At 40.9% G+C, this 72,089-nt stretch overlaps 2 protein-coding genes across 3 annotated transcripts; both read left to right on the top strand.

Annotated features, from left to right (window-relative positions):
- Nucleotides 1–20,497: 20,497 nt before the first annotated feature.
- LOC110929054 (probable serine/threonine-protein kinase At1g54610) lies at nucleotides 20,498–30,997 on the top strand. 2 transcript variants are annotated; one of them, XM_022172153.2, is made up of 8 exons: nucleotides 20,498–21,631; nucleotides 22,558–22,842; nucleotides 24,591–24,908; nucleotides 26,226–26,453; nucleotides 26,545–26,645; nucleotides 27,421–27,535; nucleotides 28,924–29,319; nucleotides 30,462–30,997. In XM_022172153.2, the coding sequence occupies exons 1-8, from the start codon at nucleotides 21,146–21,148 to the stop codon at nucleotides 30,654–30,656; spliced, it is 2,124 nt and encodes a 707-aa protein (XP_022027845.1). In that variant the 5' UTR covers nucleotides 20,498–21,145; the 3' UTR covers nucleotides 30,657–30,997. The 2 variants fall into 2 exon arrangements, with proteins under 2 accessions (XP_022027845.1, XP_022027844.1); XM_022172152.2 differs by having other exon boundaries at nucleotides 20,502–21,631; nucleotides 28,921–29,319.
- A 1,676-nt stretch (nucleotides 30,998–32,673) lies between these two features.
- On the top strand, nucleotides 32,674–33,758 carry LOC110929053 (glucuronoxylan 4-O-methyltransferase 1). Its single transcript, XM_022172151.2, has one exon. The coding sequence runs from the start codon at nucleotides 32,726–32,728 to the stop codon at nucleotides 33,611–33,613; it is 888 nt and encodes a 295-aa protein (XP_022027843.1). The 5' UTR covers nucleotides 32,674–32,725; the 3' UTR covers nucleotides 33,614–33,758.
- Nucleotides 33,759–72,089: the final 38,331 nt, after the last annotated feature.

Genomic DNA, 72,089 nt, shown 5'->3' with positions numbered 1-72,089 from the left:
GGTATTTGAGCTCCGACTGGTAAATCAACCTGCAAAACAGAACACCGTTACTCGTTAAGAGGGGAATGTGGGGGTTTCCCTCTTAACCAGGCTCCGGCGTGAGAATAAGCGTCTGCTTTGAGAGTAATTAAATGTAAAGAGTGAGAGCCAAGGGAATAGAATGTTTAACCTGAGGAATGAAGGTCTCTATTTATAGCCGGAGAGGTGTAAGAGGTTGTGGGCTGATGGGCCTTGGGCCAGAAACGGACAACAACGAATATGCTCTTTGCCTCGCTGGCCTCGACTGCTTAGTGGCTTCTAGATGCTCGTCGGTGCTGGCGCACTTTGATTGGAGCCACGTGTCATTGTTGTCGGCCTTGTTGTCCTTCTGTCATCAGCAGACAAGTGGAGATCGTGGGACAGTTGTCCCCGTCTCTTGATTGGTGCCATGTAGGCGTCCTTGTGTACTTATCGTCAGGGGATCGTGGCGCACGATTGAACAGAGCCTGCTGGACGCTCATTGGCTCTTTTTACTGCCACTTGTACCCTGTGTACCTCTGTAGGTAACAGCGTGTCTTCCTATGGAGAGGATTTTGTTTGATGGCAACTAACCCGCGCGGGGCTAGTGTGCTCACTTATACCATTGTTTTTATGCTAAGTGTTGATATCTGAGTTTATTATGTGCCCTTCCTCGCGCGGGGTAAGTCATAATGTGATGTGAGCTGCGCGAGGTTGTTATTGTCAAGTTGTTATGCTAAGGAGTATGGTCTCACGTGCAACCTGTTATGAGGTTTGCGCGACTTTTTGGGACCATACCCCTTCAAGTCCCCCCAGTCCAGTGCTGCACCATGCGCAACGCAAGTGGTTGGAGCTCTGGACTTAATAAAAATAAGAGGAGGGGAAGTTGTCCTTTTGGTCCTGACTTGTAAGGCGCATGTAGAAAACTGCCGTTCTTCATGCGCAGGCCCAAGGCAGGTGTTGGGTGATTTGTTATTGTACCCTTTAGGCGCGCGAGATTATAATAGTTTATCTATATCTGGCGCGGCTCATGTAACTTCTGCATGAAGTTACTTGTGCGTTTTATGGCGGGAAACTTCGAAATTTGAACTTCTGACAGGTTGGTGAGATAAGTCGCTGAGGGCGACGTTTGAGTTGACCCCTGGCACGGGTGTCATCATGCCGCCTGCGGCGGTTGCACTTCATGTCAGGAGAGTGAGGCTCACGCGCGCGTGGTAACCGTCACCCCTGGTTTTCCGCTTGACGTGGCAAACTCCCGTTGGTTAGCCTAGCGGCGAACGTGGCACGGTTACCCATCGCATTAAATGCGATGGGTATATATATCCGAAGAGAAGGTGAGAGATTCTCACTTCTCTTCGTTTCTTCTCCACTTTTCTTTCAAAACTCTTTGAATCTTCAAAGTGTTCTTCGTCCTCTTCAAGATTTCTTCAAATCTTCAAACTTTCTTCAAACCTTTTTTCCAGATCTTCTTAAAAACATGAGTGAAGAACACCAAGGGGCTCCTGTTAACGAGGAGGGGCCGGTTCCTGTCCTTAGATGGGACTTAGGTCTATTCGAACAGATTGTTCGTAGCTTTAGATTCCCACCGGAGTGGGATGCCCGGTATCCGGCTCAGGCCAGACCGCGGCTGATGCACCACCCGGTTATATCACCCTTTATGAAGACTTTTTTCTTCAAGGGAACTTCCGACTGCCGGCGACCAATTTTCTGGGCAGTATTCTCTCTTACTATAACTACCATATATCCCAGATGAGCCCACCCGGGATGGTGAGGGTGCGGCACTTCGAATTCCTGTGTCGGTCTCATGGCATTGAGCCATCGGTAGATAAGTTTCGTGCTTTCTACCAATTGCAGAGAACGATGGGGTTCTTCTCGTTTGCGAGCCGAGGTGCGGCGAAGAAGATTCTGCTGAATCCTCCTAAGAGTTTCCACGATTGGAAACCCAAGTTCTTCTTCATCAGGGAAGAAGTTTTGCCAATCGCTATGCCTTTTAGGGAATGGACTGAGGCCATACCCAAGGAAGATCTCCCGATCCCGAAGACTGCTCGGTGGTACCAGTAGCTAACCCCAACCCCTAACCGGGTGTTTGGGGAAAGTGTTTTGGTTGCTGCTAAGATGAGTGACCAGTGGTCACCTAGCAGCAAGGAGGTTCCGGTCTTGAAGATCGGTGATCAAGGTTAGAGTTTTCTTTGTTCCTTTTCTAAGTGTATTCGCTTTACCTTGTTACTTACTTATTTTTGTGTGTAGAAGCGCAACTCTATCAAGCTGCCTTCTCCACGTTTGGGGGCTCCATGGGCGTTCGCCCAGTGCGCGATGATGAAGAAAGCTGGTATGACCAGATTAAAGGAAACTTCATGTTTCCAGCTGCTGATGCCTTCGTCTCGCCGCCAACTGCTACTGAAGGTGCGCAATACCCAAAACCTCGTCCATTGCGCTCTGTGACTCTCGCTGGGAAAGAAACTTTCTATCTTTCCAGCGAGGAGTCTGTAGGTTCTTCCAACGGCGAGCTAAGCTCTTGGTCTGAAATCTTTGCAGGTGTGTTGCGCGACCTGGGGATTGACCCCGAGGAGAAGAAGAAAAAGCCGGTGAAGAAGAAAAAGAAGGTGGAGCCTGAGGTGACCAGCAAGGGCACCGGCCCTAGTCGCGCAACATCTGCTGCTGTCAAAGGTACTCTTCGCCTTCGTCAACGTGATTTAGGCGACTATGTGATAATCAGTGACTCATATGAAGGTTTATCACATGCAGCTAAGGGAAAAGCTGGTGCTGGTGGGTCAAAGAGTTCTGGGAGCGCGGGTTCTCGTAACCCAGATGCTGGCGCGACCCCCAGTTTTCCCGAAGATGTAGAAGAGGAAGATGTTGGTGCCCAACTTATTGGGCGGAAGAGGGGTCGGAGCGAGGCTACGACTGTTGTGGCTTCCGCGCCTACATCTGTGGTGATACCTGCGATAGGGAAGACAAGCAGGCTGCGCTCGTTGTACCAATTTTCTCCTGGTATGTTCTTCTTTTCCTTCTTTTTTCTAAAAAATCTCTTTGCTTACATATACTTGCCTTATTTTGCAGAGATCAAGAAGAAGACCCCTGAGAAGGGTGTCACGTTTAGTGAGGCTGGGGTAAAAAGGCCCAAGATTACCGTCAAGTCCACTGACACTGCTGCTCAGGATGCCGCGAAGGCTGCTGAGGCGCAGCGAAAGGTGGAGGAGGATCGGAAGAGAGAGGAGGAGAAGAAGAGAGTTGCGGAGGAGAAAAGAAAGAAAGAAGAAGAGAGGAAGAAGGTAGAAGAGGAGAGAAAAAAAAAAGAGGAGGAGGAGGAGGAGAGGCAGCGGAGGGCGGAGCAGGAGAGGTTGGCTGAAGTGGCGAGGAAACAGGCTTTGGAGAAAGAGCTATCAGCGAAAAAGGCTATGGATCAGCCTCTTAAACCTCCAGGTCCTGAAGTCACCAAACCAATCAACACCGGTCCCGTTACTACTTCCAAGGGTTCCAGCCGCTTCTCCTCAAGCGGCGCGAGCTCTGGTGGAGCTGGGGGTTATAACCCTAATGTGATAGGTGCGAAGGACACCGTCGGGGATATTTACTACAAAACGTACACCGAAGAAGAGCGTGGGGACGCTCCTCATCAAGCCCCCTGGAGTTTAAAACAGAAAGATACTTTCATCGAATTCAGCCCTGCGCGTGAGTGGTTCCTGAACTCCTTTACACCTGCTGAAGTCCATCGGCAAAGGGCGAAACCTCACGAAATGTTGTATCGTACTTATATTCTTGGTGAGGCTAACGCTCGTGCTGCCAACCATCAAATAGTTCGCGAATGGCGAACGATGGTTCGGGAGCGCGCCGACTGGGAGGCTTATCGCGAGCGTATGCTGAAACGTATTGCTGAATTCGAAAAATCGAAAGCCGCGTTTGGTGAGGAGAGAGCCAAGTTTGAGGCTGACAAGAAGGCTGAAGAGTGGGGTCGCGAGGGGCTGCAGAAAAAACTCCACAATGTTGAGGAGCAACTGGCCAAGGAGAAGGCCGATTTTAAGCGCATATGCGCCCAAGACAACGATCGTGCTTTTGCGTTACGACAGAAGATCGTTGATCTTGAGGCCAAAGTTGCGGACTTGACCTCAAAGGTGGAGGAAGCGCAGGGTGAAAGAGCTGCCAAGCAGCAGATGGAGGTTAGTTCTACTGCCTTTCGCTCTTCCCTTTTTTGTTTATGAGATTTCTTTAAGTCAATTCTCAAGGCGTTTGTCAATTTTTAGGTTGAGCTGACTGAAGCCAGGGTGCAATTGTCCAACAAGGACAAGGATCTCCATGCCAAGGACGTTGAGATAGCGGAACTCAAACGTCGCTTGAATGAGCAAATCGACAGATGCGAGTCTTTGGAGATTGACCTTGAGGCTGAGAAGGTCAAGGCCGCTGATGCGGAGGAGGCGCGTGCTGTGAGCACTGCCGCGCTGAATGTGGCCCAAACCAACTATTCTGAGGCTCAAGGTATCGTCGATACGCTTGTCTCAGAAGCGGAGTGGATGCGCACTCGTGGAGTAGTGTTGGTAAGTGTCTTATGCTTTTTTCTTAATTTGTTTTAAGAGTTTTCTTTAATGCTTATCTTTTGTTGAAGGTTGCCAACTCCATCCTAAATGCGAACGAGCTAGATCGCGCCGTAGCGGCTCTGACAGACGCGGCGCGTGCGGTGGGTCATCGGGGAGGCTACCTGGAGTGTGCTGATCATGTTGAGCAAATGCTTGGGCAAGAATTTGACACAAGTCATTGCTCAGTGACAGAACATGCCGATGCTGCGCTGGCAAGTGCTGAAAATTCCTATGACAACCTCTCCTTGCCTATCATGGAGTTAGTTGTCGAATCGTTAAAGAAAGACGACTGGTGCCAGCGTCTTAAGGCAATCCTCGATCCACCAGTTACCGTCGAGGTGTCTGACGAAGAGCCCGCCGGTGACGACGGTGATGATGGCAATGACGATGATGGTGAAGACGACGGAGATGATGGTGATGATCGTCGCGAAGAATAGGATAGTTTGTTGAGTAGGTAGTTGATAGGCATTGGTGCCTTTGTAATTTCTTTGATACTCTATGTATGATGCTGCGCAGTTGCGCAAGTTGTTAATGAAACCTTTTGTTTTTTCTGTTGCAATTACTGCATTGTTATAAAAACTTTTATGTTAAATTAGCTCGAATAAATGGAAGCGTTTTCTAAGTATAAGGTGGCCACCCGGTCTCGCGCTCTGTTTGCGGAGGACCTTGGAGGTGGTTTGAACCACCTTGAAATGCTGGAGTGTTTTCGCGCTAATCAAAAGTTTAACATGCATTTGTAACGAAAAAATGTAATAGAAAAACATGTCGTATGTTTTCATTCAAGTCAGAAGTTGGCTCTTAGGCCTTCATACATATTTGCCAATGGCTCGTAGCCGGCGTAGCGAATTGAAAGATGGCGCAAGGCCGAAAAGACTACATATAGCATTTACGCAATTGTTGCGCATTCCAAGTTCTTGGTAAGATGTGGCCATCTAAGGTGCGCAATTTGTAGGCCCCTTTGCCCAGGACCTCATGAATCAGATATGGGCCTTCCCATTTAGGTGCCAATTTCCCTGGACGTTCCGCATTTGATGCTTCATTATCGCGAAAGACGTATTCCCCTGGGTTGAAGGTACAAATGCGAACCCTTGTGTTGTAGTACCTTTCCAGCTGGGTTTTGTATTTGGCCTCTCTGATTCTTGCGATTTCGCGTCTTTCTTCTAACAAGTCTAAGTCTAGACGCCTTTCCGCTTCATTGTCAACCGTGTTGACCGTTGTCATGCGTGGCGAGGGCAGGCCAATCTCCGCCGGGATTACCGCCTCTGAGCCATAGACCAGGCTGAAAGGGGTCTCGCCGGTACTCGTCTTTGGCATGGTCCGATGAGCCCATAAAATGCTTGGGAGCTCATCAACCCATCCGCGCCGCCTTGTTCCTAATCTGGCCTTTATCCCTTCGACGATGCATTTGTTCACACTTTCCACTTGTCCGTTGCCTTGTGGGTGCGCAACGGAGGTGAAAGTGTGTTCAATGTTCATCTCCTTCATCCAGTTCTTAAGATCGTCCGAAGCAAAGTTGGTGCCATTGTCTGTCACGATCTTGAGCGGGAGGCCAAACCTGCATATGATGTGCTCCCATATGAATTTGCGCACAATCATAGCTGTGGTGGATGCAAGGGCTTTGGCTTCTACCCACTTTGTGAAGTAGTCGACAGCTACTATAATGAACTTTACGGCGCCGGGAGCATCCGGGAAGGGTCCCACCATGTCAATTCCCCATTGTTGAAAGGGCCATGCGGTGGATACGGGGATAAGATCATTTTTAGGGCGCAGCGTTTTTGGAGCGTGCCTCTGGCAAGAGTCACACTTGCGGATCTCCTTCATTGCGTCAACATGCATACCCGGCCAGTAGTAACCGGCGCTCATGATCTTCGCGACTACCATCCGTGGCCCGGAGTGGATGCCGCAAATCCCCTCATGGATTTCCCTTATCAGATAATTCGCATCCTGGGGGTCCACACAGCGCAGTAGTGGTCCCAGGAAGGATTTTCGGTACAAGATACCGCTGTTCATTTCGTACTGTAGGGCCTTGTTTTGGATCTTTCTTGCTTCCGCTTTGTTTTCGGGAAGCACCCCTTCTTGCAAGTATTGGATGATGGGGGTCATCCACGATGTTTGCCATGTTTCGATCACATTCACCTGTCGCAGCAATACTGACGGGTTCTTGAGTACCTCTATCCTTACATCCTTGGCTAGATGTTGAAAGGAAGTCGAGGCGAGTTTGCTCAGGGCATCTGCGGGCTTGTTTTCTGAGCGATTGATATGTATGACTTTGTGGGTTTTGAATTGTTGGAGCAATTCTTTCGCTTGTTCCAGATATAAAGCCATGACTTCTCCCTTCGCGTCGTATATGCCATTTACTTGACTGGCTATCAGGAGTGAATCAACACGTGCGCGCAAGTTTTTTGCTCCCATCTTGATGGCGAGGCGTAAGCCTGCTGTCACACCCCAACCAATGGCGGAAACATCGGGATGAGACGAAGTGTGAAGATTGCTCGAGACATCATAACACTATTTGTGACAATAATTTAATAATCCAAGTTTCATTTCATAACTTCAACTAGTCAACATTACAAGAAATTCCAAATACAACAAGTTTAACCAATACAACATGATAACATAACAAAATTTGATACAACATATTCAACCCTAACGTCTATATGTGTATCTAGGCATCAACGCTACTTCTTTTATAGCATCATCATCAACCTGTAACATGTTTAAAATACAATTCAATGCAAAAGCAAAGGCGAGTATACAAGTTTGGTACGTACATAGCATAAGATAAAAAGTGTGAACAATTCCTCATGGCAAGCATATGATTCAAGATAAACATTAAATATGGCATGTGTCTAACATATCAAACCAAGAAAACGCAATATGCTCAAGACATAACCTCAAGTTTACGGGCGGGTCGTTAATCCTATAGCGCTACATATGTCAAGGTTTGGCTCGTACGAAGTTAATGATAAGTTCAACACATAAGAATAACCCAAGTTTAAAGTATCAAGTCATCACGTATACAAGCATGTTATAGGAACGTTCATGTGTTTAACAAAGTGTTCATGTGTAAGTTAATAGGTAAACATGTTACACCCCAAAAGTGGTAAAAGTAAAAAGGGGGAAATACGAGTATACTCACAAAGTTTGCATATGTTTTCCGATTATCCAATTGTTGACGAGTAGAGATTTAGAGTCCGAATGTATAAGGGATAAAGTTCAAGTATGTTTAGAGTCGAGATTCGGTGTCTAAAACAACATAAAAATAAGATATGAGAATAACATGGAAAGTAATCATTTAGTACATATGATGCTTGTTCTTGACACTAGGAAACTCGAAGGAGTTTAGATGTTTTCATGGAACAAGGTTCCATTAGAATCGTGACAAGTTATCATAGTCTAGGATGATGTAATCTAGTACCCCGACATATGAACACTAGTTCATCATCAAAGATTCGATTATTCGAATAATATATTTAGGTTATATAATATATGTCCAATAGTTCAAGCATGAGGTAGAAGATTAAAATCTTCATTTTGGTACCTCTAAATGTCATAGAAGTCATGTAGGAGGTAGGAAGATCAAGTCTTCCATTTAGGCACCTCTATGTGTTCACCACTACACTTGATGTAAAAAAAACAACCAAGGAGGGTCATGAACATACAATAAAGAATAAGAAATATACATACTAACTAAGAGAAATCATCAAATCATGTGAGGATTGTATGTTTGGACAACCCAAGTTGTTCCATAATCACTCATGTATCAAAGACAAAGTTTGACATGACTTGTGGGTTAAAAACCCTAAACAAAACACCAAGTTTATGAGGTTTAATCCTCTGATTTTAAATGTCTCAACCTTGTTTTTAAGCTTAACCAACCATGGGATAAGTTGTAAGCATTAGGACATAGGTATGAGATGTGTTGGACACAAGTTGCATAGGTTTAAACAAGTTTTTGATGAACATAAAAACAAACAGAAAGTTTATGGACTATTTCGGGGCATTTCCAGGTCTGATTTCTCCAAGGAGAAGTCTAGGAATCGAACCCCATGATTATACAAGCAAGTAGGAAAAAGAATCGAGTGAATCGGATAAGAATTGAGTGAGTTATGCTCATTTTCGTGAAGGGGTGTCAATCTACTCGAACCCTTGCTTTCAGCTACGGTTTGGAGGATGTTTTGAGAGTTTTTAGTGTTGCAAAAGTGGTAGGGAGGCTGGTTATAAGTGGTATTTATAGGGGGAAGGATTAGGGTTTCAATGGGTTGGGCTTTGGAAGTGTTTAGAAGGGGTTACACCTTGAAACTAGCCCACAAAACCCAACTATATGGGGCTGAATTTGGCTGAATTTGGGCTGCCATATTTCTTTATTTTTTTATTTTTTTAAAACATTATAATGAGTAATTTTGTTAGTTAAGTCGTGTAATAATATGCAACAATGTTTCCCCTAACTTGTAACAAGGTGAAATATGAAATAAAACATGATTTAACTAGGTAAAAAGTGTAATGTACAAGTTTTATTTACGAAGCAAGTTCCGTATTTTACAACGATTACAATGAAAGAATGGTTATAAGAACACAAGATTTCCAAAGATAGAATTTCACGTAAGGTTTCTAAATGTAGGATGTTTGAAAACGCAGGGCGTTACACCTGCCAGAAAAGCCTCGTACTCAGCTTCATTGTTGGTGTTTTTGAAGTCGAGCTTAATGGCGTAAGTAAACTCGTGCTTTTCTGGGCTCACTAGACGTAAACCTGCTCCCGCGCCATCTTCATTTGATGCCCCGTCAGTGTAAAGCATCCAAGTCTCCTCTGTTGTATTTTCCTCGAGAGTCTCTATCATTTCACATTCCTTGATTTTATCAGCCGGCACTTCTGTGATGAAGTCGGCGAGGACCTGCCCCTTAATGGCTGGGCGCGGTCGATACAAGATGTTATGGCCGCCCAGTTCAATGGCCCATTTTGCTAACCTGCCTGACGTCTCAGGCTTCTGTAGTATGGTTCCGATGTGGAAGTTTGTCAATACGGTTATCACATGCCCGGTGAAGTATCGGCGCAGCCTTCGGGAGGCGTGTAATAGCGCAAGAACCAGCTTTTCCATTGTGGAATATCTTGTTTCTGGGTCTGTGAGTACCCTGCTGACGTAATAGATCGGGGTTTGCACACCGTTCCTGTCTACCAGCAATACTGACCCTACTGCCTTGTCCGAGGAGGACAAGTACAGCACAAGGGGCTCTTTTTCAAATGGTGCCGTTAGGGTAGGAAGTTCGATCAGACACGCTTTCATTTGTTGAAAAGCTGTTTCGGCTTCCGGGGTCCATTTGAACTCTTGCTTCTTTACACAATTGCGCAACGTGCTAATGAAGGGATACGACTTTGCGGCGTGATTGGAGAGAAAACGATTTAGCGCGGCCAGCCGGCCGGCTAGTCGTTGCATTTCCTTGATGTTTCTTGGTGAGGGCATTCGTTCTATAGCTTGTACCTTCTCTGGATTCACCTTGAAACCGCCGTTTGTGACAATGAAGCCCAGAAACTTCCCTTCTTCCATGCCAAAGGAACACTTGGCTGGATTTAGCTTCATATTTACGCCGCGCAATGAGTTGAACGTTTTTTCGATGTCTTTTAACATTTGGTCCTCCTCGGGGCTTTTCACCACTAGATCATCGATATAAACCTCAATGTGCTTTCCGATGTCACCTGCGAAGGTTTTGTCCATCAAGCGTTGATATGTCGCGCCTGCGTTCTTCAGACCAAAAGGCATCTTTGTGTAGCAGAAGATTCCAAGGTCTGTTCTGAATGCTGTCTTGTCTTCATCTTCTAGCTTCATCTGCACTTGATGGTATCCTTTATAGCAATCCAGAAAGCACTTCCATCGGTATGGCGCGAGAGAATCAATTTTTTTATCGATCTCAGGCAAGGAATAGCAATCCTTTGGGCACGCCTTGTTGAGATCAGTGTAGTCTACGCACATGCGCCATCCGCCATTTGATTTTTCGACCATCACAGGGTTCGCCACCCAACTCTGATATCTTACCTCTCGCAAGATCCCGGCTTTGAGCAGCTCACATACCTGCTCGTTCATTGCTTTTGTCTTGTCTGCCCCTAGGCTGCGCCTTCTTTGGACCTTTGGCTCGACAGATGGGTACGTGTTTAAGCAATGCTCGGTGATGTTGCGCGGGACACCGGTCATGTCTGCCGGCGTCCAGGCAAATATATCCATGTTTCGAAACAGCAGCTGCTTTAGACGTGTTCTGATATCTGACGAAATGGCGTGGCCAATTGTCACGGTCTGCTCAGGGTATTTTCGGTTTAAAACCCATTTCTCCGGCTCAGTCGTGGAGACCTTTGCCGCCTTTGTTGGGCGCAACTCTTCAGTTGACATTACTTCCTTCTTGGCGTATATGATTGCTACTCCTGTTTTGGTTGGGAAACCTATTGCAGAATGAGGCGTTGACGTCACCATGTTTAGCTCGCCTTGTGTTTCCCTCCCAAGAAGCACATCATGCCTTGATTTCACTGGCATGACCATAAAGTTCACATTTGTTGTTCTTGAGTGTTTCCCGTCAGAGAGCGTGACGGGGAAACTGATCTGTCCGAGAGGAAAAACCATCTCGTTGCAAAATCCAGACAAAGGATAATCGACAGGCTCGAGTCGCGCTTTGTCCTCTTCATCCAGCTGATTGAAACATTGCTCATAAATGATGTCGGCAGTACTTCCCGGGTCTATGAATATGTAGTCGGTTTCATAATGCCCGAGTATGCCGGTGATGACCACAGGACGTGTGGCGCGAGGTCCGCCGCGCACTATTGGAAATACAACTTGCTGCTCTTGCCACGAAGGTTCATAAGGGCGTTTGCCTTTCTCTTTCGCGCTGTACCTGGGTCCGTTGACCATATGAGTCTCTAGTCGTCGGACCTTTTTGTGGTTACCTTCATCATGGCGCTGGAGTTGACGGGTTTCCTTGCGTACATTCTTCACTAAATGGCTTAGTTTGCCGCTTTTTAGCGCTCTCTCGATTTCTTGGCGCAAGCTGTAACAGTCGTCGGTTAGGTGCCCTGAATCTTTGTGAAAATCGCAGTACAAGTTAGGGTCTTGCCCTTTCTTGTTTGTCATTGGCCTTGGCGCCTTGAAATCGACATTCTCCGTCATCAATACTTCCTTTGGAGTTTTTGTGAGCGGGGTCCAGTGTTTGTCACGGTTGTCGTCTCTGACTGCTTTCTTGTAACCGATTCGGTCAATCGTATCTCGCGCATCCTCTCTGTAACGTGGCCTGTCGTCACGGCCTCTGGGTCTCTCAGACTTCCAGTCATGACTCTTGTACTTGTTGCGCTTGTTGTTGTTGTCGCGCGTACTTCCTCTTGAAAATCGATCTTCTGGGTAGTAGCCCTTTCCACCAGCAAGGGACTCCTCAGTTTGCGTGACGATTTTTGCGGCTTCCATCAGTTTATCCCACTCCTTCGGCATTCCATCTTTGCCTGTGATGGTTCTAATGAGACTATCGCAGCGTATAGCCTTTTTAAAGTGACAGCGCATGAGTTGCTCACTGACGCCGCCTATTTCCAGGCACTCTTTGTTAAAACGCGTGATGAAGTCCTCCAGACCTTCACCATCTCTTCTCCAAATATCTTCTACTTCGGCTGTGTCACGTTGGTAGCGACGTTGTTGGCTAAAGTAGCTTAAGAACTGCGTCTTGAAATCTGTCCATGACTTAATCTTTCCGGGCGGAAGGCTGTCAAACCAGGCGCGAGCCGCTCCGGTAAGAGTTTGAATGAACAGGTGGCACCACATGGGCATGTTCCAACCTCCCATGCAGCCCACACTCGTGAACGTTCTGAGGTGGTCGTCTGGGTCAGTCAGCCCATTGAATTTCCCAACGGTTGGGGGTAGCTTCTCTCGTGAGAGTGGTGCGAGTGCGATTTTCGGGATAAACTTGGAGTGTTCCGCAGCTTCCGCTGGTCTGTATGCCAGGCGGAAATCTCGCTCAGCCTCTTCTGTATAGCCAATGTGTTGTCTTGGCTTATAGTACTCATGGTTTTTTGGTAAACGATTAAAGACTGATGACTCTTCATCACCTTCCCATGTAGGATCATATGGGTCGGTTTCTTCCCATTCATTGTTCATGTTGCGCGGCGTGAGCCGGCTGTGAACAGGGCCTCGTTGAAGGTTTGACGGATATTCATAGTAACTATCCGTTTCCCCTCTTGTATCACGCGTGTCTTGTACGCTTAAACGTCTTGTAGGGGGAGGCCTGTTGGTTCTGCCTTGTATATTGGCTGGTGGTGGCATTTGGCGCACCCCCTGACTCGGAGGGGTGACCAAGGACGGTTCTGCCGTCAAAACTGTCTGCTGCGCGATGAGCGATTGGTATGCTGCATTGATAGTGGCGATGTTCTTGGCATACCACGAGGCTGGGGTTTCGCCCTCTGGTAAGCCAAGTAATGCAGATACATTTTGAGGTGGCGCTGTGTTCGAAGGTCCCTCTCCGTTTCCTGGGGTGACCACTTGTGTGATGCGGGTGAAGCTCCCGCGCGGACCCCCAGTATTGTTGATTTCAACTTCGCCGATTTCTTCGATTTGTTGGGCTTGGAAGGTTTGGACTCCTTCACCCAACGCCGTGTTAGAGTTGGTTCCGAAACCGAACTCTGGGATGATTCCTTGACCGGTCATAGTCGAAGGAAAAGTTGTCAAAAGCTCAAATAAAAGAAGATGAGGGTGGTTATAGAAAACATCGGTGGGCGCCAATGAAGAAACAGTGATCTAATTAGAGTATTAATTAGAGGGGTTTATGTTCCTATCATAGTGGTTAATCTTCTTTGAGGTATTTGAGCTCCGACTGGTAAATCAACCTGCAAAACAGAACACCGTTACTCGTTAAGAGGGGAATGTGGGGGTTTCCCTCTTAACCAGGCTCCGGCGTGAGAATAAGCGTCTGCTTTGAGAGTAATTAAATGTAAAGAGTGAGAGCCAAGGGAATAGAATGTTTAACCTGAGGAATGAAGGTCTCTATTTATAGCCGGAGAGGTGTAAGAGGTTGTGGGCTGATGGGCCTTGGGCCAGAAACGGACAACAACGAATATGCTCTTTGCCTCGCTGGCCTCGACTGCTTAGTGGCTTCTAGATGCTCGTCGGTGCTGGCGCACTTTGATTGGAGCCACGTGTCATTGTTGTCGGCCTTGTTGTCCTTCTGTCATCAGCAGACAAGTGGAGATCGTGGGACAGTTGTCCCCGTCTCTTGATTGGTGCCATGTAGGCGTCCTTGTGTACTTATCGTCAGGGGATCGTGGCGCATGATTGAACAGAGCCTGCTGGACGCTCATTGGCTCTTTTTACTGCCACTTGTACCCTGTGTACCTCTGTAGGTAACAGCGTGTCTTCCTATGGAGAGGATTTTGTTTGATGGCAACTAACCTGCGCGGGGCTAGTGTGCTTACTTATACCATTGTTTTTATGCTAAGTGTTGATATCTGAGTTTATTATGTGCCCTTCCTCGCGCGGGGTAAGTCATAATGTGATGTGAGCTGCGCGAGGTTGTTATTGTCAAGTTGTTATGCTAAGGAGTATGGTCTCACGTGCAACCTGTTATGAGGTTTGCGCGACTTTTTGGGACCATACCCCTTCATGTATATTATAACTTAATTGGTTGTGTCTAGCTCTAAAAGTTAAAAAGATCAAGTTTTATATAGTTTAAATGTAAATGTTTAGTATATACTATATTAAGATTTTGTATGTTAGAGTATTAATGTCGTGTTCGGTTCATGTCTATGACAAGATTTTCGGATCCGGGTTAAATTTTTTGGTATGTTTTTAACAAGTTAACCCGCGAACACAACCTTTTTATCACCCTTTCAATGACCAATGATTTTTTTAGCAGAAGTTAGCAAAGGGGTTGTGACTGTCAAATTACCTTATATGTTCATATTGAAGTCTCATTATATGAAACAAGAGACTGTATAAATAAAATATCTAAGCATAGTCTGACAATTTTGTCACCTTACATGATAATTTACAAGAAATATAGTTAACAACAAATGTAAGTATTACTTTCACATATCAAGATGACACATGATGGTTTGATACTTTGGTATCTTAGTTTTTTATTTTGAAGTTTTTCACAAGGTTATAAACCTTGTGTAGTATTAACATAATTGTATGCATGTGCATACATGCATGTTGTGGAAATAACTTCTTTGATACGGTAGAATACTCGCCTTCATAACTCATCTTCCTCAAAGCTTTCATCACTTTATCCCTTCTGAACGTTGTTGGATGATGAGTTTGATCTTCAAATTTCTGACTGCAATAGAGATATCAGGACCAAGTGTGAAGTGCCATAGAAAGAATTGCTTTAGCCTTATCATCATCGTCTCCTATTTTCCTATCATCATCTGTCCACAAATTTTCAGGTTTAGGAATCCGAGTTACAGGATCAGCTTCTGTAGCATACATGATGATACGAGGTCCATCTCTAACACTCTTCTAAACCCCCGGTTCCTTTGCCTTACAATGTTGTTCGAACCGAAACTTCAATTCATAGTAATCATCCCCATATAGTAGTCTGGGAACCTTAGTGGCAGCGCCGATGATTTGATCTAATTCTTGATGAAGAACCAAGGTTTGAGTTTGAATGGCAGCCAGGGTAGCATTTGTAAGGTCCGCAATAGTCATCATTCCGTTTGTGTTCATCATTTTTTAAATTTACCAAATAATGTAATTTAGATATATTTAAAAAAAAGTGAACAGTCCTGAAAACAGTTCAATTCGAAACCCCAATTCGGAACAGTAGTCTTCTCGAAACAGTAGTCTAGTTCGAAAAACCTCAACAACGATTCGAAACAGTGTATCCGAAATCCCTTTTCGAAACAATGGCTATCCGAAACGTTCAATTCGGAACAGTGAACTATTCAAAATGATGTCACTTGAAAACCCCTTTTTGAAACAATGTATCCGAAAAGATGATGTTGTTTGAAACCAAAACTATCCGAAATCCCTTTTGAAACAGTGAATCCGAAATGATGAGCTCGAAACAGTGTATTCGAAACCTTCAAGACAAAACCTGTTAGTAACAGACTTCCGGATAATCAGGGATTTTGAAGATATCCTCAAATCTGATAAGTTTGGTAACCGAAATCCCAAAAAAATTGGTAACAAACTTTCCGAGATCTTCCAAGCAATCCTTTTCGAATTCTTCAAGGATTATCCGTAACACAAGCAGCTTCAAGGCAATCTTCAAATAAATTATCCGAATACTCTTGCAATTTATCTGAAATCCCTTGCAGTTTATCTGAAAAGCCCAAAATTCTTCCAAAAACAACAGCAAATTATCCAGAACAATAGCACATTATCCGAAATCAACTATTCTTCCAAGCAAACTCTGAACACAACAACTCGGCAACTTTCGAAATCAAAACAGAATCTGTGTGATATCAATATGAGCTTAGAACAGGTTCAACAGGCCCTGATACCAATTGTAAGTCCTAAAACCGGATCAAACAAAGATATCACAACTAGTTTGATTGGTGGCGGAATCACACAATCAAACTTGATTCAGTAATAAGCACAAGAAATTAGATGAAACAGAATGATTATAACCAAAGCTTAACTTGCATACAATTGAATTGTCAGATACAAGTTACAACAGAAACACTTAGAGTCAACAACCTAAACGAGAATAACTAAACATGTATTTATAAGGGAGTTTAAGCCCATAACTGTAACGCCTCGCGCTTTGCAACTTTCTTTATTTAGCAAGCTCATTGTATCTTCCACTTACGGAAACTTGTGATCCCTTGTATTCGTACTTCATTTCATACCTTGTAATACGAGACTTGAATCATAATGGAAAACCTTATCTTTTACATATTTGTGTCATACATTATTCATAAATACTTAATGATTGTCCATGGTACATACATACGTAATGCATCTTTACATACAAATTCACACGTACACGTACTTGCTATACATACAAAATGCATTTTTACATTCCTTTATTCGTAAACGGCACTTATACATTGCAATTATGCGTTTAAAATGCCTCAAATCAGCAAAATTAACAAAATTCAGCAACTTGGGCCTGGCAGGTTCGCATGGATGGACCAAGCCCATCCGCTATTATGGGTCGATCCGTCCCAAGCCCGATCCGCACAAGCCCATCCGTAAATAAAAATCCCGTTCGCCTTGAACCTTAATTTTCAGTTATAAATACAAGGCTTCTCCTTCACTTCCAATCTTCCACACTCACACTTCTCTCTCAATCTAACACGAATCAGTAGCATTGGAAGCTCATATCAGGCACTCTAGGTGAGTGTTAACTCTCTATTCTTCATCCATTTTCTACTATCTTTCTTTTTATTTTCTCAAGATTTAACAAGATTCTTCATCCTCTATCACTTGGTTTTTCAGATTCGCATAGGCAATCCGACATAAACTCTCAAACTATTGAGGACCAAGCTGGAATGAAGCTAAATCTATCAAAAACCCTTTTTACAAAACTTTCAGATTTAAACTTAACTGAAACCGAGTTCCACCGAGCTCACAAGTTGAGAAAATAACTGTGGGTTCGGGATAGGGCTGATTTCAGTCAAATAGAGGGTCAGTTCAAGCAAAACCAAACTGATTTACCTCAAGAACAACTCCATTCGCACGAACCGGTAATCAATCCGTACAAATGGACACCACCATTTCGTACGAACCTGGCCTTTCCCCGTCCATGCGAATGAACTGTGCATCAGTTCCGACGATTTTCAAATGTCAACTGACTTCCAGATTGCTATACTTAATATGGTTAATTTTGGGATGTAAATAGCAGTATTTGTATTCTGTATTCCTTCTGTAAACATGACCAACCGATCAGTTTGACTGATTTGTGCTTTGGTGTTATATAATGAGGTTAAACAACCTCCATGCATGACTTCTCTGAGACTTCTGTTATTACTAGACTACTAATATACATATACTATAATTAAACATACTGAACAGAATCACAAACGTAACTGGTAAATAGTTAAAAGTTCAAAAATGAGAATCTGACCGACAACAGTCCGCTCGCACGGATGGCTCATCCGCACGGATGTTCCATCCACACGAATGGTGCATCCGTTCTAAGCAGTCCGTTAACGAGTTGTTCGTAATTCTGTTTCTGTATTTTGATTTTGTGTTACTTATCGCTAATAGTCAGAATACACCCCTGTTACCTTACTTATTATTTTCTTAACGTACTAAGTACTTTAATTCTGTAACATAAATCCTCCAACTCCAACTTACACCTTCGTTTGCCTGTAGGGTAACCTCGGCACTCCTGTACTAGTTCCATCGTAACCTCGGCATTCTCGTGCTACATTCGTCAACTCCTACCAAATCTACGCTCACATGATTTTTTTGAAGAATTAAGCAAAACTGTGAGTATACTTGAACCCCCTTTTCCTTTTACCACACGTTGGGGTGTAACATGTTAATCTATTAAACTTACACTCATACTTTTGTAATAAATGCACAAACAATCCTTATACGTGCATGCATACGTTATACTTAATGCTTTAATCTGGGTTTGTACGTTTTGTGTTGAACTTTTCATTAACTTCGTACGAGCCTAACCTTAACATGTATAGCGCTATAGGAGTAACGCACCGCCTGTGAACGTTGGGTTATGTTAAGAGATTTTTGCGTTAAACTTTGGGTTGACTAGTTCGTGCACATGCCAGTTTATTGTTTATCTTGAATAGCTAGCTTGCCATGTGGATTCGTTTAAACCTATTTACTTATGCTATATATGAAAACCTGTATACTCGTCAATGCATTTTTTGTGTTGAAGTATACTTTTAACGTGTTGCAGGATAATGCTGATGATTTAAGGAGCATAGTGTTGAAGCTTTAGGTACACACCTAGAAATCGTAGATTTTAAATTGTTGTATCAATTTTGTATTACACTATGTTGTATCTGTTTTGTTGTATTGGAACTTGTTGTATTTGAATTTCCTGTATTGTAATCGACTCTTGAAATGAAATGAAATCAGTTTATGTTAATTCTATTATCACTTTAGCGTTATGATGTAATGAACAATCTCTCTTCGTCTCACTCCGATGTTTCCGTCATCGGTTGGGGTGTGACAATAACTCCCCCTAAACCTAAGGCCCATATCGCCCCCACCAAGCCCACATTACAAGCCTAAACAACCATTAAACATCTAGCCCAAATACTAACTAATTACTAAAGTATAAACCTTCAAGGGCCCAACAGTGACATTGTACACTGGTTGTCTGGATTATATTTGGAACTAGACATGTTTGTTTAACATTTAAATAACCTGTTTGTTTTGGTAAAAAAATCTGATTAAGGATAATGTAACCAAATCTGAAATGTGAGGTAGAGTGCTTTTATGATTAACAATGATAGATATGAATATAAGGTTGTAAATGCAATTGAACACATTGATTTATACGAGGAAAAACCCTTGATCACTAGTAGATCGCTGACATAAAAATCTCGGGTGGTGAAAACTATTAACCACCAACTATATTGAACAATGAAAACAAGTACAACTTCGGATGTTTATCAAGTGTGTTACAACTGATTGCTAAGAGTGTTTGTGAGCTTCTGGTTCGTAATGTGTGTATGCGAAAATGTGTATGTGTCCTATAACACTTGATCAACCCTTTTGAATAACAAGAACAACTAAGTCCGAAAATCTTGCATGGCCACGTTCACTCCCCATGATCATTGTGGAATTAGCACGTGTAGCGTCCATAACGAATTATCCCCGAGATTCCAGCTGAGACTCAGTCCACTTCGTTGATATCCTGCACATGAACATTAGAAAAACATCGAGGAAAATTGTTAGAAACTATAAATAATGATAAGGATCATTGATACTTTGAGTCATGGTTGCAAAAGTCGCTAGGCGCTCCCTAGGCGGATTCGGGAGTACTCGGGAAGTACTCGGCTTAGGCGTAGATTACTCGGGGAGTAATTGGCCTGAGAGACCAGTACTCGTGCCTCGGCAGCCTACCTTGTAGCGAGTACTCGGGGATTACTCGGAGCCTAGACGGGACTTTTACAACCATGCTTTGAGTCCCTGCTCTACCCGCCAAGGATAATCTATCCAGACAAAGCCTCAGAATATGGGATCCACAATAATAAAAACCTAGCCCCTAACATTGTTGAACGTATGTCGTGACACATTTTGAATAAATACATTTTAGTATTTCTCTTTTATTGTTGTATTATGATATAAGATCTGTCGCATTCCCGCTTTTCCGCTTTGGTGTGTGTGTGTGTGTGGGGGGGGGTGAGTTATGAGTTATGACAATACAAACAATTATGGAGATCCATATCATCAATGATCAAACTAATATAATTCATTTGTCATATAACTTAACTGCACAATCTCAAGTTCTTGTTCTTTGTGGTTTAATCAGTCACACCACACTGAAAACAATATTCTTGATAAGAAAACTAGTGGCCATTAAATAACCGTTACTTTCCAAAAACTTTTCCGTAAACCCTATTATACAACTATGATCTAACGTCACCAAAAATGAATAAATACGTCGTTTCAATATGTCTTTCGACAACCCTAATCCTGTTGCCTTTCATTTTAAATTGCACACGATATGGTCCATGTCTACCACGTGAACATCCTTACACCTAAACTCGTTTCGATTTGTCACCAACACAGCTTGTAGCTTTTCATGGTAGGCATCCTAAAGTGAACATGATGATTTCATAGGGTGAGGGGAGGTCTAGACTCTAGATCTTCATGATTGTTACTTCTTTCTTAGGACATGAATCCTCTAAAAGAGGAAACAAATAGTATCTCCTAAATGGGTAGATGCAAATTCACTATACCAACCAAAAGCACCAAACTTGGTGCACATATCTCACACAAAACACTTCCAAAAAGTAAACCAAAGTGTATTCTCTTTGGATTCTTGATGTCAAAACAGGACCCCCTAGGTAGGAAAGTGACCGAGTATATGCCATGTGTCACCCAAGATTCCAAATCATAAAGACTCACCCACAAACCACCCCATTTCCCACCAGTCAGTCTTTTCCACACCCAAAAACCTGCATCAATCGCATTCCACAACCCCTTTTTCACACAGATCCGAAAATCCCTCTATTCTCGCACACCTCACTCTCTCATCATTCCAAATAACCCCATTTCATTTGTCTGATCACAAACTATATAATAATAATAATCTCATAAAAATTGAGTCTTTTTGAGTCTTGACCCATTGACGTTGTGGGAATCTCCCATAATCCCTTCTCATTCGCTTCAATTTTGACAAAAGTTTCCAACTTTCGATCTGTGTATTCGTCTTTATTTCGTTTCCGATTTTCTTTCTATTGTATTTACGGATCTTGAATTGGTTTTGGTCCGTATTTTGGAATTTAGGGTTTTGATTGTTTTGTTTTAAAGATTGATAATGCAATTAGGAACTTTGGGTTTTGAGGTGGTTGTAATTGGTTATGGTTTTTGGGTATTATGAGTATTATGGATCTGATATATTTGATATGTATAGTGGAGGTGTGTCAATGATTTTGATGGTTTTTTGATTGGTTTTGAGGTGAATTAGTGTTAGTAATGGGGTGCATTTGCGCGAAAGGGATTTCGGCGAATGAGTATGTGGAGAAAGAGTCAAAGAGATCGTCGAAACGGTTTCTCGGTGGTTCTTCGAGACGGGACGAGGTTGCAACGGTCGATAATGGCGGTAACGATGCGACTGCTCGCCTTATTTCCGAAGGTAACAGTAACACAGAAACTGCATCGAGTTTAGGACAGACATTGTGGGATGAGGGTGAGAGGAATAAGAATAGGAATAGGAATAGTGTTGTGGTTTATGAGAAACCAGTGGTGCAACCACTCGTGCAAACGGGTCAAAAACCGGTGAAAGTTGAGACTAGTAGGAACGGTGGGGTGCCGGAGATATCTAGAGTGTTTAACGTTGCGAATGGGGTTGATGGCGCACAAGATGCTGCTGGTTGGCCAGCTTGGTTGACTGCGGTTGCGGGGGAAGCGATCAAAGGATGGTTGCCCCGAAGAGCTGACTCGTTCGAGAAGTTAGAAAAGGTATGCGAATCTTGTTTATGATATATATGTTTTTGTTGATTGTTGATGATTATAAATTGCATATAGTTTTAGAATCAAGCAGTTAGATTCTGCTGGAATGTGTGTTTTGATAGTGGTTATGATATTGAATTATCTGAGGTAATCTGCTGCATAGTTGTTAATAGCGAATAGCGAATAGCGGACGATAGCGACAAGCAACCTATAAGCTACGTAGCGATAGCGATGAAATAGCGGACACTATTTTATGTTTAGTGAAACACTAGAAGAAAATTGTAGAAATGTTTATATGTATGTTATATCCAATTACGGTGTTTCTATACGTATATTTAACAGAAAACCTAAAATCTAACTATTGTATACATATATTTTGTCACTATTTATATTAAAACCAAAAAAAAAAAACATAAAAACCTGAAATCCCGCTATTTACTTGCCATGGAGGCGCCAAAATCAGATAGCAATGCATGAGCGCTCGCTATGAGCGCTATTAATAACTATGAATTCTGCTGCGATATTACGTGATGAGAAAGATATTGTCGGATGTACTTTTCGTGTTTAAACTTCTAATAATTTGTTGGCAAATTTCTAATAGTTTCACGGAGTTAATAGATAAAATAAAATGATAAAAGATGACACTTTCGTGAAATCGGAGTAGTAGTCTATTGAATTATCCCGCCAACCCATTTAACGTGTTTTAAACTTGATTACAACCCACCATCCCGTTTGATTCGTTTAGATAAATTGGTTAAACGGTTTGTATTTAGGATACACTATTGTAAGTATGTTCGAGTTAGGATTGATATCTTTGGCACATTTAGATCTTGTACATGAATTTTTAGATATACACTCATGTATGTACTGCTACTATGATATGCATGACCTTTTAAATTTTTAATAATATACGTTACTTTTGGAATTCAATGCAGATTGGGCAGGGGACTTACAGCAGCGTGTACAGAGCTCGTGATCTTGAAACTGGAAATATTGTTGCGTTAAAGAAAGTACGTTTTGCTAAAATGGATCCAGAAAGTGTTCGTTTTATGGCAAGAGAAATCATTGTTCTTCGTCGGTTAGATCATCCAAACGTGATGAAGCTTGAAGGTTTACTAACGTCCCGTGTGTCGGGAAACTTGTATCTTGTATTTGAGTACATGGACCATGATCTTGCTGGGCTTGCCGCATCCCCTATGGTTAAGTTTACTGAACCGCAGGTAAATGTTTTTCTTTTGGCTAGTTATCTTGTTTTGTGAAGATGCGAATTAGTGTTGTGTGTGTATGTATCAATGTATGTATCCATGTATGTATCAATGTATGTACGTATATGTGTATATGTGTATGTGTGCATGTGTGTATGTCATCAGATATTCAGATGTATGCATGTGTCTCGTATGATTTGCGTCGAAAGTATACGTTAGAGCATCTCCGTAGTCACTAAATGTATCGTTGTACACTAATCATTGAAAAATGCCAATGTTAATCTAAATTTGGTGTAATAGTATTCATTGCATTAACTATGCAGTTAATATCGATGATATAGTGGTGATATATCAGTTACTGGCCTCCATGTAAAATATCGGTGTTAGATATCGGTCAGAGTATCGGTACCCATATTATCGGCGATATTGACCGATATCTGTCAGATATAACACCGATTTTCCCAATATTAGTACCTTTCTTCTTAGTTCTACCATTCGTCTTTCTTCTTATTGTTGCTATTAGTATTTTAAGTCTTAACTGTTAATTGTTAGTGTTTTAAGTCTTAATCTTGCTACAATTGTTAAGGGCTGTTTGGCAACTTCTGAAAAGGTAAGTGCTGAACCAGCAAAAAGGTCTGAACCATTAAGTACTGAACCAGTAAGAGGTCTGAACCATCAAGAGCCAATATAATGCTTAACCGTTCAGAGGCAAGTGTCTGACAAATCCAGATAATAGGTTTTAACCATTCAGACACAATATTATGCTTAACCATTCAGAGGCAAATGTTTGAATCATTTAGACATCTGCTCGTAAAACAAACAGTCTGAACCATTAAGTGCTGAACCAACCATTAAGAGCTAAACAAACAACCCTTTAGTGTTTTGCAAGTTGCAAAAGGTTACTTTGTCAATGGTAGGAGAATATACTGAATTGTTAGTGTTAAATTTCCATGTGTATAAATTATGCATGGTATTAAAATTACCGATATCCCACCGATATCTTACCGCGATAACCTATATCTCATTAACTGCATGGCACATTAATGCTAAATCAGTTTTACTTCTAACCCTTTGAACTAGTGGACTTTTACTTGTTATATGACTTAATTTCTATACCTTCTATATATAAAATAAATATTAATTCTTTAAAATAGATTATTATAATCTTTCATTAATACCTTTCTGTTGATGAACATAAGATTGACATATCTTGTTTTATATTCTCGTTATTTTCATTTATGATTGTTAATAAATAAGTTTCTATAACTATTTAGTAATTATACATAATTCTAGGGTAAAATGATTGAAATATATTCTTTTATTATGTTTTTTTTAATGAAGTCGAAATGTTTAGCGCACATATAATATTGAGTAAAATGCATGGATGGTCCATGTGGTTTACCAAAGTTTTGGATTTGATCCCTAGCTTTCCAAAGTACACGGATGGTCCCTGTGGTTTGCACTTTGTAACACATTTAGTCCTCAGCCAACAAATCTAAAGGTTTTAGCATGTCCAAGTTAGGGACTAATTGCGTTACAAAGTGCAAACCACCGGGACCATCCATGTACTTTTGAAAAAAGCTGGGGACTAAATACGTTACAAAGTGCAAACCACATAGACCATCTGTGTACTTTTGGAAGGCTAGGGACCAAATCCAAAATTTTGGTAAACCAGAGGTCCCATCTGTGTAATTTACTTGATGCAAGAATATTAAAAGATTATATTTATACACTAACAAAGAAATTACGTAATTTAAACGCAGATCAAATGTTACATGCATCAGTTACTTTGCGGTTTAGAACATTGTCACAATCGTGGGGTCTTGCATCGTGACATCAAGGGGTCAAATCTCTTGATCGACAGCAACGGGAATCTAAAAATCGGTGACTTTGGGCTGGCCACCATTTTTAACGGCAATCACCGACAACCTTTGACCAGTCGGGTCGTTACGTTGTGGTATCGGCCACCTGAGCTTTTATTAGGTTCGACCGATTACGGAGTAGCCGTTGATTTATGGAGTGCTGGTTGCATTCTGGCGGAACTCTTTGCTGGCAAGCCTATAATGCCCGGAAGAACAGAGGTATTTATGTATCTAAATCAGTTTTTAATGTTTAGTTACATAGATATTGCTTCTGATCATCTGATTTAGGGTCAGATATTAGTTGTATACTAGCTGCAACAAAACTAATTATTTTTGGGTAAAATAAATTATCGAGTGAAATGCCATTTTCGTACCTGAGGTGTAGCCATTTTGCGAATCTCGTCCAAAAGTTTGTTTTTCCGCATCTTGATCCAAAAGGTTTGAAATCTTGCCATTTTCATCCACCCAACTAACTTCGTTTGTTTATTTTGTTAACTTGAAGGGTATTTTAGTATTTTTAACTAAAGTACAAGTTTATAATGCATAAGATACATCATCTGAATTATTATTATTTATTTAGTGTGTAATATATATAAATAAATAAACAAAACAAATATAAAAAACGACGAAAATACCCTCGACTTAACGTTAAAAAAATAGATGGAGTTAACGTGTCAGATGAAAATGGCAAGATTTCAAACCTTTAATATATATAAATAAATAAACAAAACAAATATAAAAAATGACGAAAATACCCTCGACTTAACGTTAAAAAATAGATGGAGTTAACGTGTCAGATGAAAATGGCAAGATTTCAAACCTTTTGGATCCAGATGCGGAAAAACAAACCTTTAGACGAAAGACGCAAAAATGGCCAAGTCTTAGGGACAAATGACATTTTACTTTAAATTATCTAATTAATTTTTTTTCTTCTTCTTGTTAGGGGTGTGAATTTGTGTAATGACGACGCAGATTTAACACGGAATTTGTGTGTTTGGGTTTAGTCTAAACGGGTTCGGATTAGTTTTAGGTCGAACCCACAAACACGTTTAGATAAATGTGTTTGTGTCGAACTCGCGTGTTCATTGCCTGACTCGTGTAATCTGTTTATTTTCATAATTATTTTAAAAACTATTGTTCCATGTCAATAGCTTAAACTGACTGGTTTTTTATATGCCAAAGTTTAAACAATAAAAGAGAAATAGGCAGCGAGTTATATAGTTTACTTTTTTTACATATATTTGTATATTTTATCGTAAACATGTAGTTTTGGAGCATTAGTATGCAAAAAATAAAAATAATATAAAGTATTCTGGTTAAACGGGCTGTGTGTGTGTCAGCTGTGTGTGCCATGTTCGAGTCCATGTGTGTGACACGATTTTTGGGTTTGGTGTCGTGTTGGGGTCCGTGTCGGTTTCTACTTGCCAGCTCGCAGACATGACCCATTTAACACATCTGCTTATTTCACAAAAAACGTCATTTTTGTTCAATTTACATATCAATTTCTTAATTTATCAGACTTATTTTAATTCACAGGTGGAACAACTACATAAAATTTTTAAACTTTGCGGTTCACCATCTGAAGAGTATTGGAGAAAATCAAGGTTGCCACACGCTACAATTTTCAAACCGCAACAGCCTTACAAACGCTGCGTGTCCGACACATTTAAGGATTTCCCACCATCGGCTTTGGCGCTTCTGGATTCTCTTCTTGCAGTCGAACCTAACAATCGGGGATCTTCATCGTCTGCACTGCAAAGTGAGGTACACTTATTTCTATCATTTGGTGATCTATACAATCTCATGTTTGTGGGGGCCACCTACTTGATATTATGACTTTGAATTTGAAACACAGTTCTTCACAACAAAGCCGTTTCCTTGCCATCCTTCAACGTTGCCCAAGTACCCACCAAGTAAGGAGTATGATGCCAAATTGCGGGATGATGAATTAAGACGGTAATATTTCTTTTTTTGTTTTGGGTTTCTAAAGTATGCGCGCGTCAGGGCGTGTTTAGGCCTGTAAACGAACTGAACGTTCATGAACTGTTCGTGAACTAGTTCGGTGGGAAGTCGTTTATGTTTGTTTATTGTATAAACGAATGAACATGAACACAATGTTTTAACGAACGAACATGAAAACACGTTTTGTTCGTTCATTTACATATGTTTATGTTCGTTCGTTTTTATTGGTTTCAGTTTAAATACATAAGTAGTTATATTGATATAAATATTTAACATAAAAGGAACTTTCTAACTACTTATATAAATATAACTAATTGGTAATGGGGCTTTTTAGTAATAAAAATGGGTTCATTTATGTTTGTTTAGTTATGTTCATTTGTGTTGTTTATTGTTTGTTAAATTAGGTTCGTTTAAGTTTTTTTGTTTATGTTCGTGAACTGTTCGTTTAGGTTTTAAACAAACGAACATAAACGAAGACGAACACGAACATGCCCATTTATTTAATAATCGAACAATAACAAAAAAATGTTCGATTATATGTTTGTGTTCGTGTTTGGTTAAAGTTAAATGAATGAACACGAACATGTCTCTTCGTGTTTGTTCGGTTCATTTACACGCCTAGGCATATTGTAAATTTGTGATCGACATTATCTTCATGCTTCTGTAAAGTTTATCACCATCTCTTAGTTTTAAATGGTTTCTTTTGGCATAGTGGATCTGTTGATATTGTCTAGTGTTTTATTCGTTTTTATTTCTATAACGGTGTTAGGAATAAGTCGGGGGCTGGGAAAGCGCGTGGAGTGGAACCATCAAGAAAGGGTACGCGAGAATCCAGAGCTCAGCCGGAACCTGATGCTAATGCAGAATTGCATGCGTCCATAAAGGTAATAAAGTCTTTTATTAAAGTTGATCCAATAATATAAACTAGGGGTGTAAACGAGGTCACATGCTCGTGAGCTACTTGAGATTGGCTTGCTAAAAGCTCAAATCCAGTCGAGCTTAGATGAGCTTGAGCCCCAACTCGAGTCTAAAGTGAATTCCTTTGATAAACGAGCGCGAGCTTCATATACAAGTTCATTAAGGCTCGCAAGCCTAAACGAGTCTGTTATTAATTTAACATCAATAGTTTCCATTTAATACCAAGTAGTTTTAAAAGACTTAGTTTTCTGATTTAAAAGGGGCTAGCGGCGCAGCTTGTTGACCGTTTACCTTCTATTTCGATGTATTAGTTTGCTATTGGGAAATATCATATAAATTGTTCCACTATTGAATATATGAAAAGTAATTGTTTATGTAATTATGTATATAAATAAATAATAATCTGGCCAAGCTTGAAAAATTACTGATGAATCTAGCTCAAGCTTTAGACATAAAGCTTGAAATGAGCTGAGCTTGAGCTCTTGGGGATGGCAAATGAACTTGACCACGACGGGTAAACCTGAAACATTTCTGATGGGTATTCGGGTATCGGATTAGTTTTAAAATTTTCACGCGCATGGGATGGGTATGGTATTAGGTGATACCCGACTGCATAACATGTAACATACATACCACCTGTTTACCCAAACCATACTCGTAGACATTTTATTTTTCTTCTTATTTCACTTTCTTGATAATCCACTAGCTTTGTACTTTTGTAGTCTTTATATTTCTAATTTTCTTAGTTAATAAAATTAGAGTTAAATGCCATTTTAGTCCCTGTGGTTTGGGCCCTTTTGCCAGTTTAGTTCAAAGGTTTGAAACGTTGCGATTTTAGTCCATTTGGTTAACTTCATCCATTTTTTCTGTTAATGAGAAGGGCAATTCGGTCATTTCATATGGTCGAATTGCCCTTCTAGTTAACAAAATTACATAAAAAATGGCCGAATTGCCCTTCTAGTTAACAGAAAAATGGATGGAGTTAACCCAGTGGATTAAAATGGCAACGTTTCAAACCTTTGGACTAAACTGGCAAAATGACCCAAACCAGAGGGACTAAAATGACATTAAACTCATAAAATTTTATAAAATTTAGATAAATAAGAAATGTACATGGTAATCCCAACAGTTAACTTTTAACAAATAACGGTTATGCCAGATTCCCGATAAACGACGGGTATTGGGCCGGGTATGGGACTGAGATTACTGATATTCGTTCCATTACAATCCCTACTCGTCTCGTCTCATTTACGCCTAATCTACTGTGCGAAAATCGAGTAAAATAAACAATTTGGGAACCCAAAGAGACATCCAAGCAGAATCTAACGAAGATTATTTTAATGTGTTTTAGAAGCGGCTAGAACAACAAAACTCTAAAAGTAGTAGTGAGAAATTCAACCACGACGAAGATGGCGGTTCAGGGTTCCCTATTGAGCCGTCCAGAGGATCATTTAACAACGGCGTCTATAACAGTCGGTTTAAACAACCAGAAAAATCAGATGAATCTCAAATCGGGCCGGATTCATCCCACCATTATAAACACCGTGGGGCCCAATTGTCACGGTTCTCGAATTCATTAGCTTGGCATGGTAGTTCAAGGTTGGACCATAGCAAAGGTACCAGCGCACATTGGCCCGAAGATCGTCCAAATGGAAAGTACCATCAATTAAACGATGCTGAATCATCATCACACCTTATGCTAGATGACCCGAATTCTTCTTACAAGAAGCATGAACATGCACCCGTAAAGGTATTATTAATTCTTTTCTATTATCATGCAGTTGAAGTAATTTATTAAGTTTCATACGACTTACGTGTTGCAAAAAGACTGGGTGATTATTGATAAGAAAAGTAAAATTACATATTTACCCTTCGTTTTTGTTTTATTTGAAAGTAGTGGGTGTTCATCGAATAAGGAATTTTTCGAATATTTTCTTTCTGATGGAACTCGTATTCGAATAAAAACTGGTCAATTCGATTCGTATTCGAATTTAAACACCAATTCGTATTCGATTAAAAATTCGATTCGAATACGGATAAATTCTAATAAACTCGTTTTGATTCAAATTCATCTAAAATATGACAATTCTCTATGGGCTTGGTAATGGGCTATTTTAGGACATATATTAAATTTATAGATTAGTTTATACTATACCCAAATTTAAGTTATATGTGTGTAGGGTTAGGGTAAAATAAAAACTTATACGAATTATGAGAACTTAGAGAACTCGGCCTTATGAAAGGTTTTTTCAAATTTTTTTTTACCAGAAATCCTAAAAAAAATTAACTTTCCAAAAAAAGAAAGAAAAAAAAGTTTTTTTTTTTCATTTACGGCAGCCGCAAGGGGACAAAAACACCACTTCGAAATTTTTTTACAGTAGTCTTTTCAAACATTTTAATCTAGGGGTGTGAAAAAAACAGGGGCAAAACTCGCACGGGAAGGCCGAGTTCTCTAGGTTCTCACAACTCGGAAGGGTTTTCCCTTGATCTTGATCCTATGTGTATGTTATATATAAACATGATAAATAAATATCTATAATTTGAATTCGAATTTCGATTCGAATTTTAATTTATAATTTTGTATACGATTCACTGGACTTGAATTCAAATTCTTGATAATAGAATCGGATGGAGTCGAATTTCGAATTTTTTGAATCCGAATCGAATTCTGAACACCCCTATTTGAAAGACATTCTGCTCTCGTTTTTTATTGTTAACATTACAAATAGTCCTATAAATGGGCCAACCGGTTAGTTAGCAGGGTATTCGTGGGTTTTTTCTGACAAAAAAAAACTTAAAATTATAGAAATCACATTATTAGTTTACACAAATTCAAGTGTCAAACTACATACCAAAAGAAAGTGGTTAAGCTCGTGTGTGTCCTGATTACAGGGTTTTGCTCCGAAGAAAAACCGGATCCATTATTCGGGGCCATTAGTCCCGCAAGGCGGAAATATGGATGAAATGCTTAAAGAGCACGAAAGACAAATTCAACATGCTGTTCGTAAAGCGCGTCTTGACAAAACCAAGGCCAAAAAGGGCTATGCTGATAATGGTCAAAGGGAATCGTTACTGCGTTACGCATGAATTCATTAAGTCCATAAACACCATTGTTCATGGGGTTGGCAAACCGTGAAGAAGTTCCAAGTGTTGAAGATCCGAAACCGGGCTTCTAAGTTGCTCAAATGTTTTTGGTTTTTTTTTTTTTTTTAATATGGATTCAGGGGGTTTTTCTCTTGTACAGGTTTAGGCTGGTTGAAATAATTTAAAATTTAAAAGGTCAAAAAATATATTTTAGGGAAATATTTGGTGGTCAGTTCTGCTTTTCTGGTAAGCTCATACATAACACAACAATTCATGTAACCTTTTCTTTTTGTTAGGTGGCGACATGCCCTAATGAGAACAAGTACAGGCAGATTATCTTTTCATCATAAGGGGTAACGGGTCAGAACAAGTTCGGTTCAAAACGAGTTACTGTTGACTTAGGAGAGCTCGGCTTGTTTCAAGCGTTTTTTACTAAAGCATGAGCTTAATACATTTGTAAACGAGTTTGAATCAAACAGTAACTCGTCTTGTTGACTTAGGAGAGCTCTACTTGTTTCAAGCTTTTTTTTTTTTGACTAAAGAATGTGCTTGAGCTCGACTTGTTTAAAGTTTTTTTTTTTTTTTTTTAATTTTTTAAAGCATGAGCTTGGCATGAGAGTAAATTTACAAGCTTAAAAGGCATGAGCTTGGCATGTAAATTTTTAATCTCTAGAACGATTTAGAGCTTACTTGTTTATTATTTGTTGATTAATTATGACTAGTATTAAGCCCCTCCTGTGGTGCGGTGGGGGTGTAAAACCGTACCAAATAACACCAATGCCACACCACCGTCAACGACCACCAACATTGGAGTTGTGGCGTGTTACTGTGAAGAAATTACATAAAACATAGAAAATAATAACTAAGTTGATCTAGGACCCGCACGCTACGACAGACCTGTCAAACAGGGAAAAAAATAGACGACGTAAAAACGTTGAACCACACGCACGTTGCGCCATGTTAACTCGTAAAATTTAGAACGAAATGTATTTTTTTTTTGCGAAATACGAAAAGTATAAGAGACTGAAGTTGAAAGTAAAAGAGTTGTGAGATTAAATTGTAAAAGATGAAAAGTTTTGGATTAAAATTAAAAATCAAATAATTTTTAGTTAAAAGTAATTTATCAAATACTTTAGATTAAAAGCAATTTTTTTTTTTTCAAAACCCCCCAATCGGATACAACACCTCTATACAACAAAAAGTTGCTAAATTTTATAATATTTAAATTTGTTAATGAATTATCTTAATTAAATAAACATAATTAATTTTTACGTATCTAATCATAATTCATAATACTTATTTGTAATTACATACTAGTTATATTAAATATAGTTATATCAAAGCGTGTGTGAAAATGTGTTTATAGGGTTCTAGTCTCGTGGTGGACAAATATGTAAATTTACAAGTAGATTTATAAGCGGTATAAATTATCAATTTTATAAAAAGCTATATATTAGTATAAAGTATGCTCTCGAGTTAACCTTTTACCAAGCTGATCTCACTTAGTTAACAAGTGATTTGTCTCGTTTACACCCCTATTTGCAAATCGACTTGTCTCGTAACCATTTTAGCAAAGTTTTAAACTTTTGTTTAAACCGTTAGATATTTATAAACCATAATCGACTAATGTTTAAGGTAACCAGTCCAAATTATCACCTTAGTGCAATCTTTTCTATCTACTTCATAACAATCCTATCAAATTCGTTGAAAACGACCTGAAAACGCTAGCTAATCTACCTATATCAAGCTTCCAATCATGTGACCGATCTTGCGTTACCTTTACTTGTTAACCATCCTATCAGATTAGTTGAAAATGGCAGGTGGCACTTTCCTAGTCCCCTTCACACAAAATAATTTACATGTTTTTTTACCAACTTTACAAGTCATACACCAAACATAACAACAACCCTTTTGCTTCATTCTTAGGTTTCATGTGTCCTACATCATACAATTTATTATATGATCACTTCAACTATAAGTATCACAATACCCATATCCAAGATTTGTATATAAACATTCACACTTGCATACAACTCCATATCTTCATCGAAAACCGGTTTTATTCGCCAAAAATGAGGTCAAGAACACAATATCCGGTGAACACGAAGCACATTGTCATCGCGATCATCGTTGTGTTTGTTCTCCTCTTTGTATTCCGATCAACATCTTCGTCTTCCAACGACCACGTTTCATCCACGATACCTCAAACGATCATCCCAAAAGCAGTTTCGGATTCATTTAGAAACATTCAAAAGGCGACCGGATGCTCACCAACATGCACTAAAATCCCACCTGCATTAGCGCAAGCGTTAATCCACTACTCGACCTCTACCATCACGCCACAACAAACTATCAAAGAGATATCCGTGACTAAAAAGATTTTAGACAAGAAATCACCTTGCAACTTTCTAGTTTTCGGCCTTGGGCACGATAGTCTAATGTGGAGCTCACTAAACTATGGTGGGCGCACGGTGTTTCTAGAAGAAGACGAGGCGTGGATCGAGCAAATCAAGAAACGGTTCCCCATGTTAGAGTCATATCATGTGACCTATGATAGTAAGGTGCACCAAGCCGATAGCCTTATGGAAGCCGGGAAAGGGTCAGAGTGTACCGCGGTTGGTGAACCTAGGCACTCAGTATGTCAGTTGGCGCTTAAAGGGTTGCCTAGTGATGTTTACGAGACGACATGGGATTTGATCATGGTGGATGCACCCACGGGGTATTATGATGAGGCGCCGGGGAGGATGAGCGCGATTTATACGGCTGGGATGATGGCGCGGAACCGAGAAGATGGAGAGACTGATGTGTTTGTGCATGATGTAAATAGGGTGGTTGAAGATAAGTTTTCTAATGCATTTTTGTGTGAAGGATATATGAGGAAACAAGAGGGAAGGTTAAGGCACTTCAGGATTCCTAGCCATAGAGATGATCCTAGCAAGCCTTTTTGTCCTTCTGAATAGTTCCACATTTCACCCTCATTTTGATTCTAAATTCTTCATATTGGTTCTTGTTCTTATAATAATCATCATCTTGATTTCTATTTTATTAAATAAATTGTATTAGATTAGATTTTTAAGTAATACTATGATGAAATTTTGTTCTAAACCGCTCTTATGATGAAAAAAAAAAAACATTTATTTTCCAAGTTTTGAATATAAAGCTGGGCCAACTCAAAATATATTAGGCCCGAAGCGGATAACAAGATTGTGCCCTTTTCGTAAAAGAATGCTTTAGATCCTAGGATTCATATATCATCTCTATCTATGCATAATTATAGATCATAAATCTCAATCTCAACAATCTCAAATTAGAAACAATTTCATTTATGTAGAACAATAATTTCAGATAGTTTGAAAATCTCAATCAATAATCCAAAACTTTGGAGAAAAATATGAGGTTTTAAGAAAGCGACATTAGTTAAGGAAAGAAATGATTTAGAAGAGGAGCAACTAGGCAATTCCTTAAAAACTAAGCATCAAGTATGGTATGATATACTTGCATCTTCTAGCCTTTTTACAAGCAAATAAGGGTAGCTTATACTTCTTGAATCACATTAAGTATGTTTTAATGCATAACATCAAGTACGTGTGTGGTGATGATATGATAACATATGAGTCAACTACGAGTTAAAAGTACTCATGTAGTCATCTTCAATATCTAAAGGTATAACATGACCTTAGGGCCGGCCTAAACACAATTATTATAAAGCAAAGGCTTTCGGCCTTTAAAAGTTTTGGATCCTCTATTTTAGAAAAGTAATCATCATCATCATACTCAGTAAATCCCACCAATATCAAAGCTAAGGTAGAGTCCTCCGTATAAATAGAGAGGTTGCTTCCAGTGAGACCCCCCAGCTCGATGATAGTTTTGCATCGAACCTTGGACATAAGACACATAACACTCGACAATTAAGACAAAGGCCAATTAGTGCATGTACTCCCTTGTCTTTCGGCTATCAACGCCAACACATGATACATGATTAACCAACCCCCTCTTTTAACAATATTTTCACGAATTAATAAAATAACGTTAAAATTAGTGTACTTTCACTTTTGCCCCCCACCCCCCGAGCGCCCACACATATATACATTATATGCGCATACCGCAAGTGGGGCGTATATTTTAGAAAAGTAAATATATAGTATATATGAAAAGTTAATATATTAACCTGCAATTTTATGGCTTAGTCAAGCAGCTTTGCTTTGGTTTACTAGTAAGAAAATTTTAATATATAAACATGTTCTTAGATGTTCCAGGTGAATTTTTCATACAAATTGATGAATGGGTGTTTTGGTATGCTTAGGTATGGCAAAAAAAAAAAAAAAAAAAAAACCCCTCGAACTCAACGGGTATACCCGAAACATAAGGGGCGGGTATACCTGAAGCCTGGCGGGTATTGGATTAGTTTTGAAAAATCTTTGAGGGTATGGGACGGGTATGGGATTAGGTGATACCCGACCTGATTATCCGAAACCACATACCCGTTTACCCAAACTATATACCCTATTTTTTATTTATATTTTTGTTTTCACTTAACCTTCGTCTATTAGTGACTTATTTTATTAGGTTTACTAGGCTAATGTCCGCGTTAAACACGGTTTCAAAAAATTTTGAAATATCATTAGGGTGAGGTTATTGATACATCCTCACTTTTTAAGTGCACATTCCCCCAGATGTGGCGTATAGTGCAATAAGGGGAGTATAGAGTGTGAAAGCATTAAATGTGTCAGAAAAAAGGTTATGATAAGCCTCTCATTGCCCTATGAGAGGCGTATAAGGTTGTGGTAGTTGGAGCATTAAACCCTATACGCCTCTCATTGAGCAATGAGAAGCTTATCGGCACGACTTTTCATTACTGACATGCAGGGAGTTCAGTCTGAAAAAGCGTGAAAGTGACCCATACGACCCTTATCGACCCATACGACCCTTATCGACCAAAAATGTTTATTTACCCAAGCATACGGGATTTATTTGATTCAAAAATTTTCAAACTCACAAAATACCGATGAAATGATGAAAATTATTAAAAAAAAAACGTTGTTTGAGACCGTGAAGCATAAAGATGTCGTTTTGGGACATTGGTAATTTTTTTCGTGAAGATTCGAACTAGTCGTACGTCTCCGAAAGCGTTTGGTTATCCGACATTGATCGAGGTGAGGAGGAGGTTGTGTCCGGGCCTCGTTGTGATGACAGGGGTGTGCGACCCGTGTTACCTGACTTGAACCAGGTGTTTGTAAATGAGGGGGAACCATCTTACATTGCCCAAAGTTATTCGCAACACGAATACGGGACTTACCATTCGTATGCGGAAAACCAACACAAGTTAGAGTATGAGGAATGTGCTAAGGAGTTTGAGGAAAATGATAACGAAGTCGAAGAAGGTGCTAACGACTTTGAGGAAAATGATAATGAAGTCGAGGAATGTGCTAAGGACTTTGAGGAAAATGATAACGAAATCGAGGAAGGTGTAATGCACTTTGAGGAGGGTGTTTACGACGACGAACCTGCTAACGAGGAAGGTGTTCACGACGACGAACGTGCTAAGGAGGAACGTGCTAACGAGGAAGGTGCTAATGACGAGAAAAAAACAAAAAAAATATGACATAACCGTCAACTACGTGTTATTCGTGTTATATAATGTTGATATAATTTTAGAGTGAAAAAAATGATTTTGTATACGTGTTATTCGTTATATATAATTTTTATTAGGTAGTCAATTACGTTTTATTCGTGTTATATAATGTTGATATAATTTTGGAGTGAAAAAAAAAAATGATTTTGTATACGTGTTATTCGTTACATATAATTTTGAGTAAACTTTGGTTTTGCTCCCTGTGGTTTGGTCATTTTAACGGTTTTGCTCAAATAGTTTAAAAATAGCCATTTTCCTCCCTGATCTTTCGAGTTTGTTGCCAGTTTGCTCCCTAATCTTTCGAGTTTGTCGTCAGTTTCCTCCCTGATGGAGTTAGAGGCTGGGAGCAAAATGAAGATAAGTTAGAAAAATCAGGGAGGAAAATGGCTATTTTTAAACTACTGGAGCAAAACCGTTAAAATGACCAAACCACAGGGAGCAAAACGAAAGTTTACTCTATAATTTTATTAGGTAGTCAATTACGTGTTATTCGTTATATATAATTTTTATTAGGTAGTCAATTACGTGTTATTCGTGTTATATAATGTTGATATAATTTTAGAGTGAAAAAAATGATTTTGTATATTCGTTATATATAATTTTTATAAGGTAGGAGAAATCTAGAAAATGTTTGACCCGTCCTGACCTTAACCCGAACCCGACCCGAAAATTGTGTCATATATATTAACCCGATTTCATTATCATTGGTGAATATTATATATGTTCTGGTGAAATATTTTGTTAAAATAGATTACTTGGGCTTGTAAATGAACCGAACGAGGCATGTATACTGATTAAAAGTAGAAAATGTATGACAAGAAATTTTCAAAACTATAAATCTGTTTGTAATGAAAACTCGGGTTTTATCCCAATATGTTTATTTCTATAAAATGTGGTGTTTTACTCTTATAAAATATTTTCTAACTACGATCCTGATGAAATTTCCGCTGCCAAATTAATAAACACCGATACCACCAACACTATTGTTAGCGGCCGCCCGTTCCCGGGACATATAGAGGGCGGGGATTGCGACACCAGGTTCCTTCACCAGGAACCCTATAGGGCACTCTTAGTGTATGTATCATCATCATTGTAATACCTTCGCCTACTTTATGTCAATTCTAAAACATAGGTTAAAAAACAATATAAACATTTAAATAAAAAGTAGAATCATGTATAAAAACAGAGGTAGCATTGATAATATATTTTGAGCAGTTTCCAACCCGTTTAAATCGTTTCTCTTTTAGCTTGTCATTTAGACATATTTCAGGGATTGTAATTGATCGATCCATATCTTCATGGGTCGAATATGAAATCTCTAGTATTAACCATCCATTTATAGAATTAGAGAGGTAATGTTCGCTTCTCATACCTTTCTAGTTTCTGTGATGACCTTATAATTCTCTATATCTCCTCTTTGGCTTCCTCCATTTAGTTCACCAACCTAATACATAATATTGTGTTACATAAAAAAATCTGGAAAAATTTTTAAATTAGTTCATATTGTAATGCTTTGCATTTTCTGTATTTTCCATATTTAAAAAGTTGTATTCATATTTTTATTTTTAAAAACTTGTATTCTTACTTCATTTCAATCCTTGTAATCTCGAGACTTTGATCATAACAGAAATCGTATTTTTATATCAACCTTGTTTAATCATACACGCATAATATGTAATCAGTCGCGAAATACACGTTTTAATTTAAAACCGAGACATACATCGAGATTATATTTTCTCGGAATCACATTCATACATGTATCATACTTATAATATACCTGCATACACCTTTATAGCATAAAATAACTAACAATACAAGTGCAAGGACTAAAAATGAAAATTTTCATCTCCCCAAGCACTTTCTTTAATGTCCTAACCTCCAACCAACTTATTTAATACCCCAAACCCACCTCCTAACTCCCAACCACCTTCATTTAAACCCCAACCACTTAACCCTCTTATAAATACCAACTCTAACACCTTCCAAACACTTGCACCACCTGCAAACTAATTTAATACCTGTCCGTTGGACGGGTTACACTAAGGTAACAAACAAAGATAATGTATATTGATGGTGTTTCTGTCACACCCTGGCTTTGCGGAAGCGTGGTTAATTTGGTGTGACTTCTCAATACCATAGCTTAATCATAACAAAGCTATATGAATTAAAAACATGCAAGATCATCCATTAAGTTTTAAAACCAAATACAGTACCATTGTTTTAACGGGAAACGCGCCCTAACAACCATAACCTTGTTCATCAAACATTACAAACTTAAACATAACATAAACACAGTTTAAGGACTGTGACTTGTCCAGGAAAGAGTCACATTCCCTAAACCCCGGATGACCTTGGAAACCAGTGCAGCGGGAAAACGTGCCATACCGTGCCAGATCTTTAATTCCCTGAAATACATGTAAGTTGAAAAATCAACAATAATGTTGAGCGAGTTCATGTGTAGTGAGTAAGTAAAACCTTTGTAAAATGTCTGTATGTATGAAAATTCCTGGTATGTAGCAATAAGGAAAAAGAGATCAATTAATGTGTAGCTAATACATTAATAAGTGAAATGGCCTAGGAAGCACTCAAACCTGTAACGCGTATTTCATACCGGTCCTTCCGGCGGAACGACATAGTTACCACATGCAGCCACACGCTGGCTCATGCGTGGGGCTCGCAACACCCGATAGATCTATCACTCATGCCTCTCGGTCCTTATACAAGGATTAATGGTCTTACGATAATAGCCTACCCATTCACATGATCTAGGTAATAACCCTCCTTACGCTATCCATACCATGTAAAAAGTACTTGTAATCATAGTAACATGTATTTCACCCCCGCAGTTTAGAAAACTGAAAACAGTTAAGAGAAAAGGGGGACATGAACTCACAGTCAGTGCGTCGCTATACCAAGTACTCCGAATGTCAGGCAGCTGTGCAACGACCTACATGTGCTAATTCTATTAGACGGATGGCCGTGCCTTAGCTTTATAGTTTAAGTTTTGGGAAACAGTTAGACAACCGTTCCTTGTATATACTTGGTAATTAATTTCCTTCCCAAGGATGGGGGATTTAATACATGTGTATTTGTCTCATCTCATTAAGTCCCACTTAATATATTTTTACTTCTCATTCCAAAATATAAATATTTTTCTCATGTTTTGGCACTTTATTAGTTAGCTAGAAGCTAGTGTGTTAATAAAAGTGCTGTGTTTTGTGCTTAGAGTACGTTTTAGGCACATCCAATCTCTGTTTCTTATTCCTAGAGACGCAGTTTAACAACCCTTGTATCCCTACACACACTATGGGTGTAGTAAAATATTTCTGGCTCATATAGGTCTTTAGAGGCAGTGTCTGCCTGATGCTGGCTATATCAGCATGTTCAATAGGTTATCCGTTCAAATGCTACTGTGCTTTGGTGCATCATGTTTGTCACTAGAGTTCAGTAAGTAAATAATGTAGTGACGGAAATCGAAGTATGATGCAGATATGTACATGTATCAATAGTCAAGTAGCAGTTCATCAGGAATCTCAGTTAAGCACAGTAATTAAACAACAATTAATAGTTAATTAAGTCGTACGGATACCTGGTTTAGTGAGGGTTGTCACAGTTTCGGTTTGCTTCTCCTTTTCCTCTTTTCCATCTCCTATTTGAAAAAATTACAACCATCTAACTTTTCTTTTTCTTCTTTTCAAACCACTGAAACGCATTCTCAAAACACATCATCCAAACACTACAAAAATGACATATTAACTTTTAAGAAGTCAAAAACTTAAAAGCAGCTCAAAATAAACAATCCCAAACACCCACGTTAGGTGAACACAGGTCTAAACAACATTATAAACAAAAGCACCATTTTTAATTTATAAAAGGAAAACCTATGTGAACGGTGTACAACCACAAACAATATAAAATAAAACTGATAGAGAGATAAAACATGAAATACTGTCATTTTAATGCAAACATTGAATGGAGAAACTCTGTATTTATATATCGAGCATGACAACACTAAGTATATCAGTAGTAATTGAATTATGTTGTTTTTACCATTATCTTCATTTTGTTACATCCATCACGACTCCACACATGACCTTATTTGGTGCGTCTGGGAACTGAAGCTAAATAGACATAATCCAAAACTTATAAATAGACATAATCCAAAAATTATAATGAAAGAAAACACACTAAAGATGCACAGACAACATAGTAACCAAAACATGAAAAAAAAAACAGTAAATTCAAAGACGAACAACCCGAGAGTGACTGTGAATTCTAACTGTTGGAATCTTCAGATTCTTATAGAAAGTTTCTAGCGAATCAACAGTATCATCAAATTCACCTTCAGGCTCAGCATACTCATCATCATGCGGTGTGGAAACCTCATTCCCATCAACATTGCTAGTCATATCAAAAAACTCAATTTCTTCTTTAGAGCTGCTGATTTCTACAACGTCATCCCATTTCCAATCTAGCAAGTTTCTACTTTGTTTTCGCTGCTTCTCAAACTCTCGCATCTGAATAACCGAAATAGGTTGAATGTAGCTATGCTAATACTCTAAGAGGAGAAATAAAACTAAAAATAATTATATATTCATCATGTATTATGTAAGACCCATCTTAAAATAACTGAATTTTATAATATTTAACACGCATTTATTACAAAAATGCGAGCTTACAAAAACTTTGTTGGGTTTACAATCATACATGATCGAAATATTTGAGTTATCATTCTAACTAGTTTAAACGTTTAAATGCAAATCTTAGTATTTACATATTAATTAAAACAAATTAGATCAATGCGGAAGCTTGTTCGGTGTGTTCGGTTCTTGAAAGATGCTTGATCTTCATCCGGACATCTTGGGAGCTTTCACCTAATGCCACAACCACATAAACTATTAGTTTTGACACGTTTAAGCACGTATAATCAAGTTCTAAGGCCCAACAATAGAATTAAAACAAAATTTCTGAAATAATAGTCGGTCGTGCCCCGCGACCGTATTCGATTCATCCTTTGCAGCCCACGACAAGGGTCGCGTCGCGCGACCAAAATGTTGATTTGCCGTCGCGTAGCGCGACGACCTATTTTTCATAGCAGGTTTGTTCTCTTGTTGCTGCAACTGCCCAGCTACGAAAATTACCAATTAACAACTTTGAACTTGCATAACTTTCGCTACACAAGTCCGTTTTACGTAATTCTTTTTCCTACGCGTCTGTAATTAAAATACGAACCCGTTTACCATCATTGTTCGTATTGAAAACCGGTTTATAGGCAACTATTCTATAATTACCTTTTCCTATTATTCGACCCATTTTAAGTTACATTTCAAGAGTGTTATCAAGAGTCGTTGCTAACATTTCCTACCCATCCCGGGCTTATCAAGCAATATCGTTTCCACTCCCATTACGGGGTTCGCGTACGCATTTACATTCACCGTTTTATGTATAACTTTCAAATCACTTAATCCACATTCAACTTTTTAATTTTATTTTGACCCATGGCATTAAGCATCCAACTCGCCATTTCCCTTTCGCATCTCTCGTTTCCCATACTAGTTAACTAATTATCTTCCACCACAACTATTTTTGTGGTGGATTTAACATAAGGTACCCCAAAATCCAAATTTTACCCTTCGACTATTCATTTTACGCAAATGACCCATTCTTTAGGCATTCGTCCCACGAATGTTTTTGCCTACACTTTTTATATATATCTAAGGGTTTCATAATCAATAAACAAGTTTCTAAACAATCTCTAATGGGCGTTTACCCGGTTCACCTGTTAAGGGATTTTTGGTCAATTCTAGTCTCTTATTTTACAACAAAAGACTCTCACCAATTATTGACCAAAATAACACTTTTAACTACAACATAATTTTGCGTACCTGGCCCGGGTCAACAAATATACCCGATTTATACCTTGCTTTTATTATCACATGTTCTATAGCAACGCAATTATCCGAGTTGCTACTCGTTCCTGTTAACATAAGACTCAACAACCATATTAGTCGATATTGTCAAATGGTGTTATCACCACCATTTGACCCGTTTGGACTATATGCCCAACGTTATCTATTTAATCAAAAACATGGTTTTTGATTTCTAATTCTTACATCCATCCCATCCCGGATTTTTCTACCAAATCCTTTTTCTCTTAAATTCCTTTCTTACAAATTTAACCTGTTTCGGCTTACGCCATGGGTATCATTTTAACTTCGATTTACATTAGTCGACATTTGACCAATTTCCAATTTTTCTTCTTTACCCCTTTTTTCCTCATTATTAGATTTGTCACACCCCCAAAATCCACCATGCGGAGTACCACCGCTTGGAGGCATGACGTGACCAGGATCGAGCCACCAATCATATTGAACAACGTAATTAAGTAAATAAGATCAACCACAATACAATTGGTGACCAAAGCTAGTTAACTAAGTTTAGTTTAAACAGTGGGAGCATAAACGTAAATTGTTAGGGGAGGATTTTCTGATAACCCGTGATCCTTACTTGTATCCTAACAATGATCCTTACTTCTGTGACAGATAGTGATCCTCAGAAGAGCTTCAGGATCAGGATCATGGATCACCTTAAGGATCCTCATACTAACGATTGTTTGTTTGAATTTCGTATTGTTTTGCAGGAGTAACAAGCTTGACCTGGTCTTGGCAACGTTACTATGGAATATTCCACGGGTATTTCGCACACGTTTAACTGGAAATGGACGTTGTGGAGAACGTGGGAGCATGGCACAAAAGTCAGATAGTTTGTTAGCATAGTTAACTTCTATTTTTAAAGGGGTAACGAGCTAGTAATAAGAACACTTAGCCATTTTCAGCTACACACACTCTCGTACAACTGCACTCTTGAAGCATTCGGCAAACACTTAACAGTTTTCACACACTTTTACACATTTCACCATAGTGATCCTTGTACCTAGCTCGTTACTATCCGAAGTTGTAAACATTTATTGATTAATTTGAGCTTGGTGATCGGTAGTTTCCATCACCCGAGGTTTTTTATGCCGGAGATCATTCATTGATCAAGGGCTTTTTCCTCGTATAAATCCTTTGTGTCGTTTGTGCAATTTACATTGAAGTGATCCTTATCATTGTTCCTCATTTCAAGCATCATACCCCATAACTAAGAGTTTGGTTGCATTATCCTCATCAGATTTTTGACCAAAACAGTTTGGCGCCCACCGTGGGGCAATTGGTGCTTCATTCCTAAGAAGTTTTTCTGTTGGTGATCATTCCGGTTCATTGCATACAAGTACATGGCTTCATCATTGAAGAATACCTCTACCGCAATATCTGCGGTCAATTCATCTCAGGGCATTCCACCTTTGCCTCCACCACCTGCTGGATCTCAGAAAAATGCTGAGAAGAAACCAACTCCCATTTTCTCCAAACCTCCAACTTCTTCTGCTTCTTACACTCCTACTACTAGTGACATGTTTACTTTGATTTTGCAGATGAAGGATCATATACAGCAACAGGATAAGACCAATGAAAGGATTCTCAAAGAAATCGGAGATCTCAAGAAACAAAAGAAAACGGCAGAGGATCATTCCCCACTGGTGCCTAGATCCTTGAATTTTGATACTCCGGTGATTACTTTTCAGCCATCAGTGGTTCCAGATGTTCAATATGTGGGTGGACCAAAGGGAGTGCACTACGGATCAACAACAGTGACTCAGGCATCAGGTTCATATTTCCAGCCAACAGGATCCTATCCTCAGCATATGGGATCCTTCATGAGTTCAGGAGGGTACTCAGGAGCGCAGCAGGTTCAAGGATCCTCCTTTGTTCCAGGTTCATCCCAAGTTCAAGGATCTTCCTTTGTTCCAGGATCATCCCAGGTTCAAGGATCTTCCTTTGTTCCAGGATCATTCCAGGTTCAAGGATCCTCCTTTGTTCCAGGATCATCCCAGGTTCAAGGATCCTCCTTTGTTCCAGGATCATCCCAGTTTCAAGGATCCTTCTAGATGCCAGGATCCTTAAGGAGTTTGCAAACAGGAAGTTCAGATGTCCATCAGGGAGATTTTATTCCGATGCAGACCATTGCTTCTACTGGTCCTTCGGTCATTCCAAAGTCTCAACAATATGGGTTCACATCCGGTGTTCCTAATTTGAACCCGGTGGGAGGTAACACTCTTAATAATTCTCTTACCACTAACCATAGATTCATGCAGGATACAGGTATCAACCATGCCATGGCCAGAGAGTTGCAAAAGTTGAAGGATATGATATCAATTGTTCCAGGAGTGGTCAAACCTATCCCAGAGATTGCAGATGGAAGCCATAAGATATCTCGTTTTGCACCACCAATTTGTGATGCTGAGATACCCAAAAGGTTCCATGTGCCAACCATGAAGCTGTATGATGGTTCGACGGATCCTGAAGAGCACATAGCACAACACAGAGAAAGGATGGAGATCAATCCAATCCCAGAAAGGTTAAAGGAAGCATGCCTGTGCAAGGGATTCGGATCCACTCTTACTGGATCAGCTCTCAAATGGCTGCTAAGTCTTCCCCCCTACTCTATTACCTCATTTGCTAATCTAGTTAACCTATTTAATAATCAGTTTTCTTGTAGTAGAAAATTTGAACGATTAACTAGTGATCTATATAGGATAACCCAGGGTCATAATGAATCATTAAGGGATTACATTACCAAGTTTAGTAAAGAATCCTTAGACATTCCCAACCTGGATATAGCCACGGTTGTTGAGGCCTTCAAAATGGGATTGCTTAGGGATTCATTGTTCTGTGATGATCTTGTTATGACACCATGCAGGAACCTAGACGAAGTAAGGACTCGGGCACTCAGATTCATCCGGCTAGAGGATGACAAGAGGATCCAGGAGAGACAAGTAGGATCCTCAAAACAAGAGAAGCAAGGATCCTCGTTCAAGAACAACAAGTTCAAATCCTATAACAGATCTGATAACCAGAACGTGCATGCTGTTGATCAGGAAGAGGATGATGAGGATTATCCTCCAATTTCTGAATATTGTTTTTCTGTTGATAACAATGAACTAATCCTTGCGATGCAGAATCTAGGTGACAATGCTAGATGGCCCAGGAAAAATGACAGACCAGCTGCAACCAAAGATAAATCAAAGTGGTGTGCATACCATGAAGATTTTGGGCATCTCACAGAAGAATGTATTGCACTAAGAAAGGAAATTGGATACTTATTGAGCAAGGGGCATCTAAAAGAATTGCTGGGAAGAAAAAAGTCAAGGACTCAGGATCCTGAAAGGATCCCTGAGAAAGCTCCGGCCCCTCCAGCAGATGCACAAATAATAAACTTTATTTCTGGAGGATCAGACATTTGTGGCACATCCTTCTCAGCAGCTAAAAGGCATGCAAAGGAAACCAAAATGGATAGTGGAGAAAGACCCATTCGAACATCAAGTGTCTCCGAAGGAAACGTCATAACCTTTGATGAGGATGATCGTGTTGATATCCAGGATCCTCATCACGATGGTTTAGTTATTACTCTTTTCATTTCTAACCATTTTGTCCGCATGATCCTTATAGACGGAGGAAGCTCAGTGAACATTATCCAGCTTGATGTTCTAAAGAAGATGGGTATCCCTGAATCAGATATCATACCAAGATCCTCCGTGCTCGTGGGATTCAGTGGCGAAACTAAGAATACCCTGGGGGACATTAAACTCCCAATATACATCGAAGGCCTACATTCTTATAAAAAATTTTGTGTTATTGACTGTTTATCTTGTTGTAATGTTATCCTTGGCAGGCCCTGGATACACGATATGAAGGCAGTCCCATCTACCTACCATCAATGTGAGAAGCTCCCTAGTCCTTGGGGAATAGTCAAGATTGATAGTGATCAGCAGGAGGCTAAGAACTGCTACACTTCATCGATGAAACCAGCCTCGAAATCAAGGGAGCAATAGCAATCAAAGTATCCTCCGAGGGATGTCTTGGAGGCAAGAGAGCAGGATGTGGTAGAAATCCTCATGGTTCCCGATGATCCTGTATCCAAAATTTATATCGGATCAGGGATCCTTGGCAAAATGAAAGAAGACCTCGTATCCTTCCTCAAAAGGAGGAAAACTACCTTTGCATGGAAGCATGAGGATATGACAGGTATATCTAAGGATATTATCACTCATAAACGTGGCATTGACAGGTCATTCAAACCAATCCATCAAAAAAGGAGGAAGTTTGCACCGGAAAGAAATGCCATTATCCAGGAAGAGGTAGAGAAATTGCTCCGGGCAGGTATGATTAGAGAGGTCAAGTATCCAAGATGGTTGGCCAATGTGGTTGTTGTTCAAAAGAAAAATGGAAAGTGGAGGGTATGTGTCGATTTCACAGATTTAAATAAGGTATGTCCCAAGGATCCTTTCCCATTACCCCACATTGACTCCATGGTGGATGCAACGGCGAGTCATGAACTGTTGACTTTTATGGATGCTTCATCTGGATTTCAACAAATTCAGATGGAACCATCTGATCAAGAGGATACGGCCTTTATGACTCCAACCGGTATATATTGTTATATTGCTATGCCATTTGGATTAAGGAATGCAGGTGTAACATATCAAAGGCTGGTGAATATGATGTTCAAGGATTAGATTGGACAAACTATGGAGGTTTAGATAGATGATATGGTGGTAAAATCCGTAAAAGCTGAGGATCACCTAAGGGACTTGGAGGAAGCATTCGATATCCTTGACAAATATAACATGAAACTTAATCCTTCAAAATGTCACTTTGGTGTTAAAGCAGGTAAATTCTTAGGATACATGGTGACCAAGAGAGGCATTGAAGCTAGCCCAGAACAAATCAAAGCCTTGGTGAATATCAAATCTCCTTCCAATGCTAAGGATGTCCAGAGGCTAACAGGCAGGATAGCAGCTTTGAACAGATTTATATCCAAATCCTCAGAAAAGTGCAAAGAATTCTATGATATCCTAAGGAAGAACAAGAAATTTGAGTGGACTGAGAAGCATGAAAATGCCTTAAGAGCTCTCAAAGATCACCTATCCTCAGCCCCGGCCTTGATGAAACCAGAAAAAGGCGATGTGCTATCCTTATATCTTGCGGTATCCTCAAAAGCAGTAAGTGCAGTCCTTGTTAAGGATCACGAAGGTACACAACATCCTGTCTATTATGTAAGTAAGAGTTTACTTGATGCCGAATCCAGGTATTCACACCTTGAAAAGCTTATTCTTGCATTAATCATGGCATCTACTAAGTTGAGACATTATTTTGAAACTCATGTTATTGTTGTTAAAACTAATTTTCCAATTAAGAATGTCCTCAGGAAACCAGAGATGTCAGGAAGGATGGCTAAGTGGGCAGTGAAGCTTAGTGCTTATGATATAAGATATGAGCCTAGGACAGTCATCAAATCCCAAGCATTGGCTGACTTTGTGGCTGATTTCAGTAGTGATTTACAAAAAGAAGCTGAGTTAGAAGTCCAGCAGCTAGAGGAGACCAAGGATCCTTGGATACTCTATACTGATGGATCCTCAAATGTCAAAGGCACAGGGCTTGGAATACTACTAAAATCGCCATAGGGGGACATAATACCCCACTCTACAGCTTGTGAGTTCCAAACCACTAACAATGAGGCTGAGTATGAAGCCTTGATTGCTGGTTTGCAAATTGCTAAGCATATGGGGATCAGGTATCTTGAGGTACATGTAGATTCATTGTTAATTACAAATCACTTTAATGGATCCTATGCTGTTAAAGGTGAAAAGTTAACCAAATATTTAGAGATAGTCAAAGAATTGGCACTCTGTTTTGTTTCCTTTAGTTTGACACAGGTACCAAGGGAAGAAAATACAGAAGCTGATGCATTGGCTAACTTAGGATCATCTTTGAAGATCCCGGAGGATATAAGTATCCCCATTATCCATGTCTTGGCTCCTGCCATCGAGGATCATATGGCCATGGAAATAGGGGAGGATTCTGCGATTATCCCTAGTGAGGATACTCAATCTCATTCAGGATCAGGATCATGGATCTCACCAATCATGAGATACTTACAACACGGAGAGATTCCTACAGGAGAAAACCCTAGGGCTTCCAAAATTAAGGTATCTCAATTCACAATCTTAAATAATATGTTGTATAAGCGATCTCTTGCAGGACCATATTTAAGATGCATTGAGGATCCTGAAATCCAAGAAGTTTTAAAAGACTTCCATGAAGGAGATTGTGGAAACCACACTGGGGGCAGGGCATTGTTCTCAAGGATCCTGAGGACAGGATACTACTGGCCAACTATGAGAAGAGATGCTGTGGAATATGCTAAAAAGTGTGATCCTTGTCAGAGACACAACAATATCCCTCATCAGCCGGCTGAATTTTTACATCCTATATCCTCCTCTTGGCCATTCATGAGATGGGGCATGGATATAGTTGGTAAGCTCCCTAAGGCACCTGGTGGAAAAGTGTTCATGCTAGCTATGACTGATTACTTCTCCAAGTGGATAGAGGCTGAAGCTTTTGCCCAAGTCAGAGAAAAGGAAGTTATATCCTTCATTAAAAGAAATATTATAACTAGATTTGGTATTCCTTCTGAAATTATATGTGATAATGGTTCCCAATTTATTGGGGGCAGAACTACTAACTTTTGTGACAGCTGGGGGATTAAGATGATAACATCAACACCAGTCCACCCACAAGCTAATGGTCAGGCAGAATCATCCAACAAGATCATCATCAACAATTTAAAGAAGAAGCTTGGATCCAAGAAAGGGAAATGGGCAGAAGAACTACCTTATGTGCTTTGGGCTGATAGGACAACCCCCAAGAATGCTACAGGCCAGACTCCATTCTCTTTGGTATTTGGGGCAGAATCAGTAATCCCAACAGAAATGGTGGTTCCAACTGCTAGAACAAGTACCCGTGATCCTGAGGAAAATGATGAGAGCTTGGCTCAAGACCTGGATACCATTGAAGAAATCAGGGATCTAGCTAGGATAAGGATGGCCAGTTATCAACAAAGAATGGCTGGTGCTTACAACAAAAATGTCAGGATCAGGAAGTTTCAAGTTGGAGATATGGTATTAAGGAAAGCATTTCAGAATACCACCAATCCTGCTGATGGAAAATTGGCACCAAAATGGGAAGGCCCTTATTTGATTGAAGCTGAAGCAGGAAAGGGGGCATATAGATTGCTAACCATGGAAGGTGATTTGCTACCAAGAGCTTGGAATGCTGTCCACTTGAAGAAATATTTCATGTGAGCAGGATCCTCATGGCACAGATGATCCTTACATTAGGGGTATCCTTGAAGGATCCTTAAAGCATCAATGATCCTTACTCTGGTAATGTCCTAATCTTGAACTATTTCATTTCCTTATTTTCTCATATAAGGATAAGGATCATGTGTCCTTTATCCATCTCTCACATGATTCTGAGTTTTGAAAGTTCAGGTATCCTTAGCAAAATGTTGATTATCCACAGAAGCAATCCGTTCCTTGGGTTTAACCCCAGTTATTTGGGCTTAACCCCAGTTCCGCCTGTAGCGCATGATGATCTATGTATAGTTCAAGGCATTGGGACCAGTACTCGCTTTAGGGGCTGATAATTCCATTGTACTGGCTATACATAGGATCCTACGTATAATGGTAGACGTACCATACATCCGTTCCTAAGGTTTCTAACGTTTTCACGTTAGCTAAGGTTTTGGCATTGTCATGTCACTAAGTTTGGATAGTCGCCAGTTAGGGCCATACTCCAGTTTACATACGATCCTTGGGCTTGTCCCCAGTTATCCTTGGGCTTGTCCCCAGTTATCCTTGGGCTTGTCCCCAGTTGCTAACCTTTATCTTATATTGGCTTAGTCCCAAGTTATGCTCTATTTCAGGTCCTTGAAGTTAAACAACTAGGGATCCTTGATCCTTACTTCTCTTTAAGGTTTATCTTATAGTTATCCTGATTATGGTTAGGATCCTAACTTGGATCCTCAGGTATGATCCTTAACTATTTCCATTCTATTCATTGATTATTTGAATAACCCTTGTAATTTGACAACTAAGCTTGTGATCCTTAAAATATATTACTTTTTGGGATTTTTCAAATATAGGATATTTGATCTTGGATCATATCCTAAATATTTTCATTCTGACTTATTCAAAATTACTTATTTAAACAAGTGTACATCAAAACAATTGAGAATTAAAGAGACAAAAAGGATAACAACACAAGATAAGCCACAAAAGATTAAGGTTTTATTTATTAACAAAAGCTTAACCCTTAAAAGGTTGTCAAAATTACCTACCCCGAGCATCTACCAGCAATACGTGGCCCGTCCGCTGGGGTAGGTAAAGGGTGTCCATGATAATAAGTTCTAAGTAGTGCAGGAATATAAAGGCGGCAGGATCACATTGGCTTCATCCCCCAAACAGAGGATCCCTCCACCATTTACAATCCTGCCTATTGTCTGAAGGATCCTAGATCCTTAATCCTAAAGCTATTGTTCAGTACAAACCATCAAATTGTTCAACAAAACAACCATCAAACTAAAAAAAAATTGGGCTCCGGCTATGTCTAGAAATTTCCATCATCGCCCAATCATGCAGCCTAAACCTTCGCTGCATCACCACTTCCAGCTCCACTTGCTTCACCACCTTGACCCTTGCCACTGCCTCCAGCCTCAATTGTCAGGATCTCTTCAGCCTCCTCTTCATCATCCAGCTCAGCCAGCCTTGCCTTCCAGCCTTCCACATCCCAGTTGCTCCTGTCAAAGTCAGGATCTTGAGCTTCCAAGGCCATTTGCAGCTTGGTCTTATACATTGCTATGGCAGCAGAGACTTTGGCATCCTCGGTGATCTCGTGCTTCTCGTAGTCAACATTGATCAGCACCTTAGCCGTCTCGTTCTTGGCATTCTGGAGATCCTTCTGAAGGTCGGCAATCTTGAGATCCTTTAGCAGAGCAACCTGTTGGAGGTCAACAATCTTCCTATCCTGATCCTCAACGTGGCCAACGTAGTCCTTAATGTCAGTGAATTTCTGCAAAGAGGATAAAGGATAAGTTCAGGATTAGGTGATCCTCAAACAAGCAGGATATACAAGCAGGGACAGTGATCCTTACCTCACTGAAGTAGTCAAGGAATTATTGGCGGATCAAGGGCAGACCTTGCAGATCCTCAGCTTCGGAGGCTTTCCTCTTCTTTCCTCCCCTTCCTTTGAGGGGTGCCTTGGGGATTGAAGCAGTTGGGCTGGCAGGAGTTTTCTTCTTGGAGGATCTGACAGTGGTAAGATCGGTGACACTAAGCTTCGAGGCAGACTTTGTGGATTTTCCAACACCTACACAACCAAAACAAGATAAGTATCTTTACTTCACTTATATTTTACTATTTATTTGAATTTTTAAACAAAGATACTTGTTTTGGTCAAAAATCACACAAGGATAATGCAACCAAACTCTCTGTTAACGGGGAATGATGCTTGTAGTGATGGATAAAGTAAACGATCACTTAAATGTAAATCGCACAAGTGGCATAAGGATTTATACGAGGAAAAAGCCCTTGATCAATGAATGATCTCCGGCATAAAAAACCTCGGGTGATGGAAACTACCGATCACCAAACTTCAATATAATAAACAATGTTTACAACTTTGGATGGTAACGAGCTAGGTACAAGGATCACTATGGTGTAGTATGCTAGAGTGTGTAAGAAATGTGTTGTGTCCTCCGAATGCTTGAGAGTGCCCTTTATATAAGTGTGTGTGGTTGAATTTAGGTAAGTCACCTAACTACTAGCTCGTTACCCCTTTAGAAACAGAAGTAAATTTAGCCTAACTAAATGCCCGTAATTTGTGCTAAGTTTCCATATTCTCCACAACGTCTATTTCTGGTTATGTATGTGCGAAATTAGCGTGAAAGATTCCTTAATAACGTTGCCAAGACCAGGTCCAACTCGTAATTCCTGCAAAACAACATTAAATATAAAGAGAACAATCGTTAGTATGAGGATCCTTAGGATGATCCATGATCCTGATCCTGAAGCTCTTCTGAGGATCACTATCTGCCAAAGAAACAAGGATCACTCGTTAGGATATCATGTAAGGATCACAGGTCATTAAAATCCTGCCCTAACAATTGCCACCAAAATATAAGGAGTAATTATGTAATATTAACGAGTTATATTTTGCTGATCTTATCTGTAACTAACTCAACGGATATATAGCCATTGTGAACGAACTATCCGTTGCAATCCTGACGTCACGGAGGTGACAGCCCTGCACAAATCATGATTATAAATAGAGATAGGGATAGGATCGTTTGCATTTAAAATCAAGAACTTCTCCCTTTATAACTGCAACCAGAGGATTGAACAGGTATTTCCTTCATCTTCTCTCTCGATTGCTCTGTTTTTCTTCTTGTGTTCAAAATGTTGCTCCGGAATTCTCCTGCCAAGGATCAGCAGAAAGAAAGCCCCTTTAAGAGCCAAGGGATCATCACAAACTCTGCTAAAGAACGCTGTATCTTTGCTGATCCTCAGATTGACAGGATTCGGTGCTGTTTTCCTACAAATACGGTGTTCAAAGCTTATGATCCTTCTGCCCTGAGTGACCATACCTCCGATTCATAGGTTGCCTTTCCTGTGATCCCGTTTTCCATAGGTTATACGTATCCCTTTCCAGCCTTCACCCAAGCCTTCTTCTCCTTGACCGACATATCTTACATCCAGGCCATGCCGATGACCTGGAGGGTTTTGTTTACCCTTGAGAGGATCATCGAGCAAGAGGGGATTGACTTAGGTATGGCCGAGTTGGGTGAGCTATATGATCTGACCACCTTTGGTTCCCATCGTTATCTGTTCAAACGTAGACCCGGGGAGGAGCATCCGATCTTCAAGGCTACCAAGAATGATACTAATTGGAAGCGGTGGTTCTTCTTTGTAAGGAGAGATACCATCCCTGTTGGGGAGGATTTGCCCAAGAAGTGGGTTACCCATGGTAGGATAGAGGATCCTGGGAAGGATCACCGTAGAACTTGTCCTTTAGTATAAGGATCACTGATGTTCTGTTGTTTTCTTGTTATGCAGCTATCTCCGTTTCACATCTGAAGTTGACTCCTGCTGCAAAAGAGAGACTCCTAGCCTTTAAGAAGCTTGATCCTGAAGTCAGAACTTTCAAGATTACCACCCAGGTTTCTCAGGAAGTATCCTCTGCTTCTGTCACAATGTCAAGTAAGTATCCTTATTTAAGGAGTATTTATATAATGAGAGTCAAATAAAATTAAGATACTTATCTTGTTTTGGTTGTGCAGGCTCTGGAAAATCCACCAAATCTTCCTCAAAGTTCGGCATCACTGATCTTACTAACGTCAAATCCTCTAAGAAGAAGACCCCTGCTGCAAGCCCAACTGCTTCGGCCCCTAAAGCACCTATCAGGGGAAAAGGAGGCAAGAAGAGAAAGGCCTCTGAAGCTGAGGATTTGCAAGGTCTGCCCCTGCTCCGCCAACAGTGTCTGGATTACATCAACGAGGTAAGGATCACTGTTCTGCTTGTGTATCCTGCTAGTCTAAGGATCACTTGGTTTCTGACATCACTCCTTGTCTTCCTTGTAGAAATTTGCTGAGGTAGAGACATATGTTGGCCATGTTGAGGATCAGGATCGCCAGATTGCTGACCTTCAACAGGTTGGGGTGTTGAAGGATCTCAAGATAGCCGATCTTCAGAAGGAGCTCCAGGCCACCAAGAATGATGCTGCCAAGATGCTGATCAACTTTGACTATGAGAAGCACGAGATCACCCAAGATGCCAAGGTCTCTGCCGCCATAGCTATGTACAAGATCCAGCTGCAAATGGCCATGGAAGCCCAGGATCCTGCTTTAGATAAGAGCACCTGGGATGTTGAAGGCTGGAAGGCTAGGCTGGCTGAGCTGGAGGATGATGAGGAGGATGAGGAGATCCCGATGCTTGAGGGTGGAGGCACTGGCAAGGACCAAGGTGGTGAGGCAAGCGGAGCTGGTGGTGATGGTGTAGCAAAGGATTGAGCTGTAGGATTGGGCGATGATGGAAATTTCGAGACTTAGCCGGAGCCCAATTTTTTTGTTTGGTGGTTGTTTGTTTGAATAGTTTGATGGTTTGTACTTTGAACAATAGTTTTTAGGGTAAGGATCCACGATCCTTTGAACAATAGGTAGGATAATAGGTGGTGGAGGAATCCTCTGTTTGGGGGATGAAGCCACTTGTTATCCTGCCGACCTTTATTTCCTGCACTGCTATGACCGCACGAACAATGGACACCATTTGCCAACCCATGTGGACGGGCCACGTTTTGCTGGTAGAAACGTGGGTTGGCAATTTTGACAACTCTAAAGGGTTAAATATTTTGTGAATGAATAAAACTTTTAACTTTTGAATTATCCTGTGATGTTATCCTTGTATATCTTTTAAACTTTCAATTGTTTTTACTTGTCTGAGTAAGAAAAGTTAATCAAATTATGTTTAAGAAATTTAGGATATGATCCAGGATCAAGTATCCTATAGTCGAAAACTTCCGAAAAGTAGTTCATTTTAAGAATCATAGGTTCAGTTGTCAAGGTATAAGGGTTATTCAAATGAATAATGAATGAAATTAAAAATAGTTAAGGATCATACCTGAGGATCCAAGTTAGGAACCTTACCGCTAATACTGTAACCAGGGTATACATAAGAAAAACCTTAGTAGATAACAAGGATTGAGGATCCTTAGTTGTTTAACTTTGAAAACTTGAAAATAGAATATAACTTGGAACTGAGCCAATATAAAAGACAAGTTAGTAATTGGGGACAAGCCCAACAATTCAAAGGATAACTGGGGACAAGCCCAAAGGATAACTGGGGACAAGCCCAAAGGATCACTAGGGACAAGCCCAAAGGATAACTGGGGACAAGCCCAAAGGATAACTGGGGACAAGCCCAAGGATCATAGGTGAACTGGAGTATGGCCCTTACTGGCGACTATCCAAACTTAGTGACATGATAATGCCAAAACCTTAGTGTTTTGGTCGAAAATCACACAAGGATAATGCAACCAAACTCTTTGTAAACGGGGAATGATGCTTGGTATGATGAACAAAGATAAGGATCACTTAAATGTAAACTGCACAAGTGACACAAGGATTTATACGAGGAAAAAGCCCTTGATCAATGAATGATCTCCGGCATAAAAAACCTCGGGTGATGGAAACTACCGATCACCAAACTTCAATATAACAAACAATGTTTACAACTTTGGATGGTAACGAGCTAGGTACAAGGATCACTATAGTATCGAATGCTAGAGCGTGTGAGAAATGTGTTGTGTCTTCCGAATGCTGTAGAGTGCCATATATATAAGCGTGTGTGGTTGTATTTTAGGCAAGTCACCTAACTACTAGCTCGTTACCCCTTTAGAAATAGAAGTAAATTTAGCCTAACTAATTGCCCGTAATTTGTGCTAAGTTTCCATATTCTCCATAACGTCCATTTTTGGTTATGCATGTGCGAAATTAGCGTGACAGATTCCTTGATAACGTTGCTAAGACCAGGTCCAACTCGTAATTCCTGCAAAACAACATTAAATTCAAAGAGAACAATCGTTAGTATGAGGATCCTTAGGATGATCCATGATCCTGATCCTGAAGCTCTTCTGAGGATCACTATCTGCCAAAGAAACAAGGATCACTTGTTAGGATATCATGTAAGGATCATAGGTCATTAAAATCCTGCCCTAACAATTGCCCCCAAAATATAAGGAGTAATTATGTAATATTAACGAGTTATATTTTGCCGGATCTTATCTATAACTAACTCAACAGATATATAGCCGTTAAGAATGAACTATCCGTTGCGATCTGACGTCATGGAGGTGACAGCCCTGCACAAATTATCATTATAAATAGAAATAGGGATAGGATCGTTTGCATTTAAATTCAAGGACTCTTCCCTTTATAACCGCGACCAGAGGATTGACAGGTATTCCCCTTCACCTTCTCTCTTGCTTGCTCTGTTTTTCTTATTTCGTTCAATATGTTGCTCCGGAACTCTCCCAGCAAGGATCCTAAGAATAACAGCCCCTTGAAGGGTCAAGGGATCATCAAGGATTCCCCCACCGAGAGGTGTTGTTTTACTGATTCTCAAATTGACAAAATCCGTCATTGCTTTCCGGCGAACACCCTCTTTAAATCTTTCAGCCCTACCGCTCTGAGCGATTACATCTCTGAGACGAGGGTTGCTTTCCTGGTCACTCCTTTCATGATAGGATACTCGTATCCTTTCCCTCAGTTCACCGAGTCCTTTTTCTCTCGTACCGGCATCTGCTATATCCAGGCTATGCCGATGATTTGGAGGGTTTTATACACCCTTGAAAGGATCATCGAACAAGAAGGAAGTGATCTGGGTATGGCGGAACTGGCTGAGATGTATGATCTCACAACTTTTGGATCCCACCGATACTTGTTCAAACGAAAGGCTGGAGAAGAGCACCCTGTTCTCAAAGTTACCAAAAATGACATGAACTGGAAGCGGCGGTTCTTTTTTGTGAGGAGAGATACCATCCCTGATGGGAGGGATCTGCCCAAGAAGTGGGCTACCCATGGTAGGATAGAGGATCCTGGAAGGATCACCGTAGAACTTATCCTTTAGCATAAGGATCACTGACATTCTTTTGTTTCCTTATTGTGCAGCTATATCCGTTTCTCATCTTAAGTTGACTCCTGTTGCAAAAGAGAGACTCTTGGCCTTTAGGAAGCTTGATCCTGAAATAAGAACTTTCCAGGTCACCACCCAGGATTCTCAGGAAGTATCCTCTGCTTCTGTCACAATGTCAAGTAAGTATCCTCTTTTAAGGAGTATTTATGTAATGAGAGTCAAATAAAATTAAGATACTTATCTTGTTTTGGTTGTGCAGGCGCTGGAAAATCCTCTAAGTCTGCTTCGAAGTTCGGCATCGATGATCTTACTAATGTCAAATCCTCAAGGAAGAAGACTCCTGCTGCTAGCCCAACTGCTTCAGCCCCTAAAGCACCTATCATGGGAAAAGGAAGCAAGAAGAGAAAGGCCTCTGAGGATTTGCAAGGTCTGCCCCTGCTCCGCCAACAGTGTCTGGATTACATCAACGAGATAAGGATCACTGTCCTGCTTGTGTATCCTGCTAGTCTAAGGATCACTTGATTTCTGAGGTCATTCCTTGTCTTCCTTGCAGAAATTTGCTGAGGTAGAGACATATGTTGGCCACGTTGAGGATCAGGATCGCCAGATTGCTGACCTTCAACAGGTTGGGGTGTTGAAGGATCTCAAGATAGCTGATCTTGAGAAGGAGCTTCGAGCCACCAAGGATGATGCTGCCAAGATGCTGATCAACTTTGACTATGAGAAGCATGAGATCACCCAAGATGCCAAGGTCTCTGCTGCAATAGCTATGTACAAGATCCAGCTGCAAATGGCTATGGAGGCTCAGGATCCTGCTTTCGACAGGAGCACATGGGACGTGGAGGGCTGGAAGGCGAGGCTGGCAGAGCTGGAGGATGATGAAGAGGCTGAGGAGATCCCGATGCTTGAGGGTGGAGGCGCTGGCAAGGATCATGGTGGAGAGGCAAGTGGAGCCGGTGGTGATGGTGCAGCGAAGGATTGAGCTGCAGGATTGGGCAATGATGGAAATTTCGAGACTTAGCCGGAGCCCAAATATTTTTTTTTGTCTGGTGGTTGTGATGTTTTTAAAACAATTATGGTCTGTATTTGAACAACAGGTTTAGGGTTGAGGATCTAGGATCCTGTGAACAATAGGTAGGATTACATATGGTGGAGGGATCCTCTGTTTGGGGGATGAAGCCATTGTGATCCTGCCGCCTTTAATTTCCTGCACTTGCTATGACCGCATGAACAATGGACACCCTTTGCCAACCCATGTGGACGGGCCACGTTTTGCTGGTAGAAACGTGGGTTGGCAATTTTGACAACTTTAAAAAGGGTTAAATATTTAATGAATAAAACTTTTAACTTTTGACTTATCCTGTGATGTTATCCTTGTATATCTTTTGAACTTTCAATTGTTTTGATTTATACTTGTCTAAGTAAGAAAGGTTAAGCAAATTATGTTTAAGAAATTTAGGATATGATCCAGGATCAAATATCCTATAGTCGAAAACTTCCAAAAAGTAGTTAATTTTAAAGATCATAGGTTCAGTTGCCAAAGTGTAAGGGTTATTTAAAATAATGAATGTAATCAAAACAGTTAAGGATCATACCTGAGAATCCGAGTTAGGATCCTAACCTTTAATCAAGATAACCATAGGAAGAACTTTAATGGATAATAAGGATTGAGGATCCTTAATTGTTTATCTTTGAAAACCTGAAAATAGAATATAACTTGGGACTAAGCCAATATCATAGATAGGTTAGTAACTGGGGACATGCCCAAAGGATAACTGGGGACAAGCCCAAAGGATCACTGGGGACAAGCCCGAAGGATAACTGGGGACAAGCCCAAAGGATCACTGGGGACAAGCCCGAAGGATAACTGGGGACAAGCCCAAGGATCGTATGTAAACTGGAGTATGGCCCTTACTGGCGACTATCCAAACTTAGTGACATGAAAATGCCAAAACCTTAGCTAACGTGAAAACTTTAGAAACCTTAGGAACGGATGTATGGTACGTCTACCATTATACGTAGGATCCTAGGTATAGCCAGTACGATGGAATTATCAGCCCCTAAAGCGAGTACTGGTCCCAAAGACGTGAACTATACCAGGATCATCGTGCGCTACAGGCGAAAACTGGGGACAAGCCCAAGGATAACTGGGGACAAGCCCAAACAACTGGGGTTGAACCCAAGGATCTGAGTTGCTTCTGAAGATTGTCGACAATATGCTAAGGATACCTGGACTATCAGAACTCAAAATCTCGTGAGAGAAGGATGAAGAATACATGATCCTTATCCTTAAATAAGAAAATATGTAAATAAGAGTTCAAGCTTAGGACATTACCAGAGTAAGGATCATCGATACTTCAGGGATCCTTGAATGATACTTCTAATGTAAGGATCATATGTGCCAGGAGGATCCTGCTCACATGAAATATTTCTTCAAGTGGACAGCATTCCAGGCTCTTGGTAACAAATTACCCTCCATGGTCAGCAGTCTATATGCCCCCTTTCCTGCTTCAACTTCGATCAAATAAGGGCCTTCCCATTTTGGTGCCAATTTCCCATCAGCAGGATTGGTGGTATTCTGGAATGCTTTTCTCAATACCATATCCCCAACTTGGAATTTCCTTATCCTGACATTTTTGTTATAAGCACCAGCCATTCTTTGTTGGTAGCTAGCCATCCTTATCCTAGCCAAGTCCCTGATTTCCTCAATAGTATCCAAGTCTTGAACCAAGTTTTGATCATTTTCCTCAGGATCACGGGTACTTGTTCTAGCAGTTGGAACCACCATTTCTGTTGGGATCACTGATTCTGCCCCAAACACCAAAGAGAAGGGTGTTTGACCAGTAGCATTCTTGGGAGTTGTCCTATCAGCCCAAAGCACATAAGGCAATTCCTCTGCCCATTTCCCCTTCTTGGATCCAAGTTTCTTCTTCAGATTGTTGATGATGATCTTGTTGGATGATTCTGCTTGACCATTAGCTTGTGGGTGGACTGGTGTTGATGTTATCATCTTAATCCCCCAGCTGTCACAAAAGTTAGTAGTTCTGCTCCCAATAAATTGGGAACCATTATCACATACAATTTCAGAAGGAATGCCAAATCTAGTTATAATATTTCTCTTAATAAAGGATTTAACCTCCTTTTCTCTGACTTGGGCAAAAGCTTCAGCCTCTATCCACTTGGAGAAGTAGTCAGTCGTAGCAAGCATGAACACTTTTCCACCAGGTGCCTTAGGGAGCTTGCCAACTATATCCATCCCCCATCTCATAAATGGCCAAGAGGATGGTATAGGATGTAGAAATTCACCCGGCTGATGAAGGATATTGCTGTGTCTTTGACAAGGATCACACTTCTTAGCATACTCCACAGCATCCCTTTTCATAGTTGGCCAGTAGTATCCTGTCCTTAAGATCCTTGAGAACAATGCCCTGCCCCCAGTGTGGTTTCCACAATCTCCTTCATGGAAATCTTTTAACACTTCTTGAACTTCAGGATCCTCGATACATCTTAAATATGGTCCTGCAAGAGATCGCTTATACAGCATATTATTTAAGATTGTGAATTGAGATACCTTGATTCTGAAAGCCCTAGGGTTTTCTCCCATAGGAATCTCTCCGTGTTATAAGTATCTCATGATTGGTGAGATCCATGATCCTGAACAAGATTGAGTATCCTCACTAGGGATCATTGCAGAATCCTCTTCTATTTCTATGGCCACCTGATTTTCAATAGCAGGAGCCAGGATATGGATGATGGGGATACTTATATCCTCTGGGATCTTCAAAGATGATCCTAGATTGGCCAATGCATCAGCTTCTGTATTTTCTTCCCTTGGTACTTGTGTCAAACTGAAGAAAACAAAGGAGAGTGCCAATTCTTTGACTATCTCTAAATATTTGGTTAGTTTTTCACCTTTAACGGCATAGGATCCATTAAAGTGATTAGTGATTAGCAATGAATCCACGTATACCTCAAGATACCTGATCCCCGTATGCTTAGCAATTTGCAAACCAGCGATTAAGGCTTCATATTCAGCCTCATTATTAGTGGCTTGGAACTCACAAGCTATGGAGTGGGGTATTATGTCCCCCTGTGGCGATTTTAGTAGTATACCAAGCCCCGTGCCTTTAACATTTGAGGATCCATCAGTATGTAGTATCCAAGGATCCTTGGTTTCATCCAGCTGCTGGACTTCCAATTCGGCTTCCTTTTGTAAATCACTACTGAAATCAGCCACAAAGTCTGCTAATGCTTGATATTTGATGGCTGTTCTAGGCTCATATCTTATATCATGGGCACTAAGCTTTACTGCCCACTTAGCCATCCTTCCGGACATCTCTGGTTTCCTGAGGACATTCTTAATTGGAAAATTAGTTCTAACAACAATAACATGGGTTTCAAAATAGTGTCTTAGTTTAGTAGATGCCATAATTAGTGCAAGAATAAGGTTTTCAAGGTGTGAATACCTGGATTCAGCATCAAGTAAACTCTTACTTACATAATAGACAGGATATTGTGTACCTTCATGATCCTTAACAAGGGCTGCACTTACTGCTTTTGAGGATACCGCAAGATATAAGGATAACACATCTCCTTTTTCTGGTTTCATCAATGCTGGAGCTGAGGACATGTATTCTTTGAGGGCTTGTAAAGCATTCTCATGCTTTTCAGTCCATTCGAATTTCTTGTTCTTTCTTAGGATATCGTAGAATTCTTTACATTTTTCGGAGGATTTGGATATGAATCTGTTTAAGGCTGCTATCCTGCCTGTTAGCCTTTGCACATCCTTAGCGTTGGCAGGGGATTTGATATTCACCAATGCTTTGATTTGTTCCGGGCTTGCTTCGATGCCCCTCTGGGTTACCATATATCCTAAGAATTTACCTGCTTTAACACCAAAGTGACATTTTGAAGGATTAAGCTTCATGTTATAACTATCAAGGATATCAAATGCTTCCTCCAAGTCCCTTAGGTGATCCTCAGCTTTCTTGGATTTTACTACCATATCGTCTATGTATACTTCCATAGTTTGTCCAATCTGATCTTTGAACATCATGTTCACCAGCCTTTGATATGTTGCACCTGCATTCCTTAATCCAAACGGCATAGCAATATAACAATATAAACCGGTTGGGGTCATAAAAGCCGTATCCTCTTGGTCAGATGGTTCCATCTGAATTTGTTGGAATCCAGATGATGCATCCATAAAGGTTAACAGTTCATGACCCGCTGTTGCATCCACCATGGAGTCAATGTGGGGTAATGGGAAAGGATCCTTGGGACATGCCTTATTCAAATCAGTGAAATCGACACATACCCTCCACTTTCCATTTTTCTTTTGAACAACAACCACATTGGCAAGCCATTTTGGATACTTCACTTCTCTAATCATACCTGCTCGTAGTAATCTTTCTACCTCTTCCTAGATAATGGCATTTCTTTCTGGTGCAAATTTCCTCCTTTTTTGATGGATTGGTTTAACTGACCTGTCAATGCCAAGTTTATGAGTGATAATATCTTTAGATATACCTGTCATATCCTCATGTTTCCATGCAAAGGTAGATTTTCTTCTTTTGAGGAAGGATACAATGTCTTCTTTCATTTGTCCAAGGATCCCTGATCCGATATAGATTTTGGATTCAGGATCATCAGGATCCAGGAGGATTTCGTCCACATCCTGCTCTCTTGCCACCAAGACATCCCTTGGAGGATACTTTAATTGCTATTGTTCCCTTGATTTCGAGGCTGGTTTCATTGATGAGGTGTAACAATCCTTAGCCTCCTGCTGATCACTATCAATCTTGATTATTCCCCAAGGGCTAGGGAGCTTTACACATTGATGGTAGGTGGATGGGACTGCCTTCATATCGTGTATCCAGGGCCTGCCAAGGATAACATTACAACAAGATAGACAGTCAATAACACAAAATTTCTGATAATTATGTAATCCTGTAACACCCCGTGTTTTCCCAAAGGTCAAAGTCAAAGTCAAGAGTTGACTGTTATTGGAATTAAAGATCAATAAAGATTAATATTATTTTAGTCTCATTTTGATTTTTATATTATGTGGAGTAAGTGTTGTATAATCAAACTAATCGGCCGATAATCGAACTGTGAATCAACGACCGACTGTGAATGATAGGAAGTAACAATGCAATAAAGCTAGTCAATCAATAATCAAGCTAATCAAATCAATCATCGAACTCAAGTGTGGATAATTTTAATGCTTTTATACGTGTGTGTGTGCCTTACGTGTTACTTGTGCATGTTACTTTTATGTTAAAGAGTGTGGTGAGTCAATCAAATCAATCGAGACTCGAAGGATAATCAAACACAATCGAAACCGACTTTGAAAATAGGGGTAAGGATGCTTGTATGTTAGATATAGTAGTTGGGACTGAAAGTAATTTGAATAGAAACTCTAACCTACTCTACTCCTCAATCTATCGAAATCGAAATATCAAAAAAATCGTCGCGAAACACTCAAAACCAGGCAAGCCGATCGGACAGGGCAATCTGATCGAACAGGCTAGCCGATCGAACAGGCTGTTCGATCGGGCAGCCGCTCGATCAGGGATGCTGTTCGATCAGCTAACCCCTTTCCACTTTTGGAAGCCTATAAATAGGGCTGTCCTTGTCAAGCTTTCCACTTTTGGAAAAGCTCTGACCGACCAGCCTTCTATTCTCGCCATTTCTCAGATTTCTCTCAAACCTGTAAGTATTTCACTCCAATCTTTGTACGTTTTTGATCCTTGATCGATTCTCCATCTTTCTATCTTTCAAAATCTGAATTCCAACCGTGAAATCACAAAGATCTAAGCATTCTTGGGTGATGTCATCATGGTGTTCTTGAAGAACACTAAGATTGACATCAATCCGATATGAATAGCTTGAATCTAACCGATTTCCACATAAACAACTTAAAATCTTCCAAAGATCTTAACATTCCACGGTGGAAAAGGATTGAAAGACGGGTTTTCACCAATCTTTCAACTCTTTTACACTCAAACCGGCGAAAACGAAGCTTGAACCGACCTATAAATCATTCTAAACAAACACACGGTTCAAGATTCGGACTTTACCACGAGATTACCAATTACAAGTTAAACGTTAAACTTAGGTCCTTGAACGCTCCCTGACCGAGCTTGGGTGATTCCAGCCGAGTCAGTGAGTAAAGTAAAGGCTGAGGTTTTTGTGGTTCAACTTGTGGTCAAACTATCTTTAAAACATCAATAAAATAACGGGAAATAACCAAGTGCTAGGTGATGGACTAACCAGGTCAGGGGCTGACCGAACGGTTAGGCTATTCGAACGAACAGCCCAACCGAACGACCACGCCAGCCGATCGACTAGGCTAATCGATCGACTAGCATCTGGGCTCACAAACTCATGAGGTGTAGTATTGACAGGGTTCTGTTCGATCGATCGAGCCACTCGATTGTAAACATTACTCATCGAATCATGAGATACTACACTTCAACGCTAAACCTCTTCGAAACATTGGAATGTCACCCGATCGAGCATGCCACCCGATCGAGTGACAATTTGCCAAATGTGCAATGCTAACCGATCGGTTGGACCGACCGATCGAACGGACTGTTCGATCGGCCAACTTGAAAGGTAATGCTGCAAAAACTTCAAAAGTACAAACCATCATACACAAACACATCCTTCACATCAAAGGAAGAAACAATCCACTTGAAAGAACCAGCCGATCGAGCCAGCCGGCCGATCGAACGGGACGTTCGAACGGACTTTAACCCAATCGAACAGCCCACTCGATCGAACAGCCGTCCGATCGAATGGTCTATCCGATCCAGTTTCCACTGTTCACTTTTTCCGCATTACTCATTGTATTGTTATCGAACTATTCAGGCTAACCTATTCTCAGTGCTCCCTCCAATCCACAACCAACCACTGTGAGTATACTCGATCCCTTTTTGCTTTCAGCACTTTTGGGTGTTACATACGTAATCTATCAAATTCACAAACAACACAAACTATTTGAACGCTAACCTACTTGCATGTATTACTTGACTAAATGATTGCTGTTTATTATGTTTACACGTGGAGTGCTATCTGCCTGCTTTAGCAACGTAGTACTATAGTTTGGACTCAGCACCCGTTCACACGGGGGTTGCTAAGGACAATTACTTGCATGGATTACAGTGGTAATCATGTATTGCGAACTGTCTCGGACAGTCAACTCGAAGTCGTTGGTATCGATGGTCCCATGTTGATAATTTACATGCATCGTTTGCCCTTGTGTACGTGTTTGGTTATGCGTAAACTTTTCGAACTTTATATGCTATATCAAACTTGTGTACTCACCTTTACATTATATGTATTGACTTTTATTTTAACGTATGTGACAGGTGTTTAAGCTACTAGCGTGCTAGGGAAGCGAGGCAATAATAAGCTTCTAGGAGCCTGTGACCTTAGGACAGTATCCACATACCTGCTCCAGGGCCATAATTCTCTGTAGATCTTGTACTGGCACCTGTAGTCAGTAAGATCTACAGTTAGCCGTCTAGAAGTCTTAAAACAATATTTAATTCGGTCTGTAATAATTAAGAATCTGAGTTGTCGGAACAGTTCCCATATTGTTTAGTTGATTTCTATGATAACTTGTTATTATTTGGGACACGGTATGGGACGTGTTATATAACTGAATTGTATGATAGTTGTTGTGGAAACTTCTGAACAATCTGTTTCGCTCAGTGCCGCGCCCCGATGATTCCGCCATCGGTTGGGGTGTGACAGATTGGTATCAGAGCCATAACTATAGGGAATTAGGTTAGACACGATCTAGTCCGGATCGCTGTCTTAGAGACCTAGACTATAGCTAGGAACCAAGAGACCAAGTTTATGTGCTTATTTTATGTTGTTTCCTTCTATTCTATCATTACATCCGAACTCCGAGCCAAATTTCGTAATTTGGACGGGATTAGGAGTGAAACCCGCGAATTCCTGCCTAAATTACAAATTTTGCCAATTACTTTGTGCAAATTTCTATCAACAAACGGGGGAGAATTATACCAAATCAGGGCTGAAACCCGTAATTTGATGAAAACTTTCCTCTAAATTTTCTTAAAAACAAGGAAGAAATTGCTGAGCTAGGGGTGAAACCCTAACCTTGGCAGTTATTCCAACTTTATTTTATCTCGCCAAGGCAATTGATGGACTCCAACGACCTGAACTCACGAGTATGGCCTAGAATGCGCATGCACAATGCCCAAGAATCGAGGCAGAAACATGTCCCCTAGAGTCGAAAGTGACGACAAGTCAACTGTGAATAGTTAAATTGCCATGGTTAGTCAAAGTCTAGTAGCCGCAGACAATCCATTTTCCGATTTTGAGTGTTGCTTCGTTGATTTTATATGATTTACCTGTTTACGTGTTTTAAGATTCGTTGATTGCTCCATTTGTTATCAATCTGCGTGACTTTTGTTGCTATCCTATCTCGATTCAAATCCCTGTTGGTGTGATCTAAACGAAACCAGTGTGCTATGCTACGCTATACGACTAAGTTAGACGATACAATGTGATGCTATCCGATATGCAAAACGAACGACACTCGACTTGTGGTTATAGGTTTCTGTTTTCTGACAGCCTCTGTGATAAAAGTGCGTACGTGTTTAGGAAATTAAGTGCTCTATTTGCTTAATTGCTTATGTGCTCTAATTGCTTCTGTGCTTATGTGCCTCTATGATTATGTGCTTATGTGTTTATATGTGTTACGTGACGTGAGATGCGACGTGATTCTAAGCTTTAGTAAACTAAGACGAGTGAAATTCGAATTCGTTGTGTTGAGCCCTATGGCGATGTCTATTGCAGACCATGTCGTCATCATCAAGAACTCGCCAAAACCTTTCCCGTCAGGAAAAGAGAGACCGACGTCTCGCCAAGCTCATCTCAAGGTCTGTAGCGAAAGCTGTCAGTGAGGTGTACGAAAACACAAGCAAGTCGTCGGAAGAATCCCGAACCCTCACTGAATCCAGCAAAGCTCCGTTCAGTTTCAAGCAATTTAAGGCGTGTGGACCGAAGGAGTTCACCGGTGAAGAGGGCCCTACAGGCTTATTTCACTGGTTTGACTCTGTGGAAGTTACCCTTCGTCAAAGCGGATGCCCGGATCATCTTCGAACTCTCAATGCTACCGGTGTCTTCCAGTCGCGGGCATTGGACTGGTGGACAGCCGAAAGGAATAAGCGCGGGAACGACGCTGCCTACGAGCTGACGTGGGAGGAACTGAAGGCTATCATGCTGGACGAGTTCTGTCCTCCCCACGAACGCCAAAAGTTGGAGGATGAGTTCTGGACCATCAAGCAGAAGGAGGGCGACAACGCTAGTCTCACCGCCCGTTTCAAACAACTGAGCATTATCTGTCCAGACCAGGTCAAGACTCCCGAGATGACCATCAAGAAATACATCCGTGCTCTTCCGGATTGTGTTGCAGATTTTGTGTTCGCCGCCAAACCCGCATCAATCGAGGAAACCTACCTACTCGCTGCCGAGATTAACGACAAGCGAGTTAAGGCTGGTGTCTGGGATAAGCCATCCAAGTCGTTGCATCAAGTGACTGCCGCATCAACCGACAACCCTACTGCTCAAGCCTCCAAGTCCTCGAGAAGAAGAAAGAAGAACAAGAGTTGCGCCGCCGCAACCAATGCTGCTCCTCTTCAGTCAGTACCGCCACAACAGCAACAACCACAGCGCACTGCGCCAGTGATCAATGCGCCGCCGGCTAAGCGTGCGTACACCGGCCCCCACCCACTCTGTGCTACATGTTCTTATCATCACCCGGTGGGTGTGGCCTGCCGTTTCTGTGCCCACTGCAACGTTTACGGGCATTTCACTGCGAATTGCCGCTATGGTCCTCGTCAAACGCAAGCTCAAGCCGCTGTTAACCAAGCCCTGCTACCTGCTCCTCAAGCTCCTCAAGCTGCACAGACCCCGGCAAACAATGTTCGGACCTGCTTTGCATGTGGTGACCCTAACCACTTCGCAAACCGGTGCCCGAACAGAGTGGTGAAACAAGAAGCCCAACAACCCCAGCAACAACAACATCAGCCTCAACAACAAGCCGCTCACGCCAGAACTTTCAACATCAACGCACGCCAGGCTCAAGCTGACAACAACGTGGTCAATGGTACGTTCCTTGTGAATGGTATATATGCATCATGTTTGTTTGATACTGGAGCCGATAACTGCTTTGTGTCATTTGAATTTGAGAAGCTTCTTAGACGTAAGCGCTCTTATCTTTCGTCACCCTTCGAAGTAGAAGTCGCTACCGGAAGAACTATTGCTGTCAATTCTGTGCTCCGTGATTGTACTCTCGAGCTCAACAATCATATATTCCCGATTAATCTCATTCCAATGCAGCTCGGAAGTTTCGATGTCATAGTAGGCATGGACTTTCTTCGTGAAAACCATGCTGAAGTTGTGTGTTCCGATAAGATGATTCGTTTTGTGCTAGCTAGTGGTGATATTCTATGTGTTTACGGTGAAACTACTGCAAAAGATCTCAAGCTCATGTCATGTCTTCAAGCTCGCAAATATCTCCGCAAGGAATATCGAGCCTTCTTGGCCAACATTGTTGTAGCAGAGACGGACAAGAAAAGGAAAGTTGAAGTCAAGGATGTTCCCGTTGTCCGAGAATTTCCTCAGGTGTTCCCTGATGATCTTCCTGGATTACCTCCAAGACGTGATATCGACTTTCGAATCGACCTTATTCCAGGAGCCAACCCAGTGGCCAAAGCTCCGTATCGACTCGCTCCATCTAAGATGCGAGAACTCTCAAACCAACTCCAAGAGTTACTTGAAAAAGGCTTCATTCGCCCGAGCACTTCTCCATGGGGCGCACCAGTCCTTTTCGTCAAAAAGAAGGACGGGTCGTTCCGGATGTGCATCGATTACCGGGAATTGAACAAGCTGACCATCAAAAACCGATACCCCTTACCAAGAATCGATGATCTGTTTGACCAATTACAAGGTGCTCAGTGTTTCTCCAAGATTGATCTACGTTCAAGCTACCATCAGTTGCGGATTCAAGAGGAAGACATACCCAAAACCGCTTTTCGAACCCGATACGGCCACTACGAATTTGTTGTCATGCCTTTTGGTTTGACCAACGCACCCGCGGTCTTCATGGATCTGATGAATCGCGTGTGTAAACCGTTCTTAGACCGTTTCGTCATTGTATTTATCGACGATGTCCTGATCTATTCCAGATCGAGGGCCGAACATGCGCAGCATTTGCGATTGGTTCTCGAGTTGCTTCAGGGAAACCAACTCTACGCCAAGTTCTCCAAGTGTGAGTTCTGGTTGGAGGAGGTTCAATTTCTGGGTCACATTGTGAATAGTCGGGGTATACACGTTGATCCTGCAAAGATTGAGGCAGTCAAGGGATGGGTTACGCCAAAGAATCCGTCAGAAGTTCGCTCTTTTCTCGGATTAGCTGGTTACTACCGGCGATTCATCGAAGGATTCTCAAAGATTGCTGTACCGCTTACCTCCCTTACTCATAAAGACAAGCCTTTTGTGTGGGGAACCGCGCAGGAGACTGCTTTCCAAACCCTCAAACACATGCTGTGCCATGCACCAGTTCTTACACTGCCAAACGGAAGCGATGACTTCGTTGTCTATTGTGATGCTTCAAACCTTGGACTTGGCTGTGTTCTCATGCAACGAGACAAGGTTATAGCTTACGCATCTCGACAGCTCAAAATCCACGAGAAGAACTATACAACCCATGACCTTGAGCTAGGCGCAGTTGTCTTTGCCTTAAAGATTTGGCGACACTACCTGTATGGTACAAAGTGTACGATCTTCACCGATCACAAGAGCCTACAACATATCTTCAACCAGAGAGAACTCAATATGCGTCAACGCCGATGGGTAGAACTTCTCAACGATTACGACTGTGAGATCCGTTATCACCCAGGCAAGGCGAATGTAGTTGCAGACGCCCTCAGCAGAAAGAATTACGTGATAGGTGTTCGAAACATCCAGGCTCAGTATAACCTCGAAGCTCTCATCCGCGAAGCACAACACGCTTGCCTTAACGAGCGTACGTTGAAGAAAGAACGAATCTATCACGATGGAACTCAGCTCGTGAGCAAAGCCAACGGGATATTCTATTATCTGGACCGAATCTGGGTTCCGAGGAGGACAGATTTGCGAAAGATCATCATGAACGAAGCCCACAAATCCCGATATTCCATTCATCCCGGTGCAGACAAAATGTACCAGGACCTTCGCTACAAGTACTGGTGGCCTGGGATGAAAAGGGATATTGCTCTATATGTTGGTAGCTGTTTAACTTGTGCAAGAGTCAAGGCTGAACACCAAAGACCTTCAGGCTTACTCGAACAACCGCCGATACCCGTATGGAAGTGGGAAAGCATAGCTATGGATTTCATAACTAAGCTTCCGACCACGCCATCAGGTCACGACAGTATTTGGGTTATAGTCGACCGTCTAACCAAATCAGCCCACTTTCTGCCAATACGAGAGGACTATAAGGTGGCCAAGTTAGCCCAAATCTACACCGACGAGATCATTAAGAATCATGGTACGCCTCGAGACATCATTTCTGATCGCGATGCTCGGTTTACATCGAGATTGTGGGAAACTTTTCAAGCAGCTCTTGGTACGACGCTGAATTTGAGTACCGCATTCCACCCGCAAACCGACGGGCAGACTGAAAGAACGATTCGTACTATTGAAGACATGCTCCGTGCGTGTGTTATCGATTTTGGTGGTAGTTGGAGCAAACACCTACCGTTGGTCGAATTTTCGTACAATAATAGCTATCACTCCAGCATCGAAATGGCACCTTTCGAAGCCTTGTATGGTAGGAGATGTCGCTCGCCTATTGTATGGCACGAGGTCGGTCATTCACAATTGACTGGGCCCGAGATTCTGCAAGAAACGACTGACAAGATCCACCAGATAAGGGAAAACTTGGTGAAGGCCCGGGACAGACAAAAGATGTACGCCGATAAACGACGCAAGCCCCGTGAGTTTGCAGTTGGCGACTACGTACTCCTAAAGGTATCACCTTGGAAGGGAGTAGTCCGATTCGGCAAAAGAGGGAAACTTGCGCCTCGATTTGTTGGACCTTTTAAGATTCTGGAAAGGATCGGTAAAGTTGCCTACAAACTCGAATTACCGGAGGAACTCAGCAATGTCCACCCGACTTTCCATATTTCAAACCTTCGAAAATGCGTAGCCGACCACGACGCAATAATACCACTCGACGATCTTCAGGTCAATGAGACGCTACACTTCGTGGAAAAGCCTGTCGAAATCATGGACCGACAGACCAAGCAACTCAGACGCTCTCGCATTCCTATTGTAAAAGTACGATGGGAAGGCAAACGAGGCGCGGAGTTCACTTGGGAACTCGAAAGTGACATGAAGGCCAAGTACCCGCAGTTGTTCAGATAGATCTGAAGCATCAAATTGGTAAAAGCACACGGCGATGTACGGTTCTCGGCCTAATTTCGGGACGAAATTCCCTAAAGGAGGGGAGACTGTAACACCCCGTGTTTTCCCAAAGGTCAAAGTCAAAGTCAAGAGTTGACTGTTATTGGAATTAAAGATCAATAAAGATTAATATTATTTTAGTCTCATTTTGATTTTTATATTATGTGGAGTAAGTGTTGTATAATCAAACTAATCGGCCGATAATCGAACTGTGAATCAACGACCGACTGTGAATGATAGGAAGTAACAATGCAATAAAGCTAGTCAATCAATAATCAAGCTAATCAAATCAATCATCGAACTCAAGTGTGGATAATTTTAATGCTTTTATACGTGTGTGTGTGCCTTACGTGTTACTTGTGCATGTTACTTTTATGTTAAAGAGTGTGGTGAGTCAATCAAATCAATCGAGACTCGAAGGATAATCAAACACAATCGAAACCGACTTTGAAAATAGGGGTAAGGATGCTTGTATGTTAGATATAGTAGTTGGGACTGAAAGTAATTTGAATAGAAACTCTAACCTACTCTACTCCTCAATCTATCGAAATCGAAATATCAAAAAAATCGTCGCGAAACACTCAAAACCAGGCAAGCCGATCGGACAGGGCAATCTGATCGAACAGGCTAGCCGATCGAACAGGCTGTTCGATCGGGCAGCCGCTCGATCAGGGATGCTGTTCGATCAGCT

This window comes from Helianthus annuus, chromosome 3 (assembly GCF_002127325.2).
Source record: "Helianthus annuus cultivar XRQ/B chromosome 3, HanXRQr2.0-SUNRISE, whole genome shotgun sequence".
Taxonomy (NCBI): domain Eukaryota; kingdom Viridiplantae; phylum Streptophyta; class Magnoliopsida; order Asterales; family Asteraceae; genus Helianthus; species Helianthus annuus.
This window is presented reverse-complemented; position numbering and strand designations above follow the sequence as displayed.

What these genes read in the sequence shown, in the direction of transcription:
- LOC110929054 (XM_022172152.2), top strand. Translation starts at nt 21,146, where the DNA reads ATGGGGTGCATTTGCGCGAAAGGGATTTCGGCGAATGAGTATGTGGAG. An exon ending in TAATGCCCGGAAGAACAGAG is followed by an intron (nt 24,909 to 26,225) that starts GTATTTATGTAT and finishes TTTAATTCACAG; the next exon opens with GTGGAACAACTACATAAAAT. An exon ending in CGGGATGATGAATTAAGACG is followed by an intron (nt 26,646 to 27,420) that starts GTAATATTTCTT and finishes TAACGGTGTTAG; the next exon opens with GAATAAGTCGGGGGCTGGGA.
- LOC110929053 (XM_022172151.2), top strand. Translation starts at nt 32,726, where the DNA reads ATGAGGTCAAGAACACAATATCCGGTGAACACGAAGCACATTGTCATC.